This window comes from Musa acuminata, chromosome BXJ1-6 (assembly GCF_036884655.1).
Source record: "Musa acuminata AAA Group cultivar baxijiao chromosome BXJ1-6, Cavendish_Baxijiao_AAA, whole genome shotgun sequence".
NCBI lineage: Eukaryota > Viridiplantae > Streptophyta > Magnoliopsida > Zingiberales > Musaceae > Musa > Musa acuminata.
Window position 1 is genome coordinate 37,393,858 of NC_088332.1, and position 72,089 is coordinate 37,465,946.

General features: G+C 36.0%; 4 protein-coding genes across 4 annotated transcripts; 3 read left to right on the forward strand and 1 right to left on the reverse strand.

Annotated features, from left to right (window-relative positions):
* Window positions 1-3,586: 3,586 nt before the first annotated feature.
* Window positions 3,587-12,051, forward strand: LOC135585407 (uncharacterized). Its single transcript, XM_065188398.1, has 14 exons — window positions 3,587-4,131; window positions 4,220-4,313; window positions 4,753-4,939; window positions 5,019-5,277; window positions 5,463-5,678; window positions 5,758-5,844; window positions 5,925-6,059; window positions 6,205-6,318; window positions 6,407-6,654; window positions 6,734-6,814; window positions 6,903-7,134; window positions 7,574-7,672; window positions 7,760-7,945; window positions 11,623-12,051. The coding sequence occupies exons 1-14, from the start codon at window positions 3,796-3,798 to the stop codon at window positions 11,722-11,724; spliced, it is 2,376 nt and encodes a 791-aa protein (XP_065044470.1). The 5' UTR covers window positions 3,587-3,795; the 3' UTR covers window positions 11,725-12,051.
* A 5,577-nt stretch (window positions 12,052-17,628) lies between these two features.
* LOC135676808 (uncharacterized) lies at window positions 17,629-27,560 on the forward strand. Its single transcript, XM_065188399.1, has 14 exons — window positions 17,629-18,026; window positions 18,116-18,209; window positions 18,633-18,819; window positions 18,899-19,157; window positions 19,422-19,634; window positions 19,716-19,802; window positions 19,881-20,015; window positions 20,154-20,267; window positions 20,354-20,601; window positions 20,681-20,761; window positions 20,850-21,081; window positions 21,521-21,619; window positions 21,707-21,892; window positions 25,998-27,560. The coding sequence occupies exons 1-14, from the start codon at window positions 17,691-17,693 to the stop codon at window positions 26,097-26,099; spliced, it is 2,373 nt and encodes a 790-aa protein (XP_065044471.1). The 5' UTR covers window positions 17,629-17,690; the 3' UTR covers window positions 26,100-27,560.
* Window positions 27,561-28,376: 816 nt separating this feature from the next.
* Window positions 28,377-30,026, forward strand: LOC135676809 (pentatricopeptide repeat-containing protein At4g38010-like). The gene has a single exon (XM_065188400.1). It carries the CDS (start codon window positions 28,385-28,387, stop codon window positions 29,906-29,908), a length of 1,524 nt encoding a protein of 507 aa, XP_065044472.1. The 5' UTR covers window positions 28,377-28,384; the 3' UTR covers window positions 29,909-30,026.
* A 640-nt stretch (window positions 30,027-30,666) lies between these two features.
* Window positions 30,667-48,206, reverse strand: LOC103989029 (uncharacterized). The gene is made up of 11 exons (XM_009407762.3): window positions 48,007-48,206; window positions 47,315-47,376; window positions 46,161-46,297; window positions 43,744-43,802; window positions 43,165-43,188; window positions 37,914-37,996; window positions 37,735-37,799; window positions 37,524-37,573; window positions 34,574-34,675; window positions 34,257-34,316; window positions 30,667-31,163 (listed from the first exon to the last, which is right to left on the reverse strand). Exons 1-11 carry the CDS (start codon window positions 48,007-48,009, stop codon window positions 31,050-31,052), a joined length of 759 nt encoding a protein of 252 aa, XP_009406037.2. The 5' UTR covers window positions 48,010-48,206; the 3' UTR covers window positions 30,667-31,049.
* Window positions 48,207-72,089: the final 23,883 nt, after the last annotated feature.

Here is a 72,089-nt window from a genome sequence, read left to right on the forward strand (position 1 = left end):
ACTTAGAGCTTATGTTACTATGTTCATGATTCCTTGAGATTAAAGATATCAAATAGGAGATCATTAAGAACCATTTTGGCCATTCTCCATATGTTTTAAGTGCAAATCTCAACTGTTTTCATCCAATTGATTCTCTTTGTGAGGTACAACTCACGAGAAAATAAACTCTATCAAAGAGGTTCAGTATCCCGAGAGAATGGTTCATAAAGTCTTGATATTTCCATAAAGTTCAAGCATCATTCAACTGCAACAGCTTCAGTTTTTGAGTGCATTATGCTAACAAATGGTTTTATTGAGAAATCAAAGATAATCTCGGGTAAAATTCTTTATGAGAAAAGTGGTCACTGTGAAAATCCATATCCAGTAAATCCCTGCTATCTATATTGAATTTTAAGTAGGCATTGAAGGAAGTATATTGGGCAGGGTAATGATGTTATCTAAGATTCAAAAGAACATAAAAGAGGTTCCTGTTTTAACTTTTCTTTCTTTCTTTTCCCGTATTCATGAATGAATAAATATAAGTATAATGAATAAGAATTATGTTTGTAAGGAATGAACCATATCTTATAGGAAAGAAAATGTTGGGAAAATATAGAGATTCTTATTGTACATTGTTTTACTAAGAAAAGAAATTACAATGTTCTACCATTTAGTTCTCAACAATGCCCTAATCAATTCCTGTCTCTATATTCCTCAATTATAAATAACCATCCAAGCGAGTCTGATAATTATCGGATTTCTTCGTTATTATCTTTAAAAAAATCTTTAAATTCCTCTCTCTTTGTTCCTCTATTATAAAAAAAAGATCACATCATATGGAACATGCATAGAGATGAAACTATCAATGCATGAATTTACAAGTCACATTGGTTATCAAGGTCTAGTTAAAGTTTGCATTAGCACATACATTTCCAGATTTCCCATGTATTGGCACATTGCATTCTAATTAGTACATGATAAATATGTAACTGCACATGAACAATTGTTTATTGACTGAGAAGGCTCTCAGGATTATAAATATGTACCTGCATTATTAGATCAAGATAGTTGAACAATCATAATGTGTTAGAGAGGTTTCAACATAATTGAGTCAAATCTTGGTTTGGTTAACATATTTGTTAATCTGAAAACCTCAAATTTGTTCATTTTATACTCTTAAAAGTTGTCATTTCATGAATATGTGACATTCTAATACTTTGTAGCTTGTAAAATTTCTCTCATATTATGTGTTTGTTCGTGAATCGAAGTCAAGATTTTGCAACAGAAATTAAAATTCCTTTCTTCTATTCAAAAGCTTAAGGATTTTTTTTTTTTTGTTCTTCCATCAAATATTATGTTTTTCATATGAAGTAATATTACTTCTTTTTTGACAGGGATGATAAGAATTAAAATCACAAAAAACAGTGGTTGCATATATTGATCATCCCTAGACTTTGAGTAGCAATGATAATTATGGAATAGAATGTGAGAAGAATTAATGATTCATGTTCTTGCATATTAAAAGCTTCCATCAACATTCAAGTTGCACTGATTGCTTTATTTTTCTCAAAGCTGTGGATCACATCCTCAAATGCAAAATCTTGGATTCTTATATCCCATTTGATATTAGGGATTCATATTAATCCTTCACATGCTTTAGTAATTTTCATGCAAAGTTATCGAACTTATTTCACTTTATAATCAACATACTTATATTTGTTTAGACCTAACTCATTGTCCAAAAAGTTGTACTTGGCAAATAATGTTGGAAATAATATATCATTCTCCATCCAAATCATTTTAGAGAATCCAAAATTTTTTTTACTAGCTAGGGTGAAAATAGTGAAAAAGGTGGTAAAAGATTTTTATCGAACCCAAATAGTTGAGACCTACGATTTGAGTTTATTATTATTATATATAAAATAGTGAAAGTGAGATTTTATAGCATAAAACTTACTATCAACCAGTAACTAACGATAGTTTATATCTTTTAAATTTATTGGATTATATGTTATAAATTTAATATATATCCTAATCTAGCATTTTAAAAAAATAATTAAAAAATTTCATCATTATTAAGTTAGTTTTTTATTATAAGAGGTGGAACTTGATTTGAATCCACTTAGTGCTTTTCACAATCCGATCTTAAGTCAAACTTCTTCTGTCATCTAAACCTTATAAAATTATGTCGGTGTACTCACGATAATATCCCTTTGATATTTAAGTTAATAAATAAGTCGGATAAGTCAATTATATTTTAAGTTTGTGTGTATTGAAGACGTACGTATTGAACCCTTGTATAGTAGGTTCTCATAACTATTATTTTCTTAGGATGGCACATTGCTCGTCGGAACATGGAGAATTGATCTTGAGTGTAATTATTATCATTAGCCAGGGTGAGTTCAGGATGATGCTACGTTTTGACACGTGGCATAGTTCATACGATGGGGGTGGTCTAATTGGTTGGAAAGGGTGGGAAACATAGGGTGTTGGCATGCCTGCCATGTGGGGTTGCTTGGCGTTGGTGTGCCATCCACATAAGGCATGGGTTTTAGCCATGTGGTAGGTATCGATCACATGGTCTAATGTGTCTGCTACACAACATTACAATGTCAGTCATATGGATCTAACGTGTAAGCCACGTAACACTACGGTGTCAACCATGTGGCACCAACGTGTCGACCTAGATCCCTATGTCAGCCACATAATGCTAAGGTTCGTAATATCGTATCGTATCGGTATTTCGATCTGGGCTCGGTATCGGTACGGTACGGTATACCGAACGGTACACCCAGGTGTACCGAGCGATACTTAGGTGTATCGCATATTGTAGCACTGCTACAATGTTACAGTACACTCGGATCGGTAATAGACGGTTCACGTACCGACAATCTATCGGACCGGTACGTACCACCCGTATCGAACGGTACAGTTCGGTACTATGGACCCTACGCATAATACTATAGTGTTGGTGACATGACAATATCATATCGATCAAGATGTTTATCGTGCGACACTAAAATGTCAACTGCGGTTGTGCCATGTTATCATCTTCCTAGACGTGTCAACCACAAGAGTCTGACACATCTGCCACATGACATCAACATGATGGGTAAGCCAATTGTTACCCATAGTAGAGTAGAGTGTGCAAGAAGAATGTATTCACTGGATTTAGCATTAAATAATTATGATATTTTAGATATAAAATTTATCGGATAAAATATCAAATTCCGAGATCTCATGTACGATTTTGGAATAGCGTTGGAAACAATAATAATAATAATATTATTAACTATAATTATCTAACTGTTTAATTATAGTTGAAGCACAATGTAAATATGACTTTTTGGGTGGAATCTTTGGCGTCAGTTCATAGGATTTATAGTTTACGTAATTTAAATGATTTAAAATAATAAATTTTCGAACCCTCAATAATAGGTCTAATAAATAGATCACCAAAATACTTAAATGAGTGAGTGGTCAATATTTTAGATTTAAAATAATAAATATTCGAATCCTCAATAGTAGGTGTAATAATACATCACCAAATACTTAGGTCTATCAACATATGGCTAAGTCGTGCGTCAGTGAGCAGCCGGTCACGAATGACAAGCTTCCAAAAGGCCTCCACTTCCATCCCGAACCAAACCAAACCAAACCGACTATCTTGGCTTTTCCCATCATCATCATGTGTCGGCTGGATTCAAGACGACCCGTCGAGGCTGACGCCGTCGCCCACGCGCCGCCGATATCGAGAACGCCCAGATGAATCGTCTCTAGGGTTCTCCCAATCCCGCTAGACCAGTAAAATCGAGGATGGTCTCGTTCCCGTCGTGGAAGTACCCGTGGTCCCTCGTCGTAGCGATCGGCTTGCTGTTGATCCTGGCCTCCGCGATCCACATGTTCTTGTCGCCCATCTTCCCGTCCTCCCTCGACTTCTTCGGCGGTCGACAGAATTCCGCTTCCTGCGCGCCTTTCAATGCGTCGTCGGATCGCGGACGGACCGAGCGCTGGGATGATGTTGAATGGGGTGCTCGGTTTCCGGCCGACTCCCATGGGGCGGTGACATACCGCGGCGCGCCTTGGAAGGCCGAGATCGGGAGGTGGCTCTCCGGTTGCGGTTCGGCCTTGGCCACGGTCCAAGTCGTAGAGGTATATGCGCCTTTCCTCTGATTGATTGGACATTTTGACGTTGCAGAGTGCGTCTTTAACGGTTGAGGGCTTGGTGTTTCCTATTCAGAACATAGGTGGCAAGAGTTGCCAAAACGATTGTAGCGGCCGAGGTGTATGCAATAGGGAGCTGGGGGCATGCAGGTGCTTTCATGGATACGATGGTTGGTAAAATTTTTGCCATATGTAATGCCACTTATATATCTATTTAAGAAATCGTTGAATCTTAGTGATGTTAGTCTTTTAGTTAAGTTGGAAACAATAGCTGCACTTCCATTAATTTCAAGCAATATGCAAGCAAAGGGCTATAAACAGTGTCCTTATTCTCATCGTTTATTTCCATATTAAAAAACATGGGGGTTCATTTTGCTTCATTTTGTTTGGATGTCTCCATTGTCTTCGTGTCTCTTCCTTCACTTCTAACTTCAGTACAACAAGGGCCTTTAATTCATTTTTCAATTCATTTTGGCAGTTATTTGTTAGCAATTGCCTATATAGTTTGGATTATTAATTTAGTTCTGGGAAAATCCACATCTCTTTATGTTATGTTTGTTGACATGAACAACCAATGCATAAGATATTAATATTTTTGTGTTCAAGCAGGTGAAGGATGTACAAAGAAGTTGGAGCTGAACTGTAATCTCCCAGTATCTCCAGAACAACCATTTGGTTCATGGATTGTTTCAATATGTCCTGCTTATTGTGACACCACTCGCGCAATGTGTTTCTGTGGACAAGGAACAAAATATCCAAATCGTCCGGTGGCAGAGGCTTGTGGCTTTAAAATAAAGTAACCAAGTTAAAGTTGTTGTCCAAAATATTTAGGTACTTGTTATGGTGCTTATAGCCTTCCTCTATGGCCATTTCAGCTTACCTTCCCAACCTGGTGGTCCTAAGGTTACTGATTGGACGAAGGCTGATTTTGATAACATTTTCACGACCAATGGTACTAAACCTGGCTGGTGCAATGTAGATCCAGAAGATGCATATGCTTCAAAAGTGAAATTTAAAGAAGAATGCGATTGTAAATATGACTGTCTTTTGGGACAGTTTTGTGAGATACCAACTGTATGCAGTTGTCTCAATCAGTGCTCTGGGCGTGGGCATTGCCGTGGTGGTTTTTGTGAGGTGCGCTATAACTCCCAACCAATTTAACTGTGAAAAACTAGGAAAACAGGTGTTTTATTTTTCTTTTTCATTTTGTTGATGCTTTGTCAAGTTAAAAAGATTATTAACTCAATAGACAAATATGTCTCTTACTTTTACCAGCTGCTGCTTTTGCCACAATACCTGTACTGAAGTTAGTTATTCAGTGTGACAGAGGTTATTATGGAATCGATTGCAGTGTTCCATCTTCGATATCACCTATTCAAGAATGGCCAGAATGGCTTCGACCAGCTACAATTGATTTACATGATAAGGCACCTACAAGTAGTGATCTTCTGACCATCAAAGCTGTAGTTAAAAAGAAAAGGCCACTCATATATGTTTATGATCTGCCACCAGAGTTCAATGCACACCTTCTTGAGGTAGCTTCATCACTCATATTCTCTTGTTTGAAACAAAAATGATCAAGATCTGTACACTTTTTTACATTTTCTTTTGCAGGGACGGCATTTCAAGTTTGAGTGTGTTAACAGAATATATACTGATAAGAATAGAACTTTATGGACTGATCAGTTATATGGATCACAGGTGGTTGTTTATGAGAATACGACAAGAATTGTTACTATTATTTTATACAACATATCCTTACATCATTCTTCACTATATAGATGGCACTCTATGAGAGCATTCTCGCTAGTCCTTATCGAACAATGAATGGTGAAGAAGCAGATTACTTTTATGTTCCAGTTCTCGATTCCTGTATAATAACTCGAGCAGATGATGCGCCTCACTTACGCATGAAGGTATGAGTTTTGTAGCTATTGTTTTGTTCTAGTGCTTTCTCTAAAATAATTCCATGTTCTTCATTACCATCTTTTGGTTGAAAACAATTGTTGATACATAAAAGAAAAAGAAGGAAAAGTACTCAAAAGATAACTCGAATCCCAGGAACAAAAGGGTTTAAGGAGTTATTTTACTTTGGAGTTCTACAAGAGGGCTTATGATCATATCGTTGAGCACTATCCTTACTGGAATCGGTCCTCTGGAAAGGACCATATATGGGTATGGCACTGATGTTCCAAATGGTGAGAATTTAAATTTTATGGACTTATGTTGAGAATCTAACCTCATTGCTTCTACCTCATGGCAGTTTTTTTCATGGGATGAAGGTGCTTGCTATGCCCCAACACAAATCTGGAATAGCATGATGTTAGTTCACTGGGGGAATACTAACTCAAAATATAATCACTCAACGACAGCTTATTGGGCTGACAACTGGGACCAAATACCCTCCTTTAAAAGAGGCAACCATCCTTGCTTTGACCCAGCGAAGGATCTTGTCCTTCCTGCATGGAAAAGGCCTCAACCAGGTGCAATATGGGCAAAACTTTGGGCAAGGTACCCATGAAGTTTAACTGACTTCTGTGTCTTTTCTCATTATTGGATTCATCTAAGGTTGGTCTAACTGGATGTGTAGACCACGGACAGAGCGTACTACTCTATTCTACTTCGACGGAAACTTAGGACCTGCCTATGAAAACGGTCGACCTGAAGACACGTGAGTAAATATTTTAGAACATAATGGTCTTGACACCACAATTATTTATCTGATGGTTATATATCTGTTGATTTCAAAATGATTTCAGGTACAGTATGGGCATTAGGCAAAAACTGGCTGAGGAATTTAGTTCTACACCTAACAAAGAGGGCAAGCTTGGGAGACAGCATATTGCTAATGTAACAGTAACTTCTGTGCGCTCTTCCAAGTATTATGATGATCTGGCTAGCTCTATTTTCTGTGGTGTGTTGCCTGGGGATGGATGGAGTGGACGCATGGAAGATAGTATGCAGCAAGGATGCATTCCTGTAATAATTCAGGTGTCCATATGTTTCTCCCTTTGCTTCTAAAATAGTGTTGGCCTTCCCACCAATGAAGTGAGAAGCTTAAATTTATGCAAAATTGGCCCTGCACACTAAGAGGCTGCTTCTGTAACTTGAACCCTTGACACCCAAGTTTCGACAAAGCAACTGTACCATAGCACTAGGGCTTGTTCGCAGTTTCATGCTTCTACTTCCTGTACTTAATTAGAAACCTAGATTTTCCCTTTCTGATCTCTTCCTCATTCTTAGAATGGGATCTTCCTTCATGCCATAACATATAAAACTCTCTTGTTCCTTTTGGTAGCATATTCATTTTTGATGCCCATCTTTGTTCCTGCTTTCTGTCTATTGAATGAAGCTGCAAATTTTAGTTGTTCTTCTATGCCAGTATTTTGACTTTTCTCTGACTTATATAATTTTGACACCTTGGTTGCAGGATGGTATCTACCTTCCGTATGAGAATGTCTTTAATTACAGAAGTTTTGCAGTTCGAATTCAAGAAGATGATATTCCAAACTTGATTAAAATTCTACAGGTAATATAGCATCCTTCTCGCAACATTTTTTTATGTTCATGTAACAAGCTGTTATGTACTTATTGATACCCTTACTGGACTGTCCAGCAATTTAATGAGACAGAAATAGACTTTATGTTGGCAAATATACATCAAACCTGGCAGAGGTTCTTATATCGGGACTCAGTGTTGCTTGAGGCTCAGAGGCAAAAGAATTTGTTTTCTGTGGAGGATGACTGGGCAGTCGAGTTCTCAAAATTGGAGGAAGATGATGTTTTCTCTACATTTATACAGGTAACACTGTTACCAATTTGGTAGCTAGTTTTAACATTCTCAAAATGTGAACTTCAAATTTAGTTAAGAAAATAACTCAAACTCTAAATGATAAGATGCAGCAGCATCAAAGTATAAACCAGCAGTAATATTTCAATTTACAGAGATTTAGGTAATTAAACTGCTCAAGTCTTTCAAACCTTTCTTAGCATCAAGTCTTTCAATTTCAACATGTTTCCTAATGCACGAAGGAGGGTATTTGCTGATAGAGATGGTCTATTCATTCTTTGATATGAAGACTTGGAGATTGTTAAATACTAAGGGCCTGTATTAAAATCTTGATCTGATACCAGTATCTATCAGCGGTTGGGCCAGTTTCATATTGGTACAGGACAATGTACCAGTCAATACACAGACCATACAGAAAGAGAGAGAAGAATGGGCGGAAGGAGGAAGAAGCAGAATTGATATGATACGATGTATTGGGACTCTTGGTACGGATACATAAGGCTGGAATCACCCGGACCAGAGAGAAATAGAGAGAGAAAAAAACAGGAGGGGAGGAGGAGGCAAAGTAAGAGGTGGAAGAGGAAGAGAAAGACGAGGAAGAAGAGGTGCATGCCTACCAGTAGAAAGAGGCATGGCAATGCATATTAGTACGATGTGGCAGCAATGATGTGGTGGGAAGGACAAAGCAGCAGTGGTGCAAAAGGGAGGATGAGATGTAGGAGAGAGAGTGAGCGGAGGAGGTAATGGTGGTGGTGGTGGTAGTGGTGGTGAAGAAAAAGGAAAAAGGAAAGAAAGTTGATAGCTGTCAGGATTAAAGAAATAACAACTTGATACCTACAGCAATAGGCTTATTGTTTGGTACAGCTTGGTACTAGTCTTCTTATGACTCAGTAAATCTGATACAGTAAGGTTACGGGATGGTAAGCCTGATTTGAGACTGAACCAGGTGAATCACTCAGTACATGTACCAATCGGCTTTCAGACTGGTGAATACTAGTCATGTACCAACCAATATAGTTGAAGTTTGATCCATAATGGTGAAAATAATTCAGATGTGGCAAGAAATACCCAGATATGTGAGCCTGGTATTGCTTTCCATGTAAATCTAAATTGATAAATTACAATTAGGTAAATCAACAACAGTAACAACATAGTGCTGTTTAGGTACATTGTCATGCAGCCGTTCTTTCCCCTGAGTAAGAAAACAAAATAAGTTATAAACATGTGAGGTATGAAGGCACATCCTTAATTGTTAGAATCATGAAAAGTCTTTTTATGTTCATTTTTTTCCTCCAAACCCTATAGGGTTTTAGAAATGACAAAGCATCATAAACTAAACAACATTTTCACATACATGGCAGTGTATCCCAATTTGTACCCAAATGGAGAGATGAAATGATATGGAAGTAAATGAATATGATTTACCACTAAGGTTCCCTCAGTTTAATAGTTTGATCAACCTAATAAACGTAGGGCTCCATAACCTTGGTTTTAATGTGTTGACACTTTTCATTATTATTAGCAGATAATGTTGTTTCTGCATGGATAAAGATTTTGAATGATTTTATGACATCTTCATAATTAGTTTCCCCTGCAAGTTAATAGAAAGTACTTGTAGTCGATGATGCCCATGATCATTAAATTGCTGCATCTTATTTGTCATTAATGAAGTCTGACATTAAATTGTTTTCCTTAATGTCTCATAACAGGTGTATGTAAACAAAATGGAATTATGCTCTAGGTGGTACAATCAAGTGAATGTGCTTTTTACTGGATCTACCTTCTTGTCGAATCCAATTCACTTGGTTAAAAAAATGGATAAGATAACATCTGAACAATTCCAGATTTAAATTCAGATATAACTGGGTACCCATATTTGGATTCAGTCAATATGGATGTATATATTTCTGAATACACATATGGGTTTGCTTTTACAATCCGGATCTTTGTTTGGACATTTAGCCAATTTTGGGTTTGGATTGGGATATCTGGATGGTTTCCTTTAGTGTCAATCCATATATCACAATGGTGACACATGGATAATACTAGTGTGAGCAATGAAGATTTAGCTATTCACGTTACACTTGATGTGGTAGACCAATTGTTACTTGCATCCTTTTCATTTTTATTTGGATCTGTATGCAGATCACAGCATGTCCTTTAGTAATGTGCCAATATCTTGACCTCCTATGTATAATAACCATAATCAAATTCCATCACTGAATATTGTAGTATGTATCAGTTTCAAAATGACTTGTATCTGTATCCATCTAAAATCTTATTTGTAAATGTATTTTTGTCTAACACCCCTATTTGTATCCATATTCATCATGCATCCACCTCTTATCAGGTTCAAGCCTGTCTCCTTATTGAAGAGACATGGTTTCAAATGTTAGTGTCCTACTATTTGTAGACATATTCCTAAAATTTTCTCAAATCCAAATGTTTTAGGTGATCGATGGCAAACACCCTAAAACTATGTGCGTAAATTTAGAGCAGTAGCAATTATCCACAGCACTGATTTTTAATTTGAGGCATGCAAATACATTGCTGCTGCTCTAAATTTAAGCACATAGTTTTTTAGGTGCTTGCTGTGATCAGGATTTGCTCTTTAAGAAGATTTTTCTAAGCAAGATAGCTACTCTTCTCTCCAAGTTGGTGTCATCCTTGCTATCTCTTGAATTTCTTCATTCTATGAATGTGGTATATCTTCTGTTATACAGGTTACTGAGATTTGTCGACTGGTTCAATTTTCTGTACCAAAATAAATTTTTGTCCTCTTGAATAAATTTGATATCTTCGTAAGAGCCTTCTGGTAAAATGCTTGGCATGATGTTCATTGCACTGCTTTAAAGGATTTGGCCATCACCATTGCTTATAGCTGGTAGGTTCCTACGGCATCCTCTGGTTATCAGAAGAATTTTTTAAAGAAAATGCGCGTAACTTTTGTGTTTATTATTATTCCATGCTTCTATTGCTCCTAGGATTGTTGTTCTGACCGTGGAGTGGTTGTCTGCAAGGAGGATATCAGGGAGTTAAACTAGATCTGACAGTTGATCCTGAAAGCTCAAGATAATATTTAAATATGAGTGAACAACCTGGCTATTGATCATCCACAAGAATTAACCTTATCTTTTGAATCATATCAAGAGTATGTATGGCAATGTCTAGAAAACCAGATTGAGATATCTGATTCAGGATTTAAAACCTTTCTTTTAAAATTGAAACTAGTTGTTCACCCTAATAAGTTTTGCTACTGATAGTTGATATTCTTTGATTAGAAATTCAGAAGTCAACATTGTTGTCATTAAATGTCGCACAAAATATATGGTCCTGATTATTCTTCTTGTGCCTAATAAAAAAGTAGACTGATCTTTGTATTAGATTCTACTTCTAGTCATACAGTGGACTAGAGTAAGCAATATTCTGATTATGTAATCTCTGGTGCATTAACTGTTGGTTTGGGCAGTTAATTTGTCTAAGCTAAACAATGGCTAGAATTTGACTTACCTTGGAACAAGTTTGTTAATCATCTTTTTTGGTACCTTACAAAGGTGTGTATACTGTATTGTATTATTATCACCTCTGAACTTAGGAAATTGTTTAACTGCAGCGACTTATTGTCCATCTGATTTCAATTTATGTCAATTTGCTAGCTATGCTGATTCTATTAGGTATCCTCTCTACAGGTATTGCATTATAAATTGCATAATGATCCTTGGAGGCAAGATTTAGCCCAGGCCAGGAAGGATTTTGGATTGCCAAATTTTTGCTTGAAAAGAACTCACTAAAGTAGTGATAAAGAACAATCCACCACAATTTTTTGTTTCCATGACCAAAAGAGCAGGAGGGAAAGGAAGCTGTATTTGTATTTTGCTCTCCTTGCCGCCATAGTGATGTACAAAAGAAAACTTGGGGAAGATGACGCTCCAAATTCATTGTCATGTATATAGAATATAGATAACTGTTTTCACTTCTAGCCCATGTCAGTTCATTCAATAAAGGCATGCTTTGTTTAATTCCTTACGGAGGTACAAACAATCTTTTGTGTTAAATTTGTCTTGCTTTGCATGAATGTGAAGATCTGGGCTGGTTCCAGTAGATTGATTTTGCTCCCACTGGGAAATTTATTCATTCAGTGATCTGTCTAATGAGTATTATATTATCTTTAAATATTGCAAGAGGCTTCGTTGGCATCTACGCGGAAAAGCGATTGAGGTTAGTGTTTCTTGTGGTTTTTAAGTTTGATATGTAGTTTTATCACCAAAATAAAACACTGACATGCCACAATACATTTGGTGTCTTTAAGGTGTTTCTACAAAACCAAATCTTCTTTATCATTGACCAAGTAGCAGCTCCTTTCTTATGTCCTTCATTTTGATGAAGTTTGTTCTTGTAGTTTTGATGACTCATGACTCTCTTAACGTGTTATATATATATAGCAGTTTCAACTTGTTTGATCCAAGTCCAAGCTTAAATCTGTTTGATCAAACTCTGTTCTTTTTCACTGAAACAAGGACTTGGATTGGTTCTCTGTATGCATTCCCAGGAAGTGTGATGTAGATACTTGCTATTGCGTCAACCATATATAATGCTTTAAGTTATTGTTTGAGTGAATTTTAAAAACAAGTTTTTAATTTTGATTTTTTCTTATAGAGTGTTTTTATTTTTTTTTTAAAATAAAACAACCCTTGATGAGTTATTTTACCTATTTATCCCTAGATAGCTAAGCTATTATTATTTTTGCCTAAAATAGTGGCTTTTGGACTATCAGTTTAGTAAGATTTTGTTGATCGGATCGAGTTGAGATGGTTCACTATTGGTTTAACATTTTATTTCTGTTGAGGAGACCTGTAAAGTGGATGGTACAATGTACAGTAAGTTATTGTCATAGTATAAGTGTCGATCTCGATGAAGAAAGCAAAAAAAGCTTCTCTTTTGTCACCTTTTTTTTTTTGTCATCTCCATTCTTCATACGTGAGTTGCTACTATTCTTCTTGTCCATCTTCTTGTTTTTATTCTTTTCATTCTTGTTGAATCAAGAAGATAAAAAACATCATGTAAATATATTCATGTCATTAAAAAAATATTTGTTTCATACTGTGTATTTATAGGAGCCAATGTGTTATAACTCATGTTACTATTATTATATTGGTTCAATGATTCTATTTTTTTTTTTTAATTCTAATAATCTCACTATGGGAAGGATTTTATTCCCGACGAAGTATTTTTGGTTTTTAATGATATTGATAGATAGACACTAGATGAGACAACAAATTTGGGTGAAAATTATTTATAAAAAAGATCAGATTTTGATATTCTTTTCACAGACTTGAATAGCCCATGTTACTGTGATAAAGATGATAGTGATGATATCTTCAAAATTGAATTAACTAAAGAAAAATTACAAGAGGTTGAAGGTGATATAAACCCTAATATTTATGATTCATCATTTGTTGATCAACGAGTTATTTTAAGTGAGAATATATATGATAATGTTGAATAAATATTTGTTAAATATGATTATAGCCGAAATGATGGTGTATTATTAAACACAATAGTTTCTTTCATTGAAGATGATGATTGTTCATACAATGTTTTGTTTGTTGATTAGGTATGGTATTTGTAACCCAAATAATAATGTCATTGAATAGGTGTTATGAGATATGCTTGAATTTCAAAAATCCTTCAAAGACTATGTCATTCAAAGAAATTTTGAGATTAAATATATTGTAACTAGAAGTTATAAGATAAAAAACAAAATATAAAGTTTTCTATTGCTAATGGATGATAATAGCTTGTGATAAAACTAATAGTTTTTTAATTATCAAGTTTCATAAAGAGCATGATTATAATTTACAAAGAGGGATCATAAGCAATGCAATAGTTCTTTCATTGTAAATCAAATCAAAGATTAAGTTATAGGAAATCTTGACTATACCTCAAAGATGATTATTGCTGAGTTGTTTCATATAGGAAGACTTATCTTATATCAAATATTACACTTAATGAGATTAGTGGTGACTTTGACTGGTCATACACTAATATAATTTTATTTTTAAAGGAGTTAAAACTGTATAACTATGAGACTCATGTCCAAATGATAGTTTCATCATAAAATTATTTTTAAAAAATATTTTGGGTTTTCATAGCTTATCTTAGAAGTTTCAGATTATATATGTGGCATGTTTTTGGTATAATATTGCATATCTATTAGGCAAACATTTCAGTGCTTTGATGATTACTATAACTATTAATAGTTGTAACAAATTATTTCCAATTGTATTTTTCGGGACAAAGATTGAGTGTAGGGATTCATGCGAAAAAGTTCTTGCATCAATTGAGAATATGTATTATGGGATGCGAAAATTTGACTATTATTAGTGATCAAAATTCAGAAATTTTTTCAAGTGTGAAAGCAATCTTCAAAACTATTTTGGATTACTACTATGTACAAGTTTAATGAACGCATGTAAAAGTTGAGGAAAAATCATATTAAAAGTGTCATATGGATATCTAAAATTGAGAAAGAAAAATAGGCTTCTACATCGTTATATAATACTTACCATAAATGTATCAAAAAGTATAAATTTATTATTGAAGGATACTCGTGGCTTACCTATTTTACCTTTATGAAATGATTAGGAGGAAGATTATTGAATGATTTGTACTCACCGTGAAATACTTAATAATTTAAAATCAACTTTAATAAATATCGTCGAGGATCAATTTACTAAGGTAATGGACAAGGATCAATACTATGGTGTCTTTTCTTATACTTATGCTAAATTACAAGTGCATACATCCTCTAAGACAATTATAATAGATTTGGAGAAAAGAAGTTATTCATGTTGGTCTTTTGATATTTTAAAATTTTCATGTTCTTACTGCTATTGCATAGGAATGATAATCTAAATTCCTTTTATGAATATTATTACAGAGCAAACACCTACAAAAAAGACATGTAATAATAAAATATTTTTAATGAGAAGCATATAATATTGGATATGATGAGAATATGATCGTATCGTATTAACTTCAACAAGCATGGTGCGAGTAGTTGGTAGAAGAAAGAAAGCAAAAATTGAATCTAACACATGATAACAAAAAAAAAAAGAATAAATGTTCAAAGTGTCAATAATTTGGAAATAATCATCGATCATGTAAATTCTCACTTGTATCATTAGCTTAAGGGCATTGACATTTCTCTCGAAAATAAATGAATAAATTGTTACTAATCAATTATACTTATTCAAAATGTTTAAATCATTCAATTATACATCCGACAAAAGTTCATTATTGATTTATCATCATCACCTAGATGTAAATTTATCATCAACCTTTTCAAATCTCTAAAAGTTGATCCTTTAGAAGGAAAATAATATCCTATGAATCCAAATGACTTCGGATCAATAACATCTCCGATATTGTATAGATAAAACAAAACAGACGAACATAATAAAAAATAGTTCCACTCCATTCATTAGAAACTTATCATTCTCATATAATCTTTTTATAATTATAAATATTAATCCGTAAGATACAAGAATATCAGGGATATCCAAGAAATACCATCCTTAATGATATCATTAAGACCAATCTTACTCAATTATGCTTGTAGGCATCATTAAAAAAATGATAAAAATGATTAACAAAGCTTTGTCCAAAAATTATCCAACCAGAATGGCTTTTGGACTCCTTTTCATCATCAAAATGACTTGATCCATGGCACCAACAAATGGAACTACAATGATGAAATTTAAAAATTATCAATGATAATTAAAAAAATTAAATGGGAACTTATATAAACAAAAACATACGTATGCTTAAATTAGTTGGCTTTGGACATTCTATACATATAATAAGCATATGATGACATTATTATTTTTTGTTTAAAACCAAAAGAAGTTAGAGTTAATAATTTAATTAAAAATAATCTAACTAGAAAAAACAAGGAAAAATAGAAAAATGGTGCATTGTTTATATGTCCATAAAATCCATAAAAATATCAAAAAATCTCTAAAATAGAAAACTAGTGACATATGTTCATAATTGTCCTATTAAAAGTTTTTCAAAAAAAATTAAATCATTTTGAACAGTGCATCTATGCGATGCACTATTTTTTATTTTTTCCTCAAAAATAGTGCATCACATATTAGGAATTTTTTTTCTAGACTAATTTTTTTACATATATTATTGACCTATTTAGAAGTCCAAGTATGAAAAAATATTACATGGATACTTTATAATTTGTTAGAAATACAAAAAATAAAGAGAAAATAAAAAATTGACACACTATTCAAATGCTAAAAATTCATATTATATTTTTTTTCTGGACTAAATTGTTTACATTTGTTGTTGACTATTTAGAAGCTCAACTATGAAAAAAAAAAATTACATGGTTGCCTTATAATTTTTTAGAAATAGAAAAATAATGTACTATTCAAATGCTCAAAAATTTATAAAAATACCAAAAAAATATTAAATAGAAAACCAGTGAAATATTGTCTATAAGTGTCCTATTCAAAGCTTTTATAAAAAATTGAGATCATTGTGAATAATGCATCTATGTGATGCACTGTTTTTGAATTTTTCTTTGGACCAAATTTTCCACCTTTTAAAAGCTCAAAAGTGAAAAGACATTATTAATTACATGGATGAATTATAATTCATTAAAAATATAATAAATAAGATAAAAATAGCACATTGTTCTAAACAAAGATTTTATTTTAAAAAATACTCAAAATATTGTTAGTAAAACAATAAGTTTTCGTAATACTAATCAGAATACTAAATATCAATGCAACCCAAGAACTCTAGCTATATAATAAACCAAAAGTTTAAATTTCTTAGTAAATATTCTTATAGAAATTGAGACATGCCTTAAAGAAGAACCTTTGAAGCTCTATCGCAAATAATGTTGGCTATAGTTGTAGTTTTGAGACTCTGGAAGCATGAAACACTCGAACCCTAGAACCTTCCTTATGGTAATGGCAGAACTTGATACTCGTAGACGACGGAACTCAATCCTAAACCTAACGATGCATGAAGATGATGATGTTTGATGGCTATAGAGTACACTGTAGCAACGACAATAGAATAAAAAGTGATAGGAGATGAAAGATCGTAGGACACAAATCGTATCGATTAGTAAATGTGAAATAGGGATGTACAGTATATAATAAAAGTATCGATTATAGTTAAATTAATTTTTTAACTAGTTTAATCCTATGTGAACCCAAACGATTTTTAAGATTAATATTATCTATTAAAAAAACAGAGATGTTATTTTGATATTTTTCAAAATAGAGATGAGAAAAAAAAAAAAAGAAAAAATAAAGTTAGGAATTTATGACGGTCTCTTTCTAAGACCACTTGAACGAGGGTTTTCTTTATTTATTATTTTTACTTTTTTTATTTTTGCCTGATGATATGGAATGAATATAATGGTTTTGTATATAGAGATCCGCTGCTGTTGCCTTTTGATTGAGAAAATTATCGTATATTTACTTGATAATATCATGTATGATAAAAATAAACTCTTTGGGATAGGTTGAAAACATCATAAATAAAATATCATAAAGAGGAGAGGAAAGAAATAGAAAACGGTAAAAGAATTAAAAGAGAAAACGATAAAAGAATTAAGGAGAGTTAATGGAAATGTTTAATATTTTCCGTTACCTGACGATGTCGGCTTGGAATCAAAACGACCCATACCTCGTCGCCCACGCGCTCCCGATCTGCGGAAGACCCCAGGATGGTCTCGTTCCCGTCGTGGAAGCACCCGTGGTCCCTCGTCACAGCGACCGTCTCTCTCTTGCTCCTGGCCTCCGCGATCCACATGTTCTTGTCGCCCCTATTCCCGTCCTCCCTCGACTTCTTCGGCGCTCGACAGAATTCCGCTTCCTGCGCGCCTCTCAATGCGTCGTCGGATCACAGACGGACCGAGCGCTGGGATGACGTAGAATGGGGTGCTCGGTTTCCGGCCCACTCCCATGGGGCGGTAACGTACCGCAGCGCGCCATGGAAGGCCGAGATCGGGAGGTGGCTTTCCGGTTGCGGTTCGATCTTGGCCGCGGTCGAAGTCGTAGAGGTATATGCGCCTTTGCTTTGATTGATCGGACATTTTGAGGTTACGAAGCGGGCCTTTAACCGTTGAGGACTTTTGTGTTTTCTTTGCAGAACATAGGTGGCAAGAGTTGCCAAAATGATTGTAGCGGCCGAGGTGTATGTAACAGGGAGCTGGGGGAATGCAGGTGCTTTCATGGATACGATGGTTGGTAAAACTTTTCCTGCCACTTATATACCTGTGTAAGAAATTGTTGAATCTTAGTGATGTTAGTATTAAGTTCGAAACAATAGCTTCACTTCCATAAATTCCAAGCAATTTGCAAGGAAAGGTCTATAAACAATGTCCTTATTTTCATTGTTTATTTCCATGTTAAAAGAAACATAGGGTTCATTTTGCTTCATTTTGTTTGGATGTCTCTGTTGTCTTCGTGACTCTTCCTTTTCTTCTGACTTTAGAACAACAAGGGCATTTGATTCAGTTTTCGATTCATTTGGCAGTTAATTGTTAGCATTTGACTATATAGTTTAGATTATTAATTTACTTGTGGGAAAATCCACTTTTATTTATGTTACGTTTTTTAAATGAACAACCAATGCATAAGATATTAATATTTTTGTGTGCTACCAGGTGAAGGATGTACAAAGAAGTTGGAGCTGAACTGTAATCTCCCAGTATCTCCAGAACATCCATTTGGTTCATGGATTGTTTCTATATGTCCTGCTTATTGTGACACCACTCGAGCAATGTGTTTCTGTGGACAAGGAACAAAATATCCAAATCGTCCGGTGGTGGAGGATTGTGGCTTTAAAATAAAGTAACCAAGTTAATGTTATTGTCCACAATATTTAGGTACTTATTATGGTGCTTATAGCCTTCCTCTATGGCTATTTCAGCTTACCTTCCCAATCTGGTGGTCCTAAGGTTACTGATTGGACGAAGGCTGATTTTGATAACATTTTCACAACCAATCGTACCAAACCTGGCTGGTGCAATGTAGATCCAGACGATGCATATGCTTCAAAAGTGAAATTTAAAGAAGAATGTGATTGTAGATATGACTGTCTTGTGGGACAGTTTTGTGAGATACCAACTGTATGCGCTTGTCTCAATCAGTGCTCTGGGCATGGTCATTGCCGCGGTGGTTTCTGTGAGGTATGCTCAAGGAACTTTCATTAATGCATTATAACTCCCAACCAATTTTAACTATGGAAAACTAGGAAACAGATGTTTTATTTTCTTTTCCATTTTGTTGATGATTTGTCAATTTCAAAAAATTCTCAATTCAATAGACAAATATGTGTCTACTTTTAATTCTACTTGATGTACCTTGTAATTCTGGTATTCTCAGAAGAGGCTCTTTCTGATATTGAAGCTGCTGCTTTTGCCATAATACGTGTACTGAAATTAGTTATTCAGTGTGATAGAGGTTATTATGGGATAGATTGCAGTGTTCCATCTTCCTTATCACCTATCCAAGAATGGCCAGAATGGCTTCGACCAGCTACAGTTGATTTACCTGATAAGGTACCTAGTAGTGATCTTCTGACCATTAAAGCTGTAGTCAAAAAGAAAAGGCCACTCATATATGTATATGATCTGCCACCAGAGTTCAACGCACACCTTCTTGAGGTAGCTTCACGACTCATCTTCTTTCTTGTTTAGAACAAAAATGATCAAGATCTATACACCATTTTGCATGTTCTTTTGCAGGGACGGCATTTCAAGTTTGACTGTTTTAACAGAATATATACTGATAAGAATAGAACTTTGTGGACTGATCAGTTATATGGATCACAGGTGGTTGTTTATGAGACTGACAAGTATTGTTACTATTACTTTTCACAACATATCCTTATATCATTCTTCATTATACAGATGGCACTCTATGAGAGCATTCTCGCTAGTCCTTATCGAACAATGAACGGTGAAGAAGCAGATTATTTCTATGTTCCAGTTCTTGATTCATGTATAATAACTCGAGCAGATGATGCACCTCACTTGCGCATGAAGGTATGAGTTTTGTAGCTATTGTTTGTTCCAGTGATTTCTCCAAAATAATTCCTTGTTCTGCCATGCCCTTTTTTTGGTTGAACAAATCTGTTGATACAAGAAAAAAAGGAAAACAACTCAAAAATTCACTCGTCTCAGGAACAAAAGGGTCTAAGGAGTTATTTTACTTTGGAGTTCTACAAGAGGGCTTATGATCATATAGTTGAGCGGTATCCCTACTGGAATCGGTCCTCAGGAAAGGACCATATATGGGTATGGCACTGATGTTCCGAATGGTGAGAATTTAAATTGCATTAACTTCTGATGAGAATCTGACCTCTGATTCTACCTCACGGCAGTTTTTTTCATGGGATGAAGGTGCTTGCTATGCTCCGAAAGAAATCTGGAATAGCATGATGTTAGTTCACTGGGGGAATACAAATTCAAAACATAATCACTCAACAACAGCTTATTGGGCTGACAACTGGGACAAAATACCTTCCTTTAAAAGAGGCAACCATCCCTGCTTTGACCCAGAGAAGGATCTTGTCCTTCCTGCATGGAAAAGGCCTGAACCAGGTGCCATATGGGCCAAACTTTGGACAAGGTACTCATGAAGTTTAAGTGACTTATATGCCTTTTCTCATTATTAGATTCATATAATGTTGGTCTAACTGGTTGTGTAGACCACGGACAAAGCGTACTACTCTATTCTACTTCAACGGAAACTTAGGACCTGTCTATGAAAACGGTCGACCTGAAGACACGTGAGTAAATATCTTAGAATATAATGGTCTTGACACCATAATTATTTATCTGATAGTAATGCATCTGTTGATTTCAAAATGATTTCAGGTACAGTATGGGCATTAGGCAAAAACTGGCTGAGGAATTTGGTTCTACACCTAACAAAGAAGGCAAGCTTGGGAGGCAGCATATTGCTAATGTAACAGTAACTTCTGTACGCTCTTCCAAGTATTATGATGATCTGGCAAGTTCTATTTTCTGTGGTGTCTTGCCTGGGGATGGATGGAGCGGACGCATGGAAGATAGTATAATGCATGGATGCATTCCCGTAATAATTCAGGTGTCCATGTGTTTCTTTCTTTGCTTCTAAAATAGTGTTGGCCTTCCCACCAATGAACTGAGAAGATTACATGTATGCAAAATTGACCCTGCACAAAGAGAGGCTACTTCCATAACTTGAACCCTTGTCACCCAAGTTTCAATAAAGCAACTGTACCATAGCACTAGGGCTTGTTTGCAGTTTCGTGCTTCTACTTCCTGTACTTGATTATGAAGCTAGGTTTTCCTTTTCTGATCTCTTCCTCTTTCTTAGAATGGGATCTTCCTTCATGCCATAACATATAAAACTCTCTCGTCCATTTTGGTGGCATATCCATTTTTTATTCTTATCTTTGTTCCTGCTTTCAATCTATTCAATGAAGCTGCACATTTTACTTTTGCTTCTATGTAAGCATTTTGACTTTTCTCTGACTTGTATAATTGTGACACCTTGGTTGCAGGATGGTATCTACCTTCCGTATGAGAATGTCTTCAATTACAGAAGTTTTGCAGTTAGAATAAAAGAAGATGATATTCCAAACTTGATTAAAATTCTATGGGTAATATAGCATCCCTCTCGCAACATTTTTTTATGTTCATGTAACAAGCTGTTATGTACTTATTGATACTCTTACTGGACTGTCCAGCGGTTTAATGAGACAGAAATAGACTATATGTTGGCAAATATACGTCAAACCTGGCAGAGGTTCTTATATCGGGACTCGGTGTTGCTCGAGGCTCAGAGGCAAAAGAAATTGTTTTCTGCGGAGGATGACTGGGCAGTTGAGTTCTCAAAATTGGAGGAAGATGATGTTTTCTCCACATTTATACAGGTAGAACAGTTACCAATTTGGTAGGAAGATGATGTTTTCTCCACATTTATACAGGTAGAACAGTTACCAATTTGGTAGCCAGTTTCAACATTCTCAAAATATGAACTTCAAGTTTAGTTAAGAAAATAACTCAAACTCCAAAATTTAGAGTCCAAATGATAAGATGGAGCATGAAAATATATATGGTAAGTTTAGAGTCGAGAATTTAAGTTTGTAGTTTCATGCTGCATCTTGTCATTTATGATAAGATTTAGGTAATTAAATTACAGAGATTTAGGTAATTAAACTGCTCAAGTCTTTCAACCTTTCTTAGTTTTGATCTCATCATGCTTGATGAACTAACAATTACTTTTTCATTCATGCACGTTTGATTGGTTAATTTCAGAAATGAATAGCAATCGGTAGGCATTACAGACCCCTCTAGGTTCTTCCAGTTAAGCACGCTATGCCATATCAATTTCAACATGCTTCTTCATGCACGTAGGAGGGCATTTGCTGATAGAGAGGGCATTTGCTGATAGTGAAGGTCTATGCATTCTCTGATACAAAAAGTTGGAGATTGTTAATACTAAGTGCATAGATTAAAATCTTGACTTAATACCAATATCCATTAGCGGTTGGACCAGTTACATATTGGTACAGGGCAATTTACCAGCACTGTACCAGTCAATACACAGACCATACAGAAAGAGAGAGAAGAATGGAGGGAAGGAGGAAGAAGAAGAATTGATCTGAGACAATGTATTGAGACTCTTAGTACGAATACATACCAACCAGTTACATATTGGTACAGGGCAATTTACCAGCACTGTACCAGTCAATACACAGACCATACAGAAAGAGAGAGAAGAATGGAGGGAAGGAGGAAGAAGAAGAATTGATCTGAGACAATGTATTGAGACTCTTAGTACGAATACATAAGACCAGAATCATCTGAACCAGAGAGAGATAGAGAGAGAGAGAAAGAGAAAGAGAGCAGGTGCGTAGGAGGCAAAGTAAGAGGAGGAAGAGGAAGAGAAAGACAAGGAGGAAGAAGTGCATGCGTCCCAGTAGGAAGAGGCATTGCAATTCATATTAGTAGGAGGTGGCAGCAATGATGTGGTGGGAAGGACGAGGCAGCAGTGGTGCAAAAGGGAGGAGTTGGAGTGAGAGAGGGAGAGAGAGAGAGAGAGAGGAGGTAATGGTGATGGTGGTGGTGGTGGTGGTGGTGAAGAAAAAGAAAAAAGGAAAGATAGTTTATAGCTGTCAGGATTACAAAAAAACATCTTGATACTGACAGCAATATGCTTTTTGTTCAGTGTATGTGGCTTGGTACCAGTTTTCTTATGACTCCGTAAATCTGATACAGTAAGGTTACAGGATGGTAAGTCTAATTTCAGGCTGAACTGGCTGAATCACTCAGAACATGTACTATCTGCTTTCAGACTGGTAAATATGCATGCCAACCATTATAGTTGATGTTTGATCCATGATTCTGTGTAGCACACAATGGTGAAAATAATTAATATGTGGCAAGAAAGTCCCATATATGTGAACCTGTTATTGCTTTCCATGTTAATATAAATAGATGAATTACAATTAGGTAAATCAACATCAGTATTATTAACAGTGCTGCTTAGGTACACATAGTCATGCAGCCATCCTTTCCCTTGAATAAGAAAATGAAAAAAGTTATAAACAGGTGAGATATGAAGGCACACATTTAATTGTTATAATCATGAAAAGCCATTTGTTATTTTTTTTCTCCAAACCCTACAGATTTTTTGAAATGACAAAGTATCATAAACTAAAGAACATTTTCACATACTTGATAATGTGTCCCAAATTGTCCTCAAATGGAGAGATGAAACGACATAGAAGTAAATGAAGACAAAATAACAGTAGGGTTCCCGTAGTTCAATAGTTTGATCAACCTAATAAACGCAGGGCTCCTATAACCTTGGTTTTCATGTGTTGACTCTTTTTCAACATTATTAGGAGTTAATATTGTTTTTTCATGGATAAAGATTTTGAATGATGTTGTGACATCTTCATATTTAGTTTGCCCTGCAAGTTGATAGGAAGTACTTGTAGCCAATCATGTCCATGATCATTAAATTGCTGCATCTTATTTGTCATTTATGAATTCTGATACAAAATTGTTTACCTTAATGTGTCATAACAAGTGTATGTAAACAGAACGAAATTATGTTCTAGGTGGTACAATCATGTGAATGTGTTTTTTACTGAATCTACCTTCTTGCCGAATCCTTTTCACCTAGTTAAAAAAGAGGATCAGATAACATCTGAACAAATCCAGATTTAAGTTCGGATAGAACTGGGTACCCATATTCGGATTCAGAGTCAACATGGATGTATATATTCCGATTACACATTTGGGTTTTCTTTTACAATCTGGATCCTTGTTTGGGAATTTAGACAAATTCTGGGTTTGGATTGGGATATCTGGATGGTATCCTTTAGTGTCAATCCATCACAATGGCACTACAGAAAGATAATACTAGTGTGAGCAATGGATATTTTAGCTATTCAAATTACATTTGATGTGGTAGACCAATTGTTACTTGCATCCTTTTGACTTTTATTTGGATATATATGCAGATCTCAGCATGTCCTTCAGTAATGTGCCAATATCTTGACCACCTATGCATATTAATCATAACCAAATTCTGTCACTGAATATCCTTGTATGTATCAGTTTCAAAATGACTTGTATCTGTATCCATCTAAAATCTGATTTGTAAATGTATTTTTGTCTAACCTCCCTATCTGTATTCATCATACATCCACCTATTATGAGGTTCAAGCTTGTCTCCATATTGAACAGACATGGATTCAAATTTTAGTGTCCTACTATTTGTAGACTTATTCCTTTTCACTGATTAAAAGCAAATACAGATTGCCTAGTTTAAATAATATTCAGTTTTTTTCAACCCTAAATTCACTGATTTTTAATTTGAGGCATGCAAGTACATTGCTGCTACTCTAAATTTAAGCACATAGTTTTAGGGTGTTTGCTGTGGATCACCTAAACCATTTGGATTTGCTCTTTAAGAGAGAATTTTTCTAAGCAAGATGGCTACTCTTCTCTCCAAGTTGATGTCGCCATTGCTATCTCTTGATTCTTGAATTTCTTCATTCTATAAGTGTGGTTTATCTTCTATTTTACAGGTTACTGAGTTTTGAGGACTGGTTCAATTTTCTGTACCAAAATTAATTTTTGTCCTCTTGAGAAAATTTGATATCTTTGTAAGAGAATTCTGGAAAAATTTAGTTTGAAATTGTACATCTTAGTGATTGGCATGAAGTTAATTGCACTGGTTTAAAGGATTTGGCCTCCATCATTCCATATAGCTGGTAGGTACCTACAGCATCCTCTGGCTGTCAGAAGAATAAAGAAAATGCATGTATGTTTTGTGTTTAACATTATTCCATGCCTCCATAGCTAGTAGGTTGTCTGCAAGGACATCAGGGAGTTAAATTATATCTGACAGTTGATTTTGAATGCTCAAGATACTGTTTAAATATGAGTGAAGAACTTGTCTACTGATAATACACAAGAATTAACCTTATCTTTTGAATCATAATAAGAAGTGCATGTATGGCAATGTCTAGGAAGATAGATTGAGATATCTGATCTGTGATTTAAAACCTTTCTTTTAAAATTGAAACCAGTTGCTAAACCTTAAGAAGTTTTGCTACCGATAGTTGATATTCCTTGATTTATAAATTCAGAAGTTAACATTGTTGTCATCAAATGTCAACTAAGGTATATGGTCCTCATTATTCTTGTTGTGCATAATGAAAAGGTAGATAATTCTTTGTATCAGATTCTACTGGATTAAGCAATATTCTGTATGTAATCTCTGGTGCATTAAATGTTGGTCTGCAGTTAATTTATCTAAGCTAAACTTTGGATAGAAGTTGACTTCCCTCGGTACAATTTAATTAATCATCTTTTTTGGCACCTGATGATGGTGTGTATGGTATTATTGGCACATCTGAACTTAGTAGATTGTTTAACTGCAGTGACTTATTGTCCATCTGATATCAATTTATGTTAATTTGCTAGCTATCCTGATCCTATTAGATTTCCTCTCTACAGGTATTGCATTATAAATTGCATAATGATCCTTGGAGGCAAGATTTAGCCCAAACCAAGAAGGATTTCGGATTGCCAAATTTTTGCTTCAAAAGAACTCAATAAAGCAGTAATAAGAACAATCCACAACAATTTTTGTCGAGATAACCAAAAGAGAAGGACGGAAAGGAAGTTGTATTTGTAATTTTGCTCTTCTTGCCACCATAGTGATGTACAAATGGAAACTTTGGATCCACAAGAATTAAACCTTATCTTTTGAATCTTAATAAGAAGTGCATGTACTTCAATGTCTAGAAAGTGTTATTGAGATTTCTGGTTTGTGATTTAAAACTTTTCTTTTAAAATTGAAACCAATTGTTAAAGTTTAAGAAGTTTGGCTACTGGTAGTTGATATTCCTTAATTTAGAAATTCAGAAGTCAACATTGTTGTCATCAAATATCACACATAGTATATGGTCCTCAAATATCACACATAGTATATCACACAAGCTAAACTTTGGCAAGAAGTTGACTTCCATTGGAACAAGTTAATTAATCATCTTTTTTGGTACCCGATGATGGTGTGTATCTGAACTTAGTAGATTGTTTAACTGCAATGACTTATTGTGCATCTGATTTCAATTTATGTTAATTTGCCAGCTATCGTGATCCTATTAGATTTCCTCTCTACATGAATTGCATTATAAATTGCTTAGTGATCCTTGGACGCAAGATTTAGCCCCAGCCAAGGAGGATTTTGGATTGCTAAATTTTTGCTTCAAAGAACGTACTAAAGCAGTAATAAAGAACAATCCACAACAATTTTTTGTTGCCACAACCAAAAGAGCAGGACAGGAAGGAAGCTGTATTTGTAATTTTGCTCCCCTTGCTGCCATAGTGATGTACAAATGAAAACTTGAGAAGATGGCACTCCAAATTCATTTTGTTATGTATAGAGAATATAGATAACTTTTTCACTTGTAGCTTATGTCAGTTTATTCGATAAAGGTATGTTCTGCTTAATTCCTTGAGGAGGCATAAACATTTTTTTGTTACAGGAAATTGATTTTGCACCCATTGGGAAATTGGTTCATTCAATAATCTGTCTAATGAGTATTATATTATTCTTAAAGATTGCAAAAGGCTTCGCTGGCATCTAACCAGAACAGCGAATGAGGTTAGTGTTATTGTGTTTTTTAAGTTCTGTTATGTAGTTTTGTTACAGAAAGAAAAGCGCTGATATGCCGCAATACTTTTGGTCTCTCTATGGCTTTTCTACAAAATCAAATGTTCTTATCATTGTCCTAGTTGTAGCTCCTTTTATTCTTTTATCTTCTTTATTTTAATGCGGTTTGTTCTTATAGTTTTGAATCAATAGGCTTGTGACTCATGACTCTTAACGTCTTTTATGTATATTTGGAGCAGTTTCAACTTGTTTGATCCAAGTCCAATCTTAAATATATTTGATCCAACTCCATTCTTTTTGCACTGAAACAAGGACTTGCTATCACCTTGTATATATGTAGCTCTTGCGTCAGCCATATACAGTACTCTTTAAGTTACTGTTTGTGATTCCTTTTTTTTTTGTTGATGACAGTCTCTTTCTAAGACCACTTGAGTGAGGGCTTTCTTTATTTATTATTTTCGCTTTTATTTTTGCGTGATGATATGGAAGGAAGATAATAGCTTTGTATTTAGAATTCCGTGTATCAATCACAGCTACTTGGTTTTGTGATTTCGTGGTCTATAATGAAAAATCACTGTTGCCTTTTGATTGAGAAAAGTATCGTATAATTTACTTGATAATATCATGTATGAAAAAATTTTAACTCTTTGAATATATATATATATATATATATATATATATATATATATATATATATATATATGTGTGTGTGTGTGTGTGTATGTGTATGTGTATATATATATGTGTAATATATATATATATATATATATATATGTATGTATATATATGTATGTATATATATGTATGTATATATGTATATGTATGTATATATATACATATATATGTATATATTTATTCATATATATATATATATATATACATACATATATATATAAACACATATATATACATATATATATGTATATGTATATATATATATATATGTATATATATATGTATATGTATATGTATATATATATATATATATGTATATGTATATATATGTATATATATATACATATACATACATATATATGTACATATATATGTATATATATTACGCACGGGATATATATATATATATATATGTACATATATATATATATATATATATATACATATACATATATATATATATATATACATATACATATATATATATATATATATATACATATATATATATATACAAGGCTGAGCTGCATCAGAACGTTGCTCACGGGGAATGGTTCTTCTTCACCCGCTTGAAGCTGGCCAAATCCAAGCCCACCTCACCAAGTCCCACAGACGCAACCTCCTGAACTCCCTCCTCCGCTCCCTCTCCCTGTCCCACGCCCCCGAGAAAGCCCTCCATGTCTTCCGCCATATTCTCCACCTCTCACCTCCCTCCTCGGATCACTTCGCCTACACCTTCCTCCTCCGCGCTGCCTCCCTTCTCCACCCCGACCACGGCCTCCAACTCCACGCCCGTCTCCTCAACTCCGGCCTCCACGCCGACCTCTTCGTCCAGAACTCCCTCATCGGCTTCTACACCTCCGCCGCCGACGTCGACTCCGTCCGCCGCGTCTTCGCCGGCATCGCCCGCCCCGATGTAGTCTGCTGGACTTCGTTCGTGTCGGCGCTGGCGAGGTGCGGGCGCGAGGATGAGGCCCTCGCGGCCTTCCGCTCCATGGACGTTCCCCCGAACGCCTTGACCCTTGTGAGCCTGCTTCCCGCTTGCGCTCGTCTCGGTGCTCTCCGTCCCGGGAAGGCTGTTCACGGGTTTGGCCTTAAAAGCTGCGGTGGCCATGGCTGCAACGTCATATTGGATAACGCGATTTTGGATCTGTACATGAGCTGCAGGGATTTGGTCAGTGCCCGCAATTTGTTTGGCGAAATGCCGAGTAAGGACGTCGTCTCATGGACGACTCTGATCTCTGGTTATGCGGCCAACGGAATCCCTGAAGAAGCCATATCAGCCTTCCACGTGATGCTACGGCATGGTCAGGTCGAGCCGAATGAGGCGACCATGGCCTGCGTGCTGCGCGCCTGTGCTTCTCTTGGAGCGTTGAGCACTGGCAAGTGGATCCATTCCTACCTGCTCAAGAGTCACATCGGTGTTTGCGGTCTCCCCGGTAATGCTTTGATCAATATGTACGCTAAGTGTGGAGTGATAGTCATGGCTTGGAGAGCTTTCAGTGGGCTTGCTTGCAGAGATCTGGTGTCTTGGTGCACGATGATGGGAGGTCTGGCAATGAGCAGTCGGGCAGATCTTGCACTCCAGCTGTTTGCTTCTATGATTTGTCATGGGCTGAGGCCGGACGGTGTGGCGTTCCTTGCATTACTATCAGCGTGCTGCCATGCAGGATTGCTCGACCAAGGTTTGATGATATTTAAGGCCATGAGCAAGGTTTATGGAGTTGTTCCTCAGAAGGAACACTACACCTGTATGATGGATGCCTTCTCACGGGCTGGGCGCCTAAAGGAAGCGGAAGGGATCCTTTGCAGCATGCCGGTTGAGCCTGACAAGCATGTGTGGGGAGTCTTGCTGAGTGCTTGCAAGACGCATGGATTACAGCAAGCAGAGTGGGAGCACCTTGGTGGCAAGGCCCTCGGAGGTTACTTGGATTTTGGAGGAGGGACTTATGCATTGGTGTCGAACATTTTGGCTGATGCTGGCAGATGGGAAGTCTCTAATCATGTGAGGGATCTGATGAGAGTGAGAAAAGTAGAGAAGACACTTGGGTGTAGTAGGATTGAGGGTCGTTGACATTCTGTTAATGTCAGGGCTACCTGTTATGAGCTCCAGAAGATGGTTGGGTGCAGGATCGTTAGGTCCCAGTAGTTGAAGCTAGGCATGATACTGATGCCGAAAATATATATATAATTTTCTTACAAAATTTTGATCAAAAAAAAATCCCACTTTGAAATTGGGTGTACTTCTAATTGAATATCTAACATAAGACAAGATCGAACGAGAACCGATGGTTCCAGTTTTAGATCCCGTTCTAAGCAGTTGGAACAAAAACTGAACTGCCCAAGTCAGGTTTCAATTTGATTTCAGTTTCAACATTCCTGTTCGACCTACTTGGAGCAATTGAACAAAAGCCATGTCAACCGATCATAAACTTAAAATCCTTCATCCGCTTAAGAATCCGATCATAAACTTATATCATTCATCCGCTTAGAGGCTTCTGCCTCTTAACATACTATGAATCACAGCAAGTTTCTATTGCATGTCTACATTTTCTAATCTCGTCATGGTGGCAATGCTGCTCTCTCTCTCTCTCTCTCTCTCTCTCTGGTTTTAAGACAACTTTCTTAATCATGACAACGTCGTACATTCCTAGTTTGCTCCTATTTTCATTATGTAAATTTGTTTGACTGCACACTCAACAATAGGATTATGTACGATTTATATGCAAGATTATGTACATTGTAGGACAGCTCGATCAGGTACCTCAAGTCAACTAAAATATCAACCCGATCCAATGACTCTTTCTAGTTGAGCAGATTTTGTTCAACTGATTTCCAAACAGAACAACATGCCATAAAGTTTCCAGCAACTCAAACTGCAAGTGAGCACAAAGTGTAACTACAAGTCTCAACTATATGTATGAAAGCAAAAGGTAGCTATCAGAGACGAGAGCATTGGGATTTTGCTATCATAATACTAAGTGAGAAAAGAATGCAAACTTCAGAAGGGACAGGCCACTTGGACACCATATTTCTTCAACATGCATAGGACACGCTCACCGTTGATCAATCGAGGCAGCTAAAGAGAAGGGCAAAAGTTGAGGCCTTCATGCTCATTCTGAATGAGAACCAAATCCTGATTTTGTGAACCAATCATAAGACACTGCAAGGAATCTGTAAACAACAGCGTACAATCAACTGCTTTGTGTCACTTCTCAATTCTGATGGCGCTGGACGATTCCATTCTCGGTCAAGTACTCCACGAATTCATCAATCAGATAGGGCCAAGCACCTTCTTCATCGTAGTTGGACAGTTGAAGATCAACAGTCTGAACAAAGGTCATAAACAAAAATGATTTTGTGCTACACCAAAAGCCTATAGGTACATCCTAATTTCATCATCAGCATGCATATTTTTTACCCATACTAATATCATTGAACAAAATTAGTTGATTTATTTTTTCCATGAGGGCTACATTCTCTGCATGTTCTTCCTGCCTAGTGCAAGGAGAGGCAAGGATGCAGCTGGGAACATTATTGTTGCTCTGCAGTATCCTTTCCAATTGCACATGGCAGGAAACAGATACAAGACAATTTGCTCTTTCACTGATAAGAAAGGGGGAAAGATCGATATGGTGTTCCAATAAAGAACTTCAAATCGGAAGACTTACCATTTTCTGAAGTTATAGGAGCACCTTGTCAACAGCTAGTTCTATTGGCTTAAAAAAAGGTAACAATCAAGGTTGGTGGACTTCAACACATGTGACAAACAAATTTATTTGAAGACAAACTACAAGAAGGAAAAAAAAAAGCATCAATGCTATTCCTAACATTACTTTGTAACACGTCTCACTACCTGGGACAGAGCCCTTCCCAAGTAATAAAATAGTTACAAACTGGGGAACCTTAGACTTTTCTTTTGAAACACTCCCTTACCTTTTCTCATTGCTTATTGGTCTCTCTCTCTCTCTCTCTCTCTCGCTCTCTCTCTCTATAAAGAACCATGTCATGGGACTCAGAATCAATCTTGAGTCATTTGGAATAATATCTTTGCTGGTAAAACTGCACATATTAATGCTCTCTAGACCCCACAATGATTCGCATAGTATTTTTAATAGGTGTCAGAGCACTCACCTAGGAGCGAGGTGAGGTAAGGCCTGAGTGCCTCACACAACCTCTAGGCGAGGCACTTCGATGAAGCACCGCTTGGGCGCCTTGGGCAAGCGCTCGAGTTAAGAGGCAAGTTGGTACTAGGTGGGGTTAATGCTTGGTTCAATTGAACAGGCAAGTTGGTTCAATCAAACCAACTAAAGTGCCCTAACCCCCCCACCCCAATTGTCCGATGCAGCTTTGAAACCCTACATTCGCTACCGCAGCTCCCTCCACTGCCATCGCCTTCGTTCGAAGCTTCCTCCGCCATCGTCGCCTTCATTCGCAACTTCCTTCGTCGTTGCCGACTTCATCTGCAATTTCACCACCTTCATTTATATCTTCCTCTGTTGCCACTGCCTTCGTCTACTGCTTCCTCCGTTGCCACCACCTTCATCCGTTGCTTCCTCGACTGCCCTCTCCCCCAACTTCCTGCATAGCCGTTGAATACTCCTCTTCTCCTTCCTCCATATATTTATTTATTTATTTTGCAATGCCTCACGTCGCTTGGGCAAGTGCCTAGTGCCTCCAAGCATTATGAGATCTTGGTGCCTTGCACTTTTAAAATCACCAGGTTGGCACCTATTACATTAAGCCATCCTTTTTAAATCAACTTTACTAATTACAATGTCACTAGAGATTTCGAATCCATTAAAGAAATATGTTGAAATCCTTGTCATGGTTGAATTTGTAATATCATGTTAAAAATCTAGTATTGAACCCCTACAATAGGTTATGCCACACAAGATACGATATTGATTTGAGGGGTCACATCCATGAATTCTAGTAGTATCATTCAAAAATAATTTCTCATAAATGAGCGACACAATAAAGAATAACGTAAACAAAATGACAAAGCTTAACAAAAGAATTTTTGCATTAAGATTATTGGCTAAAGATGAGATGTAAATAGCATTTGGTTAGAAAATGGAATTCACAAATCAAGGGTCACTTTAAGGAGATGAAACTACTATGAAAACAATGGACATCAAACTCCTTGTTTTCCTCTGGCACCCTGAGAATATATTGCATAACCATTGCATTAGGTTTTGCCAAAGGGTGCTAGCTAGGCATGTGAAATAGTTTCTAAAGATAGTTCATAGGTTCACCAAAATGGTGCATTTGAAAGATTCTTTATGTACGTAAGTTAGCAGATTTGTTTCCCTAGCATGCCTAGGCCACTTAAGTAGGGACATAAGTTTTTGAGTCATTCTTGGAGAATCTAAGGGTACTAAATGGTGAAAACTAGGATTCAATAGAGAAACAGACCACTGTGCATGTTGCTATTTCTTATCTATTGGCATGGTCATCCCAATTTTAGAATGCAAGTTGATCAGTGAGAACAACATAAAGGAAAATCAGCACAGATCAACACATATCATGCCAGATAAGTATTAGAACATGACATCCTAATTGTACTGTAGGTACTAGCACATGGCTGGACCAATTTTTACTATGTGTTGAATGATACATGAGCATGCCAACTGACAAAAGCATGTAATTGTACTATACCAAGAAGGTACTAGCACACCTTGCGCCAACAAATGGCAATCCTCGAGTATGCCTTTGCTCTAAGGCTTTTTCTTGTAGAGATGTATGAAAACCATCTTAAAGAGGGTGGGTTTGCCCAGCACAACAGAATTGAAATGGATATTTAGTTGAGTTTGCTCCAAGACTGTCCGCATGAGATTTAACTTAATTGCATTCTAAGATTTAATTTTAGCTAGCTGAATGTTAGATAAGATATTTGATGCATGTTCTAGCTTCTTGCTATTTTTGTCTCAATTTGCATGTTATAAAATTTCTTCTTGTGTGCTGTCCATTTCAAAATGATCGCATCACTTACCTGGTCAGAAAATAAAAATTCCAGGATTTTCTATCCAAAAAGACTGATGGGCATCCAACTCATGAATCCTGAGGACTTCATAACTTGCAAGCTAATACATACTTGGAAAAGGATGAAAATGCACAATGAAAATCCCAGGAACTTCTATCCAAAAAGACTGATGGGCATCCAACTCATGAATCCTGAGGACTTGATAACTTGCAGACTAATATAGAGTGGAAAAGGATGAAAATGCACAATTCAACTTAACATTAGAATCTAAGATACAATGAGGAACAAACATCAAATACAATCCTTAATAAGACAAAAAGCAATCCAAAAACAATTTAGGGCAGCCACCTATGTTGAACTATCACATATTGTATAAATTGACAATTAGATACTGTTATAAAATTGTAACAAAATCATTTAATACTTAAATACATACCTTAGCAAATTCCAATAGCTGAGACCAGGTGTCTCTCGATATTGCTTTGTTATGCCTCACCTGATAATGACAAAATGGATTAGACATCACCTGTTGCACAGAATATTAGAGGCACAAGCCACGAACTAGACCTAAGTAATCAACTTCATTAAGGTGCTGCAAAAGCATGAAGAAGCAAACAACAAACTAAATCCATGTATCCCTCGGAGGGAATGAAACATCTATCATGCCATAATTGCATAAGTGTTCTGTAATGTTGAGAAAATTCATCCAAGAATGAAATGAAACCTGGTGAAATGGTAGCTGAAAAAACCTACCTGTAAGAACTGGCACCAATGGTCAACTAAAGGCCAGTGCCTTTCTGCGAACAACAACTGCCACATGCCAATAGCTGTATCAAGTGCTAGAGATTTTTGACCCTGCGATGATTGGAAAGAAAGCCACTTTCAATATTATCTTTAAAATATCTCAAAAATAAATAAATTATACCTTTGAGCATGAGGTAGGGAAGTATCTCATGTTTGTATTATTTAATAAGAGGCGTTCCACATGAAATATGAACAGGAGGAAAGAATAAAATGAACTGCAAATCCAAGCATAAACATAGTGTACTCATGTGTTGTTGCTTGGGAATGGGCAACAACTTGGGTACAACAACCAAAATTCAAGGTCAATGTGAGCCTAAAGGTCTTGCAGCTATGATCAACCTCAACATTGCAAAGGATAATGCATGAGACATTGACCCAAGCGATACAGAGTTTTGAAAGCTCAAAGACATCACAGTACCTGCCACCATCCAAAAAACACCACTTTGCTGGGCACACATCACCAAGCTTAGTGGCTATGATATCATCGTATCATAACCTGAGTTGGAGCCTGAGTTGGAAGCACATGAGCTTGTCACCAAAACCTATGTGATGTCATTTGGAGATAGATAATGCCCAAGCTATATCTCATAGTTAATGCATAAACAGCGGTCACAAAATCCCACCATGATATCCATGAAGTATCAGTAGGCAGGAAATAGATTTTGAACGCCCGTGAATCCACCAAGAAATCTACATCCATCCCAAGCCATAACCTAGTCAAACCAAAGTGTGTAAAAGGATTGCATAGATTATGATCTTAATGCCATATTGGCTAATGGATTTGTACCATTTTATATGGACAACCATGTGGACTTTGACACTGAAAGTACTCAGGTGTTACTATTTGGGACAGCAATGAGTTTAAAACTATATCAGTGCATGCTTCAAGATATTGTAGATGTAGGTCTCACACAGACACCCATGTCAATAGAAATGTAGTACATGTTGCACATATCATACCAAAAATATGGTAGAATAATGCCCACATCATGTTGACATGATACAATAGTTACTGCCCAACACCCCTAATCTGTGAATGTCATAAAAAGGCATGTCAAAATTATTGCTCCATAAAATAACTTCAGTAGCCTCAACACTCAACCAGTTTACATTGGAATTTGGCATTGGACTTCTTTGATCCCAGAAAAGGAAAAGGGAGGAGTCTCTTGATTCAAATTAAGGGACCCAAGAAGAGAAGGGAGCGGGTGATCCACTGAAGGATCAGTATGGCATGTCTGATCTCATCAACCCTAGCTATGATCCAAAGGAGAGTTATCTGGCAAAGCTGGCAGATTATCTATCAGGTGCAACAAGGTAAACCATGGTGGAATGCAATCTCAAGACAGATTGCTTGATTTCTTCACATGAAAGGAACATAAGAAGAGGGAAGAGGGAAGAGGGAAGAGAAAAAAAAAAGAATATGACTAGAATGAACAAAAATAGAAAGAGAAAACAAAAGAAAGATAATGAAATAAATAATTTAGAATTATTCTATAAAATTATCAATTATGTAAGATAAACAAACATATATATAAGTTGTAAAATTACATAAAAAGGGTAATACTTTAGGTGTTTAACCAAGAAATTGAAAACTGAACTTTCCAAAATAGTTACACACAAACTTCAAATGAAAAAAAACAGAAGTCTGATAATTATAGGTAAAACCAGATGAGCAGTGAAACTTAATATTAAATACACTGAATATTAATTAATGGTGAATTTGATGGGATGTTAAATAAATCAAATTCAGTAACAAAGTGTACTAAATTTGATGGGATGTGAAATAATTAGTATGTGGTATGAGGTGAGGTAGAGTTAGTGGCGTGATGTGAGATAGAAGAAGACCTTAAAATATTTTAATTGAGACTAAAATAAAAATTTTAATATTCTTAATTTAACTAACCCGAAGATGTTTTGTGTGCCTCCATGGTAGCAAAAAATATCCATATGGTCGGCCCCAAATACTTGAGACTTGTAGCTTTATTATTATAGTTATTTTTCAGCATTTTTAAATTCGATTGCCATACGATTAAACTCATCTTTCCTTTAGATGTCACAAAATTCCATTTCAAACTTGTGGACACATGAAAACAACCAAGTCGACCAGACCCAAAGACGTTGAAGGAAATATCTTTGAGAAAATAATAAATCTTAAAATGCCTTTCTCAATACTGACAGTGATTACAGCATCTATCAATATTTTTAATTTTGAGTACCAGACCTATACTGGTCCTAACCTAGACTGGTATGGGTCCGAGCCATACCAGCACATTGCGTCGGTAATTCAGAATGTACTGAATTTTGAAAAAACCTAAAAAATGGTTGAACGATAGAAAAGTTACCAGTACAGGACTTGTACCACATGGTACAGGTCCTATACCAGACGTACCAGGTGGTTCAAGCCCTATATCAGAAGCCTAGTCCACGTGCCCATAGTGTCGAACTGATAAGCACCACCAGTACCAAACTATAAGGATGGTATTACAAAGTACAAACCTTGGCATACATCCAATCCACAGAAAGGGAGAAAGGAGGAGGGAGACAGAGAGAAAGAGAGAGAGAGAGAGTACTAAAAGGGTCACCTAGTTCACAGAGCTCCTGCCAATGAAGCTCTAAGAAGGGTGAATAAATGCAACCTTACCACAACAAGCAAAATGTTATGACCCTATTTTATCAAACACCATGGATGGCTTTATTTGTCGTATAGCACATAATTTGTAAGATTTTTTGTACATTCCCATTAGAGCATAACATGAAAATGATTATACATACTTGTGCTTCCATAATATTATGAAATATCAAGTAATTAATGAATTAACATTTTGTAAAACATAGCATTTTGACTGCCTACTAAAATAACATGAAAGAGATGCTCACTAAACAAAAAATGGTTGGGTACCTTTTCTTTAGCCCAGCCAAAAGCGAAATTGTATATTTCACGAAATTTTTCTGGAGGCATGAAACACAAAATTTATAAGAAAAGCTTGAAGAAACAAACATAAGGCAAGTGTTTCAGTTTTGTTTATAACAGTGTATCAAACTTAAAAATAACTTGAATAAACATATGCCAAGTAGCTTCCAAAATACAGAATGGGACAGATAACACTCACGTTCATCTTTTAGCTCACTTCGCATATATGATAACTTATCACGAAACTTCTCAATTGTATCTATCCTGCATCAAAACATTTTACTTTCAACACAAACAAATTGTATCTTCATATGTCAAAACTCCTCCAACCTACTCAGAAGACGAAAGAATAAGCAACTCAGTGAGGCCAAATATTACCCAAGATATTGTAATCCACCAATGAATTCCTGCCGAGAGAACTCACACATTGTAGCAGCCTTCATGTGCCAAGATACAACTAACTATCGTAAAAGAAACCAAAAGCACACAGCACCTTATAATTAGTGTACTGTAAGTGCTTTAGTAAATCTCCAAAGCAAACACAATGTAAAGTAGAAACTTAGCTGATCAGAAAATAGCAGTAGTCTTTAAATTATTTAACCACAGTAAACAAATAAGAAAGCAGCAAGATAGGAGAAAGTAAGATAACAGAATAAGAAAGAAGAAAAGGCCAGATACACAGAAGTAGGATTGCAACAAAACAGAGAATTCCAGTCCAAAATCCAATAATCCATTATGATCTTGTGAGTCATTTGAATCACTATTCTTCATCCCACTAAGAATTCTGAAAAATACTGGTGTAGCACCAGGATTCAGATTTTCCCATAATACCCTTCAGCACTTTATTGAACATTTATCTCAGAATAGGAGCCCTAAATAACATAAAATTTCAAGTCATGCTTGAGCACAATGATTGTGTAAGATCCCATCAAATGCTATGTTTCTCTCTTCTGTTCTGTACCATATTTGTTCAACGCATGAATCTTGCCTGAAGGTGTCAGGGTGCCTAACCTTGTTAGCCAAGGAATGTCATTTTAGGTACTGGACCTGTATCAGTCCCCTGGGTCAGTCCAGTATATCCATCAGTCGGGGCCAATGTACTAACACATTTCGAGGAGGAAGAAGAAGAAGAGAAAGGAACATATGGCGGTGGAGGAAGAGCAAGACGAAGAGGAGGAAGGAGAAGAAAGAAGAAAAAGGAAGAATAGGAGGCGGTGGAGGAAGAGGAGGAGAAGAAGAGGAAGCTCCTCATTTTTTATCTGATCCCAAGTTTGATTGTGGAACTCTTATAAGTATGGCATAAAACAAGAAAATTGAATGTTAGTGATGTATGACACATGAGAGAAAGGGGTAAAAGGATATTATAGGATTTAATTCGGTTCATGGTCAATTTTCAAGGTCGCTGAAATCTTTAAATCATATTTGATTTTTATGAAAGGACAAACATAAACTAGGACTAGTATAAAGGAAGAAGAAATTTTAGATGATCCAGATACATACTCACTTTGACTTTGAGAATCACACGTAGGATTAAAAACAATGGTAACACACCATTAGGAAGAAATTTCTTCTATTGATCTAAACTCCAACTGCTTCACCACGTCATTTGCTTATAACATTTTACCCTTCAAATAGATCCTCAATTACAAGCAGAAAAAAGAAAAACAAAAGAACTAAAAAAAAAGTTCACTTAAGAAGATACTATTCCATGAGCCAAGGCTAATCAATCACCCACATTTCATTCTCAGAAGAACTATTTTCAAATTTGTTCAAAATTCCTTTTTATACATATTCTTTATTGCTATTAATTTCCTTCTTTGGATAGAATCTTCAATTGAGATCATTATTCCTTTTCTTCCATTTTCCTTTGGCTTCTCTTTCTTCCCTTGAACAATCCTATAATTGAAAATACATATGTTGTTGCCATGTAACAAATTTTGGCATTTGAAAAAAAAATAAAACAAAATTAAAATTAATATAAAACAAAAATGGTTCCTACACCAAATAGTTCATGCTGTATGGTAATGAAACACCTCATGTTTTAATTAAAAATACCTCTTTCCTTGCAGACTAAGCAAGCATAAGAGGAATGCCTGAGAAGCAACAAATTATTCAAACAACTAATTTTGGACCTTTCCTTTTACAAATATCAAGCATTGAATGTAAGTTCTTCATAAGGTAAAAGATTTATTACAGTTTCATGTCAATCATTTCAAGTTGTCACATGGGACTTGGACTTGCATTGTCACTCTAGGCCCCTAGAGACTCAAGTCATGAAACTCTTATTTTTCACTGGCTAAGATGTTAATTATCCCACTGGAGCTTTTTGTTGTGCTAAAGTTGTTCAACATCATGAATCTGGAGTCAACATAATGAAGGCATGAAAATTTTGATTATCTGAAACCATGTTGACAGAGCCTCCAATTATGAGACAAATTTAAAAGTAAATGAAGTAGAGGAAAATAGAAGAAAGATATAAAAAGATAGAATAAATGAGAAATGAGAATTGGAGAAAACAAAAAAAATCCAGCATGTCATAAATCATCATTATTAACTCATAATTTATCGGTCATGATTTCTCTTAAGGCTCATTGTAGACAAGTATCCTAGTCTTAGAATAATTCCCAACTAATCTAAATGACCCTAAAACTTTACAAGAATATCTGGGACTTCTCATCACTTCAAGATACCATAAAACTCTATTTTAATGTTTACAATCCAGATGCAGGACATCAAAGTTTTGACTGGATCAGGTGATACAAACACTACCATAGCTACTTGAACAATGACAAGATGGAACCTAATGAAAAGGGAAGAGATAATATAAACTATAAAGACCCATAGGCACTCTATAAACTTAGCGAAGAGACTGAATTGAACAAGAACTTAATATGACTCAAACGAAACATGTTCAACACAAGACAAGGTCACATATCTACCATGAAGAACCAAAATTGATTATATTGCACCATAAACTACTTCTTCCTTATTATAGTGCAATACAGAAGAAAGTTCGCCAAATAAAAGTTCTGCCTGCAACTGAAGAGTCTTTGACTGGTGCAGTCAAGCAGCTATCAAATGACAGACATAAAGTATCTAAAAGTTCCTTAGACTATAAACTTAATGAAGAGACTGAATTGAACAAGAACTTAATATGACTCAAACGAAACATGTCCAACACAAGACAAGGTCACATATCTACCATGAAGAACCAAAATCGATTATATTGCACCATAAACTACTTCCTTATTATAGTGCAATACAGAAGAAAGTTCGCCAAATAAAAGTTCTGCCTGCAACTGAAGAGCCCTTGACTGGTGCAGTCAGCAGCTATCAAATGACATACATAAAGTATCTAAAAGTTCCCTAGACTCAGTGATTTAAAAAGCGCTAGGCGTCAAAAGGCGCCAAGGTCCAAAAACGCCCAAGGCGCTAGGCGCTCACCCGAGCGAAACGAGGCGCTAAAATATAAAAATATATAATATAATTAATAAATATAATTATTTAAATTTTTAAATAAAAATATGTTATTAAATTAATCTAATAAATATAAATACTATTACTAATATACAGTATACTGTTAACAGTATACTATCGAAAGAGGAGAAGAGTGTAAGGGAAGAGTTGGAAGGCCGAGGGTGTTGACTAAGAAGAGCGGGAGCGGCAACTGCGAGCGACGACAGTGGCAGCAGCAGCAGCGAGCAGCGACAGCGAGAGCGGCAAGCGGCGACAGTGGCACCGGAAACAGCGAGCAGCGGGAGCGGAAGCGGCGAGCGAAGACAATGGCAACAATAGCAGCATGCAACAGCGGGACCGAGAGCGGAAGCGACAAGCGGAGAGGGTGGCAACGGTAACAGCGGCAGCGGGAGCTGCGACAGCGACAGCGACAACGACAACGAGAGCGGTTAGGGTTGGGGAAGTCACGCTGATATCGATGCTTTAATTAGTTCGATTGAACCAACTAAAGCACCGAAGATCGAACCAAACCTCAAACGCTGGTTCGATCGCCTGGTTTAACCCAAGCGCTCGCCCGAAGCGCCTAGCGCCTGGGCTCGGGCGAGTGCCCAGGTGGTGCCTCTTTGAAGCGCGCCACCTGGAAATGAAGCGAGGCGCTCGGGCCTCGCCTCGCCTCGCTCGAGCGCCTAGGCGAGCGCCCGAGCGCCTTTTTAAATCACTGCTTAGACTATAAACTTAATGAAGAGACTGAATTGAACAAGAACTTAACATGACTCAAATGAAACATGTTCAACACAAGACAAGGTCACATATCTACCATGAAGAACCAAAATTGATTATATTGCACCATAAACTACTTCCTTATTATAGTGCAATACAGAAGAAAGTTTGCCAAATAAAAGTTCTGCCTGCAACTGAAGAGCCTTTGACTGGTGCAGTCAACAGCTATCAAATGACATACATAAAGTATCTAAAAGTTCCTTAGACCAGCATTTGCCAACAGGCAACTTTTGGCTAGATAAAGCCATCTACTTGCAAACATTAACAAGCCAAGCTTGACTAACAGATTATATTAGGCACAGATCCACTTGTTTATGGCATAAACAGAGCTGTTCACAAACAGATCAATTTCAAAAACCTTCCACCATACTAAGTGCTAAAATCAACAGTCTTTATAACAACCATGCTATGACAGAAAAAATAACAACAAGAAGGTATGCCCACTCTATCAATTATGCTAGCCTAGAGCATAGAACCACAAATGATCCAATAAAGTGAGAATATTATCAGGATGAACATTCATTAGTACCTTACAATGTCAAAGAACAACATATAGTGATAACAGTTCACCAAAAGCATCTTTACCAATAGATGCTGCTACATTAAGGGCCAAACACATGCTGATATAATCATGCCTACATAGTTCAGAATGGCACTGTACCATGGAGTCCAATAGAAGCATGGCATATTATAATTTAAAATGAAGAGGATAACATGCCGTACACAGAACTATAATCACACTCATAGAACTCAATTTTGTCTCGACCAATTCATACCGGCCCATATATACAGGTCTCAGCATGAACCAGGAAACATACCAGCCCTTTTTGGGCAATTGAATCCCTTTTTTTTGGCATGACCTGCAGCAGTGCAACTTATGGTTTAAACATGGCAGGCAATCGCACACTGCCACCTGCCTGAACTGCAGGCCCACCCACCTGCCACCTTCTAATCCACCTTCTCCTCCTATTCTTCTCCTTTTCCTCCATTCCTCCTCTTCCTCTCTTCCCTCCCGCTCCCCCTCCTCCCCTTTTCTTGGTACAACAGGCCGCACCAATTTACCATATACCATGTGTTAATATGCCAACATTGGCCAGAACAATACTGGTCCGGTCATAAATTAGTAGGGATCTGGTACCAAAAATATAAAACCTTAATCATGCTCATTCCTAATCATAACGATCAATCCTTAAAAATAATAGTTGCAGAATTCAATGATTCAAGAACAGAGGAGAGAAGAAAACTAGGTTTTTTAACTTTTAACAATTGAACAAATAAATAACCGCCATTTCGAATGCCCACAAAATATTTAAATTTTAACAAAACCAAAGTTACCCCACAAAAATACCAAAAAGTAATGCAAAGGACTTATTCATGTCATATATGCACTCACCATAACAATATCTTGGGGATCCACCTGCAAGAACCAACAACAGGTCACCAGCTATAAGACAAAAGAAACAACAGAACAAGAAAATTATACTTAAAAGATGAAATGATCCTTTTGTTATGCAAGTTAAACAAAAACAAAAATGAACGCAATGAAAAATTATAAAAAACATATTCCTATTGAAAAATTATAACTTAAACTATTATATATGAGCTAAAAGCTGACATGTAAATTATGATCAGTTTGTACAATAGTCAACAGTTCTCCTTCAAAACTTTTTTATTCTGCTCAATCTGAACAAGTCCCCTTTAAAACTTATTAAGAAAGTTGAATATAATTGGTGCCCAAGGAAACAATAATTTTTAAAAACTTAAAACTTTGAGCTGCATATATTTTCTTTAATAAATAACATAGTAGTTATAATGCATAAACTGACTCCACTGTCATCACTGTCAAACAGTCCAGATTTTCCGAGCACCATTTGTTGGCATAACAAAACCAGTTCTGACATATATTGGTAATGTACACATAAGAGAACAAACTGTAGTGTGCCATACGAGAAACAACTTGAACAAATCTTACCTGCAAATCATTGCAAAGAAGAGTTATACCATCCACCAGTATCATATCAACATAAGGATCTGCCACAATAGAAAATATTTCATTTTATCACTCCATGAAGCATAAGCATCAATGATGCGACAGCCAGTTGTATTAAATTACATATTTAGACAGACAACAATAAGTGAATGATTTTCATGTCAAATTCTCAATGATTATGCTAGCAAACGATTGGTTAAAGCACATCTACATAATCAATGATTATTCAATTCTGAAAAAAAATCTTAGAAAGAAGTTTACATCAATTCAGAGCAAGTAGGTCATGCAATGAACATAAAAAAAACAGCTCAATGTTATACATTGCGAGGGCAGGAAAAAACAGGGGAGTATTTGTGGAAAATAATGGACCCATGTGCCATTTTTGGACACCATAAGCTCATATTGGGGGTCATCTTATGAAATACTACCATTGTTTCAAAATGCAGTCTATATGATCACATATGCATATGCAGTCATATGACTGCCTCACTAAAAGCAACATCACATGGTATTATTGTATATGTGGAAATTGTCTTACATATACAGTTTCCATAAACATGGAAATGTTCTTATGAATATGGTTTATGTGCATGTCTCAATAATTACTAATATGGTCCATATACATTCTCGATACGCATTGGATCGGTCCATCCTGGAAGGTATTACATCCAATGAAGGATCGACAAAAGGACCAGCTCTTGCACCACCCTCTGTGACCAACTCACCAACCCACTAGGTATTCCTCTACTCTTGCACCACCTTCTCCCCTTCTCTTTCTCCTCATCCTTCTCCCCCACTTCTCAATATTGCCTCACTACCATACCAACATATTGTATGTCCGTATGCTGATATGTACCAGATTTGTGTCAGACCAACTAGCAACTTGTATGGGTCCAATACCAGAAATTTTTAACCATAGTTCAATAAATTTTTAACCATAGTATAAAAGACGGTTTTTATTTTTTTGGTTTGGACTCAACATATAAAATATACCTAATTATGATTTAATAATTCACATTTAAAAGCACATTTAATACAGTACCTTGGCTGCCCTCATTCTGCAGCCACTTTAATAGCATTAAAATTACAATTATACATCTGCATACCACACGCGATACAATATCTTGAACACTGCATTCAGCAGCAGTTTCTAGAACAGTAAAATTACAGTTACACAACATAATATACAGTACCTTCACCACCAGCATTCTGCAGCATGTTTTAGAACACTAAAATTATGGGATTTTACCATGTGTCAAAAATACAAATACCAAATGTTTAGAGAAAATAAATTTTGTACAAATTTCACATGAAGTGATCATAATACAAAATATCGATATATCAAAATGAAACATGATCAATCATGATCTATATAGCATCAACAAATCAAAATATCAAGAAGTGCCCATTAAAGGGGTGCCAGGTAAAAAATAGAGGTTAAAAAGTTATCTAAAGTGGCTTTAGATTAAACATAGTGGTCTAGTGTAATTTAAGTTGAGCCAGGAAATCCATGTTAAATTCATCCAGTCACTTAAAGAGCTGTTGGATAACCCCATTGAAGCAGTTATAATAGCAGCCAAAAGCCAACTATGTCAATCATCAAGCGCCCAAAAGACAATTTTCAATTAGCTTCCTCTATACCTTGTTGACTTACAAACCAATCAAAAACATAACACTTTAAAATAGAAAATTAATGTACAATAATTTTTACAATTAAAAATATTTAATTTAATTAAATGAAATTATGACCCTTTCAGGACCTGAAACACTTCTACATGCTCTATCTCATCCCTATATTTTTTTGAAAATGTTATGATAGAATATAATCAACATCAACATATTTTTTTAAAAGAAATTTCTAAATGCCACTAAGCAAAATAAAAATTATAAGAATCAACCAGCTGCAAAAAGAACAGCAAGAGCCTTGTAAACAGAATGAACTTCAGAACAGTAAGAGATGACAATAAATTATCATCTCAACAGTTTGGTAGCTTATGTTCAAATTTTTTTAATCCTTAAGGCTAAAATAATAAATTTAACAGTCAGAAACACTCACTTGCATGGTCATGCTCCAAGAAAAATTGTGCATTCAGGTTATAAGAAGCTATCACGAGCAAGATGTGACAGTTATGGCGACAAACTTAAGATGTCTATAAAACAGTAAAAAGGCAAGGAGACGCTGCACAGATGCTACAGAGGCAAGGTAGATATAAAAGTTGGGTTCAATAACAACATTCCTTCCATAAAGTGTTATAAGTGCAACTTAATGGCAACAAACAGCATGAGTCACACAAACATCCAGCCATTTTTTAACAAGAAACATAGGCACATGTTGGAATGGACAGGGCACAATAAGTGCAAGAGCATACAACAAAAAATAATTGCTCAAGAAAACTTGCCTTTGTATCTGTTATAGAGTTCTTCAAGATGCCTGGAGTCAGTAACAGTTCTAATATGGGGTTGGCTATAAAATATGTCAAAAGCCCCCTCTAAATGCCAATCACTGGCTTTCAAAGCCTGAACAGCAGCTTTCTCACTGTGAAAATTATAGAATCATGTTTATGATGATTAAAATATGCATAAAAGTAAAATAAATGCAAATCATGAAATGTAAAACTTTAAATAAAAAGAAAGTCATAATTAATCTTGACCGTTGGCATACTTAGACCATTAACATACATAGACCATTGTCTACATCACAAGCACAAAAGCTAAAATAACCAAAGATTCAAATCTCAATCCAATACCAGTCTCGATAAACCAATTGGACTGTTGTGATACCAGTATACAAGGTGGTAAAGTTGATGGTGATAATCAGTTCTTAATGTCTGAGTTATGTTGCTAAAAGTTGGAAGAAGCATTTATTTAAACCTAATGCTAGTATGAAGGCAGAGATAAATGAAAATTGATACATGAAAAAATGCATTAAACCTTAAACTAATAGCACTTCCCATCAAAATAAGACAGGAGGCTAAGGATCCTATGGAAAGAAAAGAGCATGGCTTGAGCGAATGCTAATATAAGCGATTAGACCCATGCCGGTCCAGCCATGGAACAGCATGGGTCCAATACCAAAAATTGGATTCCTTGTCAAAGACAAAAGTTGTTTAGGTAAACAAGGAGAAACGGTGATTGTATTTCCATAGCAAACGATAAAAATAAGCAATTTAAAACAGATACTCTGCCTGAAGCGGTCAAGCAGAACACCTTTTTTGTTGATTGGATGACATCGTAAAGAAGGACCATCACAAGAAATGTGTAGAACTGATGTCATTACTATCACCACAAGCAATGTGTAGAACGGATAAGTCATTACTATCACCACAAGCAATGTGCAGAACTGATATGATGTCATTGCTATCACGAATACTTTGCATCTCATTGAAAATACTGATATTGTAGCTACCAAGTCATCTGAATTCAAAACTATTATCCACTAATTACTATGGCAGCCTTATCCCAGATACTGAAAGGCTTTTTCTATGATACATATCCATGGTAGCCCTTGTACAGAACTTGGAGAAAATGTTTCATGTTTTAGTAAGTGGTATACCTCGATCCCGTTATTGCCATGAACTGCTGAACTTTGTCTCGATGTCCTCTTCCCAATTTATGCTGTTAAAGATCAAAATTAACATACTTAACTTGATAACCATTAAGAACTAATCCGAATGTAATAAAGAATCATTTGAAAATTTCACAGACAAGAAAGGCAACGACACAATATAAATCTTCAGGCCTTTTGGAGGTGACAAACTAGCAACGTCAAATTCCATGATCCACCAAACTTATGGAATCTATATCCAGAAGGTAAAAGGAGCAATATACAGACAAGTATATGATTTCTGTAACCCTTTTTTCTGATTTCATGAAATCGTTTTACCTTTTTCAACTATATAGAAACATATAGACATAAAATTATTGAAAATGTTAATACTTCACTTTCCCTTCTTTAAGGCTAATGAATCGTCTCAATGAAAATCTCACACACTTTCTCTTCCTAAACTGTCCTAATTATTTAATAATATAAGCTCCAATTATCAGCCAAAATTAAAATTTTCGAACATGTCGCCAAAAATATATCTTGATCATTACTGCTTTAAGAAATAAAAAGGCAGAGGCAAAAGGAGGCGGAAAACCAGTCCTGAGCTTAAAGAAAAAGGAAAAAAAAGCAGGATTAGTAATCGAAAGCCATAACTAAGAATCGAATTCCACACCGATGAAAGAAACGACATGAGCACTAACCATTTTTATATCACCGAGCAAACCCTAATTCGTCTCTCGTTTTTCCTTATAGAAAAGGGATCGACGGAAAGGGCGATTTCGAAGAGAGGAAAATTAGGATTTTGGTAGCCTCTTTTTCAGATTTCTTTCTCTTCTCCTCTCTCGTCGTCGCCTTTTCTTTCCCCCTTCCCTTCTCCTTTCGCCTTTTCGCACACACGCCCGTTCTGCAAGCGGAGAGCGCAACTTATTGATCACTAGGGCAACAATTGCGTTCGAAATGACCAAATAACCCTCAATTTAAATATTAATTTATAAATTTATACGCTAGCTTTGATGTACTACGAAACCTTGTGAAGGGTATATTAGTCATTTCATCATTTATCGACTAGGAGTCCACGTCGGCGGCAGAGACGCAATCCTACCCGTGGAGCGCATCAAATGACTAAATAGCTTTCATTTAAATACTAATTTGCAAAAATATACGCTAGCTTTGATATACTATGAAGCATGTTGAAGGGTATCTTAGTCAATTCATCCCCTTCCTTGTCTGTTCGCATTTATCCGCTGTGATCGCATTAGCGCAGAGGCTCGATCCTGGCTTTATTTGTTGTGGATCCCACGACAGCTATCAATGATGTGACATGGATATGATGTTGTGTTGATTGGTCGGATTGGGTGACTTGGATGGGCCCCGATCTAATGGATGAAGTAGGTGACTTGTGATACATCACTTTATGAGCTGACATGAGTTATCTCCACACGTAATCTTAATTTATATATAAATATGTTGACATTCGGATGTGACCAAAGACTACCGATCATTTCGCTTACGTCATTTGCTTACATAAAATCTATTTCTTGATTTTAAAATATGATCCGAGCATTATTGGTATTTTAGCCACGCCTTCAAATTAATCTCTTTCATTAATTGTTTTGTAGGTAGTATTTTTCTTAAGAGAATGATTATTCATTAACCATTAAAGGTAAACATGTAATCAGCGACAACAAGAGAGGTAAGGGATGTAGCGTTATCCTAGGAGTGGCTTCGTCGTCGGGTTTTGGCCAAGTTAGGTATTGCATCAGTGTCATAATTTCAAGTTTTAAGAGTATTATTTTATAAAATTATATTGGTCAACGAATCAACAGAAAGACAATCTATGATGATATTGTGAATATTTCAAGAAACTTAAGCAGGATTAACAAGGTGGTTGATGAGTTGCCGTGAATTGGAGCGAACCCAAATATTATTAAGGCCACGGTTGAGGTCATTGAGGATGGCAACAGCTTCGGCATGAATGGCATCCTGCGGGAACTATATTTTCTATCTTATCCTAAAGTGAGAAGTCAAGACATACGAAAAACAGATGCAGGAGCAAACGATCTTAAGGTAAGTTCAAGATGAAATCAAAATATAGTTTCGTTGGGGTCATGGATGTAGAGGTAGGAGTCTGACACCCCGAAGGTTGTTAGGGAAATTGAATTTGATCATTTAGCATAGCCAAGGCTCTACATCAAGTAGTTACCAAACAAATTATTATTTTTATTTTTGTTTGCCGAGAGAGTGTCATATTTTATCAGGAGTTGGGACCAAAGGATATTGTCCTATTCAAGAATTCTTTTAGCTCTAAGGGTGTGCTTGGCTATGCTGCAAGGTCTCTAAATATTAAGTTCAACCCCCAAGATATAGATCTATCGGATAAGGTGAGCAACCGTGGAGGTAGGTGAACTTCTGAAGTATTGATGGCTCACGGTGGCTAACTCGCGATTGTCCTGATATGTGACTTGTCTACTGAATGAAAGCTCGGGATCGTCCTGAGGTGTAACTTGGCCTTACCCAAAAGCACTCAGCAACGCTTCGAGATACTCCTTAGATTCATCCATATCCTACACGGGTGACCAATGTCAAGAGGATATCTCGACCCAACCCCTCTAACGCTAAAGTCAGTAGAGTATGTGAATGAGTTTTGGTAGAGCTCAAAAGAGTTTAAATAAAGCCTATTTGCCCCTTTTTAGTTTAGAAGTTTAGGTCTTATACATAAGCAGTTGATGGCATGGAGCCAACGATGGTTATGATGTCCCTTATCCTATCAAGAGATTTATTGATGGTGATAGCTAACGAGCATGTCTTATAAAGAAAGATGTCAAGATCGGACACTCATGATGATATATGCTTTGTCAAGGTTCTTAGCCTATCCGGAATAAACAAGGGATGGCCCCTTGCACCATCGTTCGGAGGGTAAGGCTAGGGGAGTTATGTCATGCCGCCGAGCTTCAATGTGTTTGTGCAGGCCTTCCCTTAGCTTTGCTTAGGTGACTTCCTCATCCCAAGTGGTAGGGTGAGTTGGCATTATTGTTATTTTTTCTATCATGAGGGTGATGAGGATATAGTGAACAAGGACATAGGGTATTGTCATTAAGTATACATTTATCATCAATTAGTTAGATACAAGTGAGACCTTGAATATAATGTCAATCATCGAAAAAAAAGTACAAGACATAATTTGATGAGGCGAGACCAAACTATTAAGAGTCAGGTCAGTGTCTAGGATACAATTGACTAATAACCAAATAAACAAAGACCTACTCCGATGTAACTAATTTGATGACAAAGGATAAATGTTAGATTATATGATCTTGTTTAATTGGGTAAAATATATTATAGATCTTATTGAATTCTAATTATGATTATCAGTCAATAGAAATGAAGTCTAATTGTGGTAAGGTTTCTTAGGAGATGATATTGACGGGGGACTCTCTTAAATACTTATCTTAGACAATCTGCTCTTGTCTACAAATAAATAGGATTTTCTAAAGACTCAATATGTAACATTATATTATACGTTAAGATATTATAGATATTTTCTTATCTCCCCTTAGCCCCTATTTCATCACTTATAATGGTTCTATGACTGATAGAAAGAGAGGAGAATGTGAGTCTAGTTCTCTTTATAGATCGATATCACTTCTTCTTTCGGATTGAACAATAATATACTTGTAGATCAAATAAAAGTCTTCTAAATAACATCAAAAGGTATGCCATCTTGATCTTAATTTATTGTTATTTTATTTTAATTTTAGCATTAAAATTTTTCACATAACATAAAACATGATTATAGTTTTTATGCTCACGATTGATATTAGAGCCTATTGTTTTAAAAGCAAATACCTTACGTCATAAAAGTATACAAGATCTATTTTGTATTTAGATTTGTTTATTAGTATTATTTGCTTGTAAAAAGGTGTTATCTTATTTTGATTGTACAATGCTTAAATAATACGTCTATGTTGACGATCTGCTTTCCTATCTCATTCATCTTATATGATCTCTAAATCTATTTTTCCATGCTCCTTGTCTACTTATGAGCAATGTAATACGATGAAACTATGACATGCTGCTTGTATTTGTTTGATGAGCTACTATTGTTAGTTTGGCAAGTCCCATAGTCCCACATCGGGAAAATTAGACTTGTTATCTCGTCTTGGAACTATAAATAAGGGCCTGGGCTTTGAAGTCAGATGTACCACAAACACCACAAGAAGTACAGCAGGCATCACAAGAAAACCTGCTTATGGTTTGAAGTCTTCTTGTTTAGGAAGCTGAAGGTGTTTTATGGCCTAGGAACATTTCCTAAGGTATTTGTAAGTGTCCCTCTTTTATAATAGTAATTTGCTCCTCTTTCTCCCGTGGATGTAGGTCAAAGTCATTTGACCGAACCACGTATATCTGGTGTTCTGGTGTTTTGTTTGTTCTTGTCGCTTTTATTATTTCCGCTTTATTGTCTTTGTTGTGTTGCCAAAATTACCCTTTGGTAAATATCCTGGGGCTAGCTCTAACAAACTGGTATCAGAGCCTGGTTTTGGGATCTTTTGGCAATGATGACAATAACAAAGATTGTTGTCGAGAAATTCGACAGAAATGTCAACTTCGGCATGTGGCAACTCAAGATGGAGGCCATTCTGGTTCAAGACGAAGTTGATTTGGCACTTCAGGGTGCTGAGAACATTCCAGATGGTACGTCAAAGGAAGATCTTGCGGGTATGGATAAGAAGGCCCGATCCAGCATCATTCTAAACCTCTCTGACGAGGTTTTACGGGAGGTAGCTACGGAGACTACGGCTAAGAGCATGTGGGACAAGCTTAAAGCCTTGTACATGAAGAGGACAGTGGAGAATCGTCTCTACTTGAAGCAGAGTCTATATATGCTTCGGATGACTGAAGGTACATCTATACTCTCGCATCTTGATAAGTTTGATTCTTTGGTTATGGATTTGGAGAATATAGATGCAAAAATTGATGATGAGGATAAGGCTTTGTTGCTCTTGTGTTCTCTTCCCCAATCTTTTAAGCATCTCCGTGATACTTTGATTTATGGAAAAGAAACAGTTTCTTATCAAGAAATTAAATCTGCACTGAAATCTAAGGAGCAGATAGACAAGAATATCACTGGGGAAAGTAGAGAGAATCAGGCTGAGGGTCTGGTTGTTAGGGGGAGAATGGATAAAAGAGAATTTGACAGTAGTAGATCTAAATCTAGATCTAAATCCAGACATAGAAATTTGGAATGCAGATATTGTCATAAAATGGGGCACATTAAATCCGATTGCTTTAAATTGAAAAATAAATTAAAGCAAAAGGAAAAATTTGTTGAGAAAACTATTGAATCCGTTGAAGCTAGTGTAGCATCTGATGAGAATTTTGGAAATATTTTCTTTGCTATTGATGACAGGACAAAGTCTAAAAATGAATGGATTTTAGATTCAGGTTGTTCTTATCACATGTGTCCCAATAGGGATTTGTTTTCCACATATGAATCTTGTAATGGTAGAATTGTTTTGATGGGCAATAATGCCGCATGTGATGTTGTTGGTAGAGGAACAATCCGAATTAAAATGCATGATGGTATTGTGAGGACGCTCACTAATGTTAGACATGTTCCTGATTTGAAAAAGAATCTCATCTCTTTAGGCACCCTAGAGGCCCTTGGGTGTAAATACACAGCTGAAGGTGGAGTTATGAAAGTTTCTAGAAGTGCTCTTATTATTATGAAAGCTTGTAGGTCTGGTAGCTTGTATATTCTGCAGGGAACTACTGTCACAGGTTCAGTTGCAGTTTCGTCATCATCATTGTCTGATTCTGACATCACCAAATTATGGCATATGCGTCATATGAGAAATATTCGACCACCACAAAGGTATGCAAATTTGGTTTCATATGCTTTGTCTGTTGCAGAAGAAACAAGTGAAGTTGGTGAGCCTACTTCCTATTCAGATGCAGTTTCTTGTGATAATTCCGCTAAGTGGTTGATTGCTGAAGGAAAAGTCCTTGTTCAGAAAATTTATACGAAGGACAATCCAGTTGATATGTTTACGAAGCCTCTTCCGGTTTACAAGTTCAAGCAGTGCTTGGACTTGGTTGATGTTCATTGTTGGTGATTGCCCGTTGGGGCTTTTGTGAAGAAGGTGGAGCAAGTTTTGTTGGGACATGCCAAGGTGGAGATTTGTTAGTTTGGCAAGTCCCATAGTCCCACATCGGGAAAATTAGACTTGTTGTCTCGTCTTGGAACTATAAATAAGGGCCTGGGCTTTGAAGTCAGATGTACCACAGACACCACAAGAAGTACAGCAGGCATCACAAGAAAACCTGCTTATGGTTTGAAGTCTTCTTGTTTAGGAAGCTGAAGGTGTTTTATGGCCTAGGAACATTTCCTAAGGCGTTTGTAAGTGTCCATCTTTTATAATAGTAATTTGCTCCTCTTTCTCCCGTGGATGTAGGTCAAAGTCATTTGACCGAACCACGTATATCTGGTGTTCTGGTGTTTTGTTTGTTCTTGTCGCTTTTATTATTTCCGCTTTATTGTCTTTGTTGTGTTGCCAAAATTACCCTTTGGTAAATATCCTGGGGCTAGCTCTAACAACTATCGATAGCTTGCTATCGACAACAACACTTTGAGGGCAATGACCTCCGTTGGTCATCGACCTCGTCGCGGGCAATGACTGTCCAAATGAAAATTGTCGCTACATCATTGCATCGTGTGTGCAGCAGCCCAAGCACCATATCACAACTGCCTATGTGCAATATCCCCTTCCAAGCATTGTGGCAAGTTGTCGTGGTCATCGATGCCACACACATAGTAACTTTGGGTGGTCTCACTAGTGTTTGTGATGGTAAGGATTGATTGCAAGTGGCACTACATATGTAGTGGCACTAGTAATGGTAGAACAATTGTGGGCCATATCGAGGGGGTTCTTTGCATTGCCCTCAGAGGATAGGTGGTGTGTGCAGTGAGATGGTGGCAGAGATGTCACCATAGTAGCCAATCGACCATGGACATGCATGTTGCCTAGTGGCTAAGTGTTGTGCAACTATTGTAGTGCTTGTTGGTCGACCATGAAGTAGATGCATGATTGATGAGACTCGCATGGTGGTTATAGCCACATGCATGAGAAACCTCGTGCATAGACATGTTGAAACATCAATAAAGACAGGTCAATCGCAGACATAGTCTAGGTAGAAAGTGCTGGGAGACGGATGATCATGCACCGTGATGATAGTAGGCATCATGTAGGCAACGGACGATCGCGCATCACGTCGAATGCAGGCATCGTGTGAACGATGGACGATTGCGCATCTGACGATCGCATGGCGGTGTAGGCTGAGAAGGGATTAGGGTTTCTAAAGAATTATTTTACCCTAATAAATTCTTTTGATTCCAATTTGTCCCTTTTACAGCTTGTCTTTCAGAAATAAGATATTTTTATCATATATCTCGATAAAATAATAGTTTTACCCTTAAAAATTCAAATATTTTTTACTTATATCATAACTAAAAAATTGACCAATTTGACCTGCTATTTTAATCGAACTTGATTTTGACTACTTGATTGGATCGGATTCGATTAGCCTTATTTTGACCAAATTTGAGAAAAGTTAAAATTTAACCAATATATGATTTGATCAACTTTAATTTTAGTTAACTAAATTATACTGATATTTAGCCAAAATTTATCAACCCATGTTTGGGTAACCCAATTCTAGGCTTGCCTAATTAGATAGGGCTAACTAGTCTAATTTAGGGTTTCATATATAATTTAAAATGTATAAATTATGACTTCCAAAATTTAGCTCTAAGGGTGTGCTTGGCTATGCTGCAAAGCCTCCAAATGTCTAGCGAGATAACCTTATCTCAATTGATAAGGTGCATATATTTATAGGAGAGAGAATTGTACTGAAGAAGGTCTTGGAGGTTTTGATGAAGTGGTTGAAGAATTGGTCATAGTTCCCATTACCAAGTAGTAAGTGAGTTAGGGCGATGTTGTTGCCTTGGTGTCATTGGTCGGAGAGTCAATATAGTTTAGTTCGATCATGAAGGTACATATTTAACTTGGGGCTCGTGTTAGGGTGGATAACACGGGCAACCGAGGTGGCAAGTGGACTTCCGAAGTGTTGATGGCTCATGGTAGCTAACTCGTGATCGTCCCGATGTGCAACTTGTCTATTGAAGGAAGTTCGGGATCATCCCGAGGTACAACTTGACCTTACCCAAAGGCACTCAGTGTCACTTCAAGGTGCTCCTTAGATTCGCCCATACCCCGCACAGGTGGCTAGCGTCAAGGGGATGTCTCGACCCGACCCCTCCGATGCTTAAGTCAGTAGAGTAAGTGGATAAGTTTTGGTATAGCTCAAAAGAGTTTAAATAGAGCCTATTTACCCCCTTTTAGCTTATGGGCTTGGGTCTTATACATGAGCAGTTGATGGTATGAAGCCAATGATGATTATGGTGTCCCTTATCCTGTCAAGAGATTTATTGATGGTGGTAGCTAACGAGCGTGTCTTATAAAGAGCAACGTCAAGATAGGACGCCCATGATGATATGCTTTGTCAAGGTTCTTAGCCTGTCCGGAACAGGCAAGGGATGGCCCCTTGCACCATCGTCCGGAGGGTAAGGCTAGGGGAGCTATGTCATGCTACCATGCTTCAATGTGTTTATGTAGGCCTTCCCTTAACTTTGCTTAGGTGACTTCCTCAGCCCAAGTGGTAGGGTGAGTCAGCATTGTTGTTATTTTTTCTATCATGAGGGTAATAAGGATATAGTGAACAAGGATATAGGATATTAGCATTAAGGAAGTATACCTTTATCGTCGATTAGTTAGATACAAGTGAGACCTTAGATATAATGTCAATCATGGAAGAAAGAGTACAAGACATAATTTGATGAGACGAGACCAAACTATCTAAGAGTCAAGAAGTGTCTAAGATACAATGGACTAATAACCAAATAAACAAAGGAAGACCTAATCCAATGTAACTAATTTGACGATAAAGGATAAATGTTAGATTATGTGATCTTGTTTAATTGGGTAAAATATATTATAGATCTTATTGAATTCTAATTATGATTATCAGTATATAGAAATGAAATCTAATTGTGTTAATATTTCTTAGGAGATGACATTGGTGGGGGACTCTCTTAAATACTTATCTTAGACCATCTGCCCTTGTCTACAAATAAATAGGATTTTCTAAAGACTCAACATATAACTGATAACAGAGAGATTTTCTCAACTACATAGCAGATGAGATTTCTTCAACTGCATGAGGAAATCTCGCTGCTCAGTTGAGAAAATCCTCTCTTTCACCATGTATAAATATGCATCATATGATACTAATTGAAATGTTCTTTTCTTGTTTTCCGTTTCACTCTTCGTTTTATCATTAACATTATGTTATATGTTAAGATATTATAGATTTTTTTTCATCACCCCTTAGCTTATATTTCATCGCTTATAGTGGTTCTATAAACGATAGAAAGAGAGGAGAATGTGAGTCTGATTCTTCTTTCAGATTGAATGACGATATACTTGCAGATCAAATAAAAGTTTTCTAAATAACATCAAAAGATATGCAATCTTGATCTTGATTTATTGTTATTTTATTTTGATTCTAGCATTAAAATTTTTCGTACAATATAAAATATTATTACAGTTTTTATGCTCATGATTGATATTAGAGCCTATTGTTTTAAAATCAAATACCTTATGTTATAAAAGTATACAAGATCTATTTTGTATTTAGATCTATTTATTAGTACCATTCACTTGTAAAAAGGTGTGATCTGATTTTGATTGTACAATGCTTAAATGATCCGTCCGTGTTGTTGATCTGCTTTCCTATCTCATTCATCTTATCTGATCTCTGAATATATTCTTTCATACTCCTTACCTACTTATGAGTAATATAATATGATGGAACCATGATATGCTGCTCGTATTTGTTTAATGAGCTATCATTGATAGCTTACTATCGACAATAACACTTTGAGGGCAACGACCTTCCTTGGTCATCGACCTAGTCATGGGCAATAACTGTCCATATGGATATCATCACTACATCATTGCATCGTGTGTGCAGCAGCCTAAGAGCCACATCGTAGCTGCTTATGTGTAGTAGCCCCTTCCAAGCATTGTGGCAAGTTATCGTGGTCATCGGTGTTGCACACACATCAACTTTGGTTGGTGTCACTATTATTTGTGATGGTAAGGATTGATCGCAAGTGGCACTGCATATGTAGTGACATTAGTAATGGTAGAACAAGTGTGGGCCATATCGAAGGGGTTATTTGTATTGTCATTAGAGGATAGGTAGTGTGTGCAGCGAGATGGTGGTAGAGATGTCACCATAGAAGCCGATCGACCATGGACATGCATGTTACCCAGTGGCTAAGTGCTATGCAACAGTTGTAGGGTTTGTTGGTCGACCACGAAGGAGATGCATGATTGATGAGACTCGCATGGTGGTTATAGCCACATGCATGAGAAATATCATGCATGGACATGTTGAAACATCAGTGAGGACTGGTCAACTATAGACATAGTCTAGGTAGAAGGTGGTGGGAGGATGACCATAGTCTCGGTGATGGACAATCGTGCATTGCATCAAATGTAGGCATCATGTGAATGATGGACGATTGCACATTTGACTATCGCATCACGGTGTAGGCTGAGAAGGGATTTGAATTTTTAAAGAATTATTTTACCCTTATAAATTCTTTTGATTCCAATTTGTCCCTTTTATAGCTTACCTTTCAAAAATAAAATATTTCTATCGTATAGCTCGATAAAATTATAGTTTTATCCTTATAAATTCAAATATTTTTTACTTGTGTCATAACTGTAAAATTGACCAATTTGACATGCTATTTTAATTTAACTTGATTTTGACTACTTGATTGGATCGGATTCGATTAGCCTATTTTGACCAAATTTGAGAAAAGTTAAAATAAACCAATATATGACTTTGATAAACTTTAATTTTAGTTAACTAAGTTATATTGATATTTAGCCAAAATTTATCAAATAGTCGAATTTAGGGTTCCATATATAATTTAAAAATTATAAATTATGATTTTCTTTTATAGTTTTATCATATAACATATTGGTAAAATTTTTACTTATGATAATTAAATTCTAATTATTATTATTAGATATTTATATAGTTATTCACATGCATATATTTAAAATTATAAAATAATATTTATTTATTATATAAATATAATTTATATTTTATCATAATTATAATTATTATATGAGTTTTCATTAATATTTAATAGTTATTAGTTTATATCCCTAAGTTTTATCTAATTAGTAGCAACCAAAGTGACTGATGATATATTTATGAGATATGAATTATAATAAATATTTTATTATTTATTAAATATTTTAAACTATATCTTATATTCTTGTATTGGTTTTGTAGCTACTAAAGTAGTCTAAACCAAGAATTTATAAAATTATATTAAATAATAATATTCATAATGATATACATAATTAAGAGATTTAGATAATCCTAGAGAAAAATTAATTTTGAATAGTTATATAACGGGGAAGAATGATACTATTTTGGATATCATTGTAGTTTAGGGTTATATACACAAATGTAATAATTTTATTTCACAAGGATGATAATGCTCCTCTATAAGTAATTTTTAGTAAATATTGAATATGTTAATATTTCAGCTAAACGTAAAATATGGATGATATCAATAATTCATCATATTTTAGAAACTCAAAACATTAATATTATTTTATATTTTACAATAATACTTCATTCCATGCATTTTAATACTTCTAGTGTCCCTATAGTTTCTGGATTAATTAATTCTAAATAGTTTGAGCATGTACAATTTGCACTTGGTGTGTTAGACCTTGATTGAATTAGTTTAAAGGATCATAGATATAATTATTAAAAGTTCTATGAAATAAATAATTAAAATTAATTGTTGAGGAAGGTCTATAAGGCTCAATTTTATGATAATTATTGCTAATTTTTATACTTCATTATAGTATATAATTATCATACTCGAATATTTAAAAATTGATCTAAATTTGTTGATAAGTCATTTGTTGAAATCTTAACGAAAGAACTAACTAAAATTCAGTATGATGATATTTAAGGGATTCAAGATTATATCATCAATATGACTAACAAAGCTACAAGCTCAAAAACATTGAGCATGAATATAGTTAGTCATTTCTTATGTAATTTATTTTTGATTATATTTCTTTTTAATTTAACTTATTTAAAATTTACTACTATAAAACCAAGGATAAATGAAATTTAAATGAGCTTACTAGAATAGTGCTTAGGAAGAATTAATATTAACATAGAAAAGACATAATATTTTAGATACTAGGAGTGGGTAACAATAAAAAAAGTTAAAGCATAAATTACTTGAATTTATAAGTATTATATAGACTTATAAACTCATATAAGGAAATTCTTTATAGTAAAGTATTATTTTTGTGATAAGAAAGGTCATATGAAGAAAGACTATTATATTTTAGTTCGAAAATAAAATGTATAATTTTGACATTTATATGTTTTAAATCAAACGTTATAGAATTTTTTAATACTTAATGGATTTATTTTGACGCTTCAACTTATATTATTAATAATAGAGATTTATTTTAATATGGAAATTATAAAAGTATGAAATATTCATCATTATAGGAAATTGTCTTAAAACAAAAATGATAATAGTAGGTACTTATCACCTATGCTGAGAGACAATTTATTTGATAAATCTTGAGGATGTATACTATGTTTCTATAATTATAAAATATTTAGTTTATTTATCTAAAATTATTATGATATTGTCTTCTTCTTAGTGGTTGTAAACTCAATATATTTATGATTCAATAAGAGATAATTTTTAAATTCTATATAATGATTTATATTAAATTAATGTAAATGTTGAGTTTGTAGTGATCCTTTAATTAAACGTTGGTATGCAATATAGTTAAATAAACTATATTGGTATGCAATATATATATATATATATATATTTGTGTGTGTGTGAGAGAGAGAGAGAGAGAGAGAGAGAGAGAGAGAGAGAGATTCAGGTAAGATCTTTGATATTTTTAGGTGTACATAAATTTTTTGATAGATATGATAAATCAAATCAGAATCCTAACCTTTTGCTAGAAGCATAATTCTTTCTATTTTGTTTTCCCATATAGTAAAAACTTTAATTTTCTCCTTAGATAATAGGTATAGATATAAATTTACCATGCCACATCGAGATTTACCAAACCTCGTTACGTTTTGATATATTCTTTTCTTATATATAATTTGGTATTTGATGTCTGAATATTTTTTTATTTCGAGTTCTTCTATGGTTTTAAGTTTTTTATCATTTCCCAACAGATCGATTTCAAATAATGGATAGAGAAGACATCCACCAGAAGTAATTAAATTATTCAATTTTAACTTGCAATCAGCAATAGCAACGTACAATATTTCGAACCGTATATCATTTAAAAATCTAATTGTACGTAAAGTTACAAGTCATTTATTTACATATAATCACTTGCAAGTGAAACTTGTCGCAAAATGACTAAGGATAAGTTTTATTGATACTCAAATATTTATGATTTCGCATTGGCACTCGAAGAATTACGGGGAGAGAGAGAGAGAGAGAGAGAGAGAGAGAGAGAGAGAGAGAGAGAGAGAGGGCGCGAGCGCTAGTGTACGAGGAAGCAATTAAATTTAATTTGCAACGGACAAATATTTCAAACTGCAACTCCACTTCCAGCATCTCGTAATGTAATTGCAATTACACAGGTTAAGGGTGATTTATTTACGTACAACGAAATACTTGTGGCAAAATGACTAACAAATAGCCTTGCTCAATCAAATATTCAAAACACGCACACACACACTCTCTCTCTACGTATATATACTCTGATCATCTGAATTTTACTAGTTAAGTTCTGAGGGTATAAGGCAATTTACTGAATTGTGATTTATAGGATAAATACTTATTGCATGGTTATTAATAAATAACTTCTTGTTTATGATAAGAGTTGACCCTTTAGAAATGAGGATGAGAGAGACTGTTAATTCAGCTTCCGGAGTTCATAAACAGGAGTTCCTGCAGGTTTTCTCCACCACTCTCTTGGATGTTATGCCGCTTCCTTCTTCTGTGCCAAGCCAATTAACATGTTGGGAATCTGAATGGACCAAGCTTAGATCTTAAAATCATTCTCCTCAATGTTATGATAGCTTTGTGATCCCGGTGACGCCAGGATTTTACTCACAGAACCACCTTTCCCATGGAGCTGTTGATAATTACGTAGTTGCTACAACCATTAAAGGCGTGAATATAGTTCCACCAAAAGAGTGATCTCCTATGCATGCACTACATGCTTATTCCACACCCAAAAGCATAACAAACAAATTTACATAGAGGTCGTAAATGCATGCGGTCGGGTAGAACAGGAGACACTGCTCATTTTGTATCCAAGCACCATAGTAAGCAAGCAAAGCCCCACAAGCTCTGTCTCACGGAATAAGCTATTCCTTTGTCTCAAGATCTCCTTTCACGCAGGACGTTATCAGCCGCCTCAACCCTCTCCCACGCGTTCTCCTCTCGCCGTTCCTTCTAGTCCACTTCTCCTCCTCACTCTTCTTCTTCTCCAGCTCTATCTCTTTCTCCAACTGCAAAGTGCGCCAAAATATGTCATTCTATGCTTTCTCTCAGCCGTAGATTGCTCATGATATGATCGGATGTACACAACTTGCCTTGAGCAGCCGGATCTCGAGGTGTTCGACGCGGTCGATGAGGTTGCCTTTGACCTGCGTCTCGACCACGACGTCTCCGATCGGCCTGCACAGCCTGTGGTCGAGGCTCTTCGGGGACGAGTCGACGGAGGAGTTGCCGCCGTCGCTGGTGGTTACCGCCCCGCCGCCGCTGGTGGTGGACGTGCCGGGGCTCCTCTCCGCGCCGCCACGGCTGCTCCGCAGCTCCTCCAAGTAACCCAGCATCAGATCTAAACGCTCCACACGGGAAAGAATACTCGGCCGTTGATCGCTCGTTATAGCAGCCATACTTCCGGCGATACCGACAGAACTCTCGCTCTTAGAAATGGAGAACTGAATGGTCGGAGCGTGCCATGTTTATAGGCGGGAAAGAGGTGGCTCGTGGGATCAACAGTCGACGCGTGTAATGGGCGCTCCATGTGTCCGCTGCCTCCGATGTGCATGTGTAGAGCTGAACTACGTCGGTCGTTGGTGATTCGGCGGTGATTTCATACAGTTCTCACGCGTGTTTGACGACACGCAGATTGGAAGTCAACTGTACCTGGTCGTTTGATCCTTGAGGACACTTCACACATCAACCTGTTGGGAACTTGGGGGAACTCGATTTCTTAGATTCTGAGGCCGAAGTTATATGCTTGGAGAGATCTGCCAGGTGCTTAAATCTCAATGTTGGCAAGGGTTAATAATCAGTTTCCTAGATTCTTTGGCCGAAGTTGTATGCTTCAAGAGATCTGCGAAGTGCTTAAATCTCACTGTTGGCGAGTTGATGATCAGTTGGTCTAAAAATATTCACTTGTGTGAAAAACAGATTTATGCGAGAGATAATCAAATATCATCAATAACTCATGATCTGAAAGTTTATATTCTTGGATTGAATTGACGTGAACTTTTCATGCCAAAAATTCATAAACATCAAGGCTGACATTAATTGACTGATTTGATGAACTGTGTTGTAGTCAGATGCTAAAGAGCAGAACTTTAGACATGTAATCATCGATCATATTTTCTTTCTTGAAATAAATTAAATTATTATAAATAATTTATTATTTTATTTAAATTATTAATATTTTGTTTGTATAGTATGGTTAATGAAATAATTAAGATTGATTTCTTTAATTATATGGATAAGTTATAATTTTTATCAATCAATTAAATTATTAATTAATATATTTTTTAATGAGTGATATTAATCATAGAAAGTAAATAGTTAAAATTTTATTTTTATTTATGAATTACAAGAAATAAATATTATAATTTTATATTTGTATATAAAAGTAAAATAAAAATAAAAAATTAAATTATTATTTACTTTTGAAGAGAGCTTGTCTTCTTGTATATTCTTATATATAAAGAAACCTCACCTCCTCATTTCTCATTGAATTTGAAAGTGAGAGAAGTGATAAAAGAATCCTGAGGATAGGAAAGATCCTCTATTTATTTTTACCAATTTTTATTTATTTTTAAAATATTTAATATTAGAATTACTATAATCTATATGATGTATAATAATATTTAAATTTTAAAAATTTTATAATAAATAAAATAACGATATTAGAATAATTAATTAATTTAATAATAGTTTTAATTCATTAAATTAGACATATTGTCTCAAGGAATTATGTGTGAATTTTTATGATTTAATTAGTTCTAAATTTAAAGTTATGAATCTAAATTAGTTAATTCATGAAAAAATATATTTAAGATAAATTATTATTTATAATATTTTTAATATTTTTAAAATATAATTTAATAAGAGGGTTAAGTTATGATTTAACTTGAGTTAAGTTGATTGGCTAAACCAACCCATGTATCCAACCTAGCACATGTGATTAGGCATAACCCAACTCATGTGACTATGTATAGTCTAACTTATATGGTTAAGCATGACCTAGCCTATGTGGTCAGGCATAACTCAATCTATGTTGTCAAGTATAGCTCAACTCATGTGGTGAGGCATGACTTAGTCCATATGACTTAGCCCATTTGACTAAGTATGATCTAAGCCATATGATTAGGTATAATGTAACCCTTGTGGTTAGGTATAGTATAACCCATATGACCAAGCACAATCCAACTCATATGACTATATACGGTCCGACTCATATGGTCAGGCATGACATATGCGATTAGGGTTCCCTAGTCGCCAAGGTGACAATCCCTGACCGTTTATGACCGCCCTGTAGCCAAGGTTTCTTGGCTGCAAAGAGACCTTGGGGGCCAGGGATTCCTGGTCGCCCAAGACTGTCCTACGACTAAGGATTCCTGATCGTAGGGGTAATCTTGGAGACTAGGGTTTCTTGGCCGCATGGGGCATCCTAGTGTAGGGTACTTGAAAACTATAAAAATAATTAATTAAATATTTTAATTAATTAATATTATTATTATTATATAGAAGTCTTACATGATGATGTGTACATGCGATATATGATGTGGAAGGATAATCATGGACCGTGTGATGTGATTATTATTATTATTGGGGCCTATGAGCCTTTATTTTTCTCATTTATTTTTGAGCTTTCATGTATGTGATTATGTTTTAATCACACGAGGAGGTGCGGTAGGAGCATGGAGGTGACAACGAGATCCATGAGGGCGAGACAAACGATCATGATGCATGGAGATGTGCTGAGATGCCAACGGAATCGATTAAAACGAGATGGATGATCACAAAGCATGTAGATACACCAATCCACACATAGATTACGATGTGAGTGATTAGGCCCACTAGCTCGAGCTTGATCGTATTAGGTTGTGGTCCATGATCATTTGGTGTAATTGCTTATGTGATGTATGATTGATTATACATCTACTAGATATGTATATATAATTGCATGCAATATAGATATATATTAAATATGTATGTGTATGACACATTATATTAGGAGACCAAATCAAAATCCCTTTCTCATGATAATATTAAGTCGGTAAGCATAAGACAATTAGATTAACCCACGTGGCCTTCCATCATTATAGGGAGAAATTGATTCCCGATGTAGGTTGAGTTGATCAAGTTCCTCAAGGCTTACCTATATTACGATTTGAGATCTTGCCTATGACATAGAGAAATCATCAGTGACCTAAGGACGTGATATACTTAGTCGAGTCCCTTGTGGGCATATCATTAAATCAAATTTATCTTGTAATGATGGTGATGACTTAATCGAACATCATGGTTGGTCAAGTCCTCGAGGCTATGATGCTTCGGAGGCTGAACAAGACTGGAATCACAAGGAGTTGTGATCGACAAGAGTTGCCTACCTTTTTAGGCTTAGTGTGATTGATCGAGTTCCTCGAGGTTACACTAAGATGCCAATTGGATCCCGATCCCCACTAGAGATCTGCCGATGGTCTCCAATTCATATACTAGAGAGTGTTATGTATTTCACGAGAAAATAGTGAGAGTAAATTAAGATATAAGTTTATATCTTGATTATTTATTTTTTTATAAAATTTGTATGTTATTTGTTTATACTACATCTTTTGTTTATCAAAAACATGTCGTTTTCAAATCCCTTATGTGTCATACTTGATGTCAACTGCCTTACTGGTCCAAACTATATGGATTGGCTCCACAACTTGAAAATCATTCTCACAGTGAAGAAAATCGCATATGTTCTTGACATAGTGATGCCCATGCCTAAGGAAGGGGCAAGTGAGAATGAGATCATTTACTATGTAAAGTACATAGATGACTCCACTCTCGCTCAATATTATATGTTGAACTCCATAACTCCTGAGTTACCAAGGCAGCATGAAAAGATCGATGCTAGATCAACTAAGGGGACACCGGTTCAGAATCATGTCCTGAAGATGATTGAGTGGATAGAGAAACTCACGGATCTAGGAATGGTCTTAGAGGATAACATATATATGAATCTGTTGAATCTCGTATTTTGATGATGAAACTACTTGATATATGTTTATGATTTAATCTGCGTTTTGAGTGACGCAGGATGCCTTGATTAGGATGAGACAATTAAAGCAGGAAAATCATGTTGTGCCGGAGGAACATGTCAGAAGATTGGACGTCGGGCCGGTGGATCGGTCGACGTATCGACATAAGGCTTCGGGCTGTGGACTCGGGCATCGGACCAAGAAGAGCGGGTATTGTGCCAAGGATATTGGAGTTGCGGAGTCAACTGGCCGATTGGGCAATAGGCTGCAGGAAAGGACGATGCGCCGAAGAATCGGACGAAGCGTCGAGGGACCAATGACATGCCGGACAACTTGGTTAATTGCTTAGGATTAATTGTTTCGATCGAAGTTTTTGTTTTGAGTGTGTAGGATTAACTATGATGGAAGAAAGACATGCAGCAGGAGTTGCGCCGGAGTCATGACAATGATCACGTTGGGAGTTCAAGAGCTCGATGGAAGTTCGGACAGTCGTCGGAGGTTCTGTGGGAACAAATCCGAGAAGTCCAGAAGCTTGCAAAAGGAGCTCGTCGAAACTTGCCAAGTGGATCGTCGCAAGTCCAGGAGTTTGCCGGAAGTCCACAGGAGGATCACCGAGGGTTCGTCGGATGATCGACGGAAGTTCGCCGGAAACTCGCCGGAAGAAGCGATTGACGCACCGGAGCAAGCTGCAGAATATGTCTTAGGACATAATCGTAGTTAGCACATTGATTAAGTTAGAAATGGGAGGTGATCTAATTAGCTTAATCTTGGGGCAATTGGGCCCCTGAAAGAATCAAATTGGGCCGAATGGATTAACCCATTCGAACCCTGATTGCTGTGGGAGGTGCAATCGCCCAAGCCAGGAGGTAGCACCGCCTAGGCTATGTCTCCCAGCGAGACTAGGCGGTGCAACCGCCCCAGCCAAGAGGTGGCACCGCCCCGGGCTCAGTCACCGAGCGAGACTGGGTGGTGCAACCTCTTCTGTCAAGAGGTAGCACCGCCAGAGCTCAAGTTTCGAGCTCTGCCAGGCGGTGCAACCGCCCCAGTCAGGAGGTGCAACCGCTTGATCCCGGAATTCCGGGAATTGACAGATTTGAGCTTCAAATTTGAACTAGGTTGGGGTCTATAAATACCCCACCCATTCAGCACTGAAAGCAGAGAACACACACTCGAAATCTTGCTGTCTTTCTATGGTTCTTAGAGCTCAAAACTGCTAGTTCTCCTCTTTCTGTTCTTCAAAGTTTGAGTTGTAAAGAGAGGAGAGAAAACTTATGTAAGGGTTGTCTCCTAAGCCCGTCAAAAGGAGTGAATCTGTAAGAGGGTGGTTGGCCTTCGCCTATTGAAGGAAGGCCTCTAGTTGACATCGGTGACCTCGTCGGTGGAGGAACCCAAAAGTGGAGTAGGTCAAGATTGACCGAACCACTCTAAATCTTGGTTTGCATTTCCTTTGAGCATTTTACCTTCACTACAAAATTCTCAATAGCTTACTGCCCTCTGCGATTTTACGAACGAGTTTCAAGGTTTAGACGTAAATCTGTGTTTAGACGTAAATCTGCTTTTTCGTATGATCATCATATTGCAGATTGCGTTTACGTTTTGAGCTTTATACTCCTGCTTAAACTGCGTCTTATCTAATCAAGTGATTTATGAATCAGCATTTAGACGTAAATCAGTTTCTTCGTACGAACGTCGGATTTCAGTTTGCGCCGATATTCTGGTTTTCATCATAGCTGCAAACTGCCTACATAGTTTGACTTTAACCTTGCTTAGTATCAACTTTCATACAGAAGTTGTTTTTATCGTTCGAACGCAGCTTTCGATTTTAATCGCAGAAATTTTTCCGCTGCACTAATTCACCCCCCCCTCTTAGTGCTCTCGATCCTAACAGAATCTTGTGCTTTAGTCCTTACTAGACTTTTTTCTCAATTAATTATGAATTTTAAAATGAACAAACTTGAGGTGACTCTCCCTAAGCTTCTTAATATGTTGAGGGAGACTAAGAGCACTATCAAGAAAGAGAAGTCAGTTCTCTATGCTGGTGAGACTAGAAAGAAAAGGAAGTCCCTTAAGAAAGGCAAGGGCAAAGCCAAACCAAGCAAAGCAAAGGTTGCTAAGAAGGACCCAGGAAATGATAAATGTCAGTACTTCCACTACGGCAAAGATGAGTACTGGAAGAGGAACTACAAAGAGTACCTTGTAGATAAGACGAAATAAAAGCTTTGATAAGGTGATTAAATCTTATGACTTCGTTAAGAATAAAGATGAGTCTTGTGTGTATAGGAAGGTAAGTGAGAGTGATATCACCTTTTTGGTGTTATATGTGGATGACATCCTGATCATTGGGCATGATGTAGGAATGCTCTCCATAGTAAAGGCTTGGCTATCTAGACATTTCTCCATGAAGGACTTAGGGGAAGCATCATATATCTTGGGGATTCGGATCTATTGAGATAGATTCAAGAGGATATTTGGCATGTCCCAATCAAAGTACATAGACACCATTGTTAAAAGGTTTGACATAGAAAATTCTAAGAGAGATCTCATACCAATGAGATATGAAATATCACTTGAAGAAAGGATAGACATGGATATGATATCCTATGCCTTAGTGATATAATCTAAGTGTTATGAGTAAATATCAAGCAGATATAGGTTTGGAACACTTGAAGTTAGTAAAGTGTATCCTTAAGTACTTGAGAAGGACTAAGAATCTTTTACTAGTATATAGAGGAATTAGCCTTAGGGTTGACGGTTACATGAACTCGAGTTTCTAATCTGATGTTGATGATAGTAAGTTTAACTTTGGGAATGTGTTCATCCTAAATAAAGATATAGCATGCTGGAAGAGTTCTAAGCAAAACACTATTACTGACTCGACCATAAAGATGGAGTACATTACTATGACAAAAGCAACAAAGGAGGGAGTCTGGATGAAGAAGTTCATTATAGATTTGAGAATTGTATTAGGTAGTAAAGAGTCAATTTTTTTTATTTTATGATAATAATGGGACGATTGCTTAAGCGAAGGAACTCATGTCTCATTAGAAGACCAAACATATTCTAAGGAGGTTTCACCTGATTAGAGAGCTCATGGCCCATGGAGATATGGTAGTGGAAAGAGTTCCATTTGAAGATAACATTATAGATCTACTAATGAAGTCATTATGTCAGATTATCTTTGAGCATCACAGACGTCTGATAAGGATCAGACATAAGTAATTAACTTTAGGTTAAGTGAGAGATTGCTAGTCATAGATGTCTTGAAAGCCAATCATATGAGTGATGACACGTGTGACACGCTACACAATCTCTTTGCTTGTTATTATTATTAGCATTTTCTTACTTTATGTTGTATGTTGTATATATTATGATATCTATAGATTTGTGCAATGAGAATCGGATCGTGATGAGATCATGATAATGAGACTAGTTCGTATTTAAACACAGACCCTAAATAATTTTGATCATAAGTTACTCGAGATAGATATCAAGATGATCGAATATACTGGTGTGCTATATATCTATCCATATAATGGAGGTGGTTGGTCTCATAGCTGCTCGTGTGGGGATACTAAGGATATAGTGTGGGTGCTCATTGGAGAATACGTTCACTGATTGATCCACTCATAGAATGCTGGATGGTTAATGATGCCTCATTGTTAGACAATAACTCCATAGTACTTAAATTTAAGACACCAAGGATGTCTTGTATGAGTACTCTACTCTTCAATACCTGATTTATAGGTTTGGAAGTTCCAAATCTAGCACAACCGGTCTTAGGAGTGGTAGTCAATCTTATGAGGACAATTAAGTGTTGATAGAGGATCATCTACTCTCAATATCATGAGAGGAATATCCTATGTATTATTGCTTTGGTAAATCCCTAGCCATAGTCATTCAGATTGAGAGAGAGAGAGTTCTTCAAAAGAATCTGATTAGAGTGAGACTCAAGTAGATTCCATATGGGCTTTATAGTACCATGTCCGGTATATAGTCTCTGAGATATTTGATGTATGAGGGACTATAAACACATGGTAATTAAGGATAGATATGTCCAATAGATTAGATTCTTGCTCCGGTAAATCCCTAGACATGGTTATTCAGATTGAGAGAGAAATAGTTCTTCAAAAGAATCTGATTAGAGTGAGACTCAAGTAGATTCCATATGGGCTTGATAGCACCATATCCAATATATGGTCTCTGAGATATTTGATTGATGAGGGATTATAGATACATGATAATTAAGGATAGATATATCCAATAGATTAGATTATCCTATATCATTTGGGGACTACGACGTAGTGGCATAGTATGTCTATAGTTGATGAGTCATGAATTATTATGGAGATGATAATTTATTAAGTTAGAAGGAGTTCTGATAGGTATGACTCGCGACTAGCTCGATATTAGGCCTAGAGGGTCATACATATATGGTAGGTGTTGCGACGAGTAGAGATTCAAATATGAGATATCCGTTGAAGCTTCTATCTTATTAGATATCTAATAAGCCCATGAATTATTGGATCTCGTGGATAAGATCCAATAAGAGCAAATGAGATATTATTGGATAGAAATATACTAATATAAGAGGCTTGGGCAATTAGATAGAGATCTAGTACCCAATATGGTAGGATTCATTAGGGTTAAGTGGTAGGAACCTCTATAAATATGAGAGGCCAAAATCTGACATAGGTTAGTCATCTCTTGGCTGCCCCTCCTATTCTCCTCTCTCCTCTCCTCCTTCGTTGATAGCCCCAGTTAAGGGCATGTGGATAGCAAGAAGACCTGACCCCTTTTTGATCATGTGGTGCATGCGAAGAGGAAGATCGTGCAACAATTTTAGGAGCGTCTTCGCTGCATCTACCATATGGATCACCGCTAGAGAGGAGGAATGTTGACCTTTTTCATCCACTCTTATAGATCTAAGAATTTTCAAGGATATACAATCTCTCTAGTAACAAATCTCTCTTGATACATGCGATTTTTGGTTCTGCATTTTGTTTTACGCACCAATCTTCGCACAATGATGAAGCATTTTTTTAAAAAATTGTTTCTAAACCACCTTTAACTATTTCAAGCATATTTGACCTAATTGAAATTAATCAAATCTAAATTAGACTAGTCTAAGGTGATTCCAGTTTTATAAGGGTTTGAGGTTGGTTATGTTATGTTTTAATTGAATTGACTTTGATTTAAGTCAATTGGACTATTCCAATTATGGTTTTGGTTAATTAAGGATTATTAAAAGTTTGATGCCTTATGTTTTTATGATTTGATGAATTTAAAAGTTTCATCTGAAGATGTCATTAGAAAATAATTATTAGTTTTCTCTTTTTTTAGATTAAATTGATGTGATTGTTATCATATAATATATATGATTATACTAAATGATCCATATTGGAAGTGTAACTTGTGAAAGGAGTTATGGGTCCATTGTACTACGGAGCCACCAATATACATAGTCTAGCAGATGATACGTTCCTCACAATATCTTATCATTCTACTTCTTGGATGCATACATGAATGAATAAATGAATATAAATAAATGATCATGATTGGCTATATATTCTCAGTGAGGTCAAATAAAACGATTCCTTTTGAGGATTAATAGGCTCTCAAGCATGATGATTAGATGGTTTCTCTATCAATTGTTGGGAGGAATGTGCCTCCCACTTTGGTAGGTGAGGGATATTACTTCATTCGTTGTTGGGAGTTTGATATGGGTTCTCACCATCTGTTGTTGGGGGAAATCTATCTTGTATAATATGCCTCTCTATCCGTTGTTGGGAGAGTATACTATCGAGTATGATGTATGCCTTTATTATTTGATTGTTATGTATGTCATCGAGATACATTGCATATGATTGATGCATGATTTTATTTATTATATAAGAATTATTATTATTTTTTAATACATGAGTTTTATAATAAATTGATATGTTATCATTTTACATTAAATTATTGACGTTTGTACATATTTTATAAGTATTAAATATTATTTTTATGATGTTTTGTATGGTCCTACGAACCTGTGATTGATGTGCTTTTATCCTATATTTATTTTTAGAGTAACCTACCACTTTAGAATATATTTGAGGTTTAGGTGAAGATT

What these genes read in the sequence shown, in the direction of transcription:
- LOC135585407 (XM_065188398.1), top strand. Translation starts at nt 3,796, where the DNA reads ATGGTCTCGTTCCCGTCGTGGAAGTACCCGTGGTCCCTCGTCGTAGCG. An exon ending in GTGCTTTCATGGATACGATG is followed by an intron (nt 4,314 to 4,752) that starts GTTGGTAAAATT and finishes GTGTTCAAGCAG; the next exon opens with GTGAAGGATGTACAAAGAAG. An exon ending in CGCCTCACTTACGCATGAAG is followed by an intron (nt 6,060 to 6,204) that starts GTATGAGTTTTG and finishes CTCGAATCCCAG; the next exon opens with GAACAAAAGGGTTTAAGGAG.
- LOC103989029 (XM_009407762.3), bottom strand. An exon ending in GGTGGATTACAATATCTTGG is followed by an intron (nt 37,800 to 37,913) that starts GTAATATTTGGC and finishes GTTTTGATGCAG; the next exon opens with GATAGATACAATTGAGAAGT. An exon ending in TTGGCTGGGCTAAAGAAAAG is followed by an intron (nt 34,676 to 37,523) that starts GTACCCAACCAT and finishes CAATCATCGCAG; the next exon opens with GGTCAAAAATCTCTAGCACT.
- LOC135676809 (XM_065188400.1), top strand. Translation starts at nt 28,385, where the DNA reads ATGGTTCTTCTTCACCCGCTTGAAGCTGGCCAAATCCAAGCCCACCTC.
- LOC135676808 (XM_065188399.1), top strand. Translation starts at nt 17,691, where the DNA reads ATGGTCTCGTTCCCGTCGTGGAAGCACCCGTGGTCCCTCGTCACAGCG. An exon ending in GTGCTTTCATGGATACGATG is followed by an intron (nt 18,210 to 18,632) that starts GTTGGTAAAACT and finishes GTGTGCTACCAG; the next exon opens with GTGAAGGATGTACAAAGAAG. An exon ending in CACCTCACTTGCGCATGAAG is followed by an intron (nt 20,016 to 20,153) that starts GTATGAGTTTTG and finishes CACTCGTCTCAG; the next exon opens with GAACAAAAGGGTCTAAGGAG.